Raw genomic sequence first — 72089 nt, forward strand, 5'->3', positions numbered from 1 at the left:
TAGGGAATTTAAGTTAATTATTTAGAAAATGCCACTAATCTGGAAGCCCAGACTCTCAAGAAGTGTGAGAGTTCATATGATCTCTATGCTCGATGTGTTAATGGATAGAATTTATTCAGTCACTTTGTGTCATGAGTTTGTCATAAAGGTCCCTTACGTTGGGAAAGAGAGAAAAAAAGACTCCACCCGATTTCCCTCTTTTGATTGGAGTGCATTGGTGCCCGATGGAAAGCATTTAGTGAGGGGAACTCAGCGTCATGCTGTTCTCCTGCTCCCATCATGCTCTTCCAGCTTTTTCTGCATTTGCTCATCAATAAATCTGATTTGGAAAAGATCTGCAATATATCAGTGCCAATTTAATACTTTCAATGTGTGGGGAAAGCTGAGAAGAGCAAACACCATTGTGCAGTGCGTGAAACATTAGAACATTTAGCCCCTTGTACTGTTACATCATTCAATAAAATCATGGCTGATCTTTATCTTCGACACAAATCCTTTAATATCCATCAATCCCTGTTTTGAAGGATACTCAGGAAATGAGTCTCCACAGCTCTCTTGGGAAGAGAATCCCAGACGTAAAAGCTTCAGGGCAGAGAAGTTTCCTATCGTCACCTTTATTTGGAATTGGGTCACCTCAGCCAGGGGAAGCATCAACTCTGCATTATCCTGTCAAGCCCCTGAAAAATGGATTGGCTTAGCTGCAGGAAATTCCTTTATAGGAAGTTGTTGGGTGAATAAAAGGTGATATTAGTTAGTAATCAAGAAGAAGTTCACTTGGAAAGGTGGAAGGATAAGTCAGTGGCAGTGCTAAATGTTAATTTTGAAATGTTGATGATTTTACAAGCCAAATTTCCATCAGACTCTTGTCACTGCATGCCAAAGGGCTCGTTTGCGTGCTATAAAGCTCTATGACTCAGCTGGTCAGGAAGCATCGTATTTAATGTATCAAGTCCAAGACACTTAATCAATTCTGATGAAAAGCCCCGCAGCTGAAACATGAGCTGTTTCTCTTTCCACAACTGCTGTCTGACCTGCTGAGGGTTTCCAGTATTTTCTGTTTTTATTTCAGATTTTCATTACTTTAAGTGGCACTAACAACAAATGGTATCAGGTTCCAGTTGAGGTTAGCGTGGCTGCATGCAACAATAATCCAAAGGAGCAGATAGGAAGATGATACAGCATCTTCTCTGGTAGCAAATGATGTGAATTAATCACGTTTCACAATACCCATGCTTTTTCTCAAGAGCCATTGGATTTATCTCTTGCTAATCTTCAGAATCTGCCTATCTGCACTGCAGGATGTAAAGCATGAAGTGTTCAAGAGTTTTTTGAGTATGCCTGCCAATATTTTGGCTCCAATGAACCACACAAAATAGTTATTGCAAAGTAGATTTTGGAATTTGCTATATGTAAATTAACTATCATGTTTTCAAAATCAGAATCAGAATTTATTGTCATGAACGTGTTTCGAAATTTAATTCAATAAATGTGAGATATCAGTTAGTTCAATATAATTTTATTCATCAGTTATAGTTAACACCAATATGAATTATACTTATTCAGATTTATGTTTTAGAAGTGGACAAGAAGTTTGCATTCGACTTGGCAGTGTTCCACAATTAAACCTTTTGGCTTGATTTGGGTAATTTATTAGAACAAATAACTGGAATAAGATTTCCACAGATCCAATGTTATTTTTACTGGGAGATATTTGAGGAATTAAACCTAAATTAAAACTGAATATGTATCAAGCAAGAATTGTTCAAATTGCTTTAGCAATAGCTAGAAAATGTATTGCTATAACTTGGAAGTCGGATTTTGATTTGGGAATGGATAGATGGCATGCAGAAGTTCGGACTTGAGAAAATTACTTACAATTTAAGAGATAAAGAGGGAGCCCAGATTTACAAACTGTTGGTATTAAAATTTAAATGAATCCCAAACATTCCCTTTCTCCTATCGGTCTCTATGAATGGATATATATGTTTAAAAGTATTGGGAAGTGAAGTGCTCCTGTAGTGGTTTTCTTGTCTGTTTTCTTTTTCTCCTTTTTTTTTAGTTTGTAGAGGGTTGGGGGGAGGAGGGTGGGAGGGGGAATTTAAAGGAGGTTTTTCTTTTTTATATTTTTTTTCCGTTTTTATATATAAAGTACCACATGTCTTTAGATTAAGTTTGAAATATTGTGATATGTTTGTTAAGTGGTTTTATATTGAATAAAATTATATTAAAAAGTTTCAAAATTTGTTATTTTATGGCAGAATCACAGAACAATTATTTATATAAATAATGCAAGAAAGAAAAAAACCCCAAGTAAAGTAATGGCTATTGTTCATTCAGGAATCTGATGGCAGCGGGGAAGAAGCTGTCCTTGTGCCACTGATGCTCGTCTTCAGGTTCCTGTACCTTTTTACTCCGATGGTAGCAGAGTGAAGAGGGCAGGGCCTGGATGGTGGGGATGTAAAAATAAGAATTACATTTCAAAAATAAACCTCGGCTTTGAAACATTTTGACATCTCAAGCAACACAATGGCATACTATAAGAGCAAATAATTTATTTTCACATTTGAATCATGTTATTGCTAAAATTGGAAACTTTAATCAAATGCTTAATAGCAGAACATTGTATTTGAGTACAAGGGTAAGATATATTTATCTCTTGCTTTTGACAACTATTTCAGAATGTTCAAAGCAAGCTACAGAAAGTGATGAACATTCTTTGAACAATTGTCTTTGTTATATAGAACTTATTTTTTATAACTTAGTGAAGTTTTCCAAGGCCAAAATAAAATGAATGCTTTAGGAAAGGAAATGGATAGAACATTTATATCATAAAATTTCATCTAAATGTACTAATTAGAAGTATACTATTGAAGCAAAAGATACATTGTTATATGTCATGGAATTGCTATTGAGGAATGCAACATCAAAGATGAAAATTGGGGCATCTTGATGTTAGTCTGGTACAAATATTATCCTGAAGCCAAGGCCAATCTCTCTCACCTCATCTCTGCAAACAGCTCTTTGGATGAAGGTTATGATGAGGTCTGAAGCTTCGTCCTCCTGGCAAATCCCAAAATGACCATTGATGAGTTGGACATTGGTGGATTATAGCTGTTTGAAAGTTCTGTTCAGCTTCCCTTACTCTACTATTAATTGGGAATAGATTGGTGTAAAAACACAAAATGCAGGAGAAACTCAGCTGGTCAAACAGTGTCTTTTATGTAGCCAAGGTAAAAATACATAACTGACGTTTCGGGCTTCAGCCCTTCATCAAGGTTTGAATGTTGGCAGGTGTCCCAAAAAAAAGATTGGGGGGGGGGAGGTGGCATTGGCAGGAGGTGAAGGGAGGGAGGGGAGAGTAGAGATGATGGGAAGGAGGGATGGCTGGGTGGGTAGAGGAGTAAGGGAGAGCTGAAAAGAATGGAAAGGGAGGGGAGAAAGAAAAGGTTAGCAAGTTTAGCAGAAAGCAGATAAGTCGATGTTAATGCCATCTGGTTGGAGAGTGCCCAGATGGAAAATAAAGAGTTGAATATACAGTAAGGTATAAAGTATTGAGAAGATGTTATGAAGTAAACTAACATTCCCCCCTTTTTAAAACACAACTTTTTTGATCTGTAGCATAGCTTTATCATCCATTCCAAAAGATTATAAAATGTCAAAATGTCACCTAAATATTGATTAGCTTCAATCTCTCATGCATGCAATTTTTGAATAGCTACGTTTATTGCTGTATTTATAAAAATCAAAGATAGTTAAAGAGTTTTCCAGACTTTAAAATGAATGTCCCAAAACTGAAACTGAGCTCTTCCGCCCAATCGGATAACAACGCTGATAATGTTGGTAATAATTATAGCTAATCTCTCAGATCTGATCAGGGCTGGTCTTCCATTGCACAAACCTGCTTTGAATATTTATTGATTGTAAGGCATCTGCACTGATGGTGGATTCAGTTTTGCAGCATCAAATTGGCCACAAATTGGCAATCCGGGTCGGAGAAACTTAAAAGCTAGCTAATCTGGTAGGAAACTGAGGCATCAACATGTAAGGTAGAGAGGGATTCGACAAGATTGTGATTTAAGGTATATTGGAGCCAACCAGGTATGGGGCAGCTCATTGCCATACACCTGCTGGGAGTGCTACTCCAAATCTTTCAATCAAAGAATCATTTAAAGACTCTTATGCATTTTATTTTATTTTTTTCTCTCTGCATTGCACAGTCTGTTACATTTTTTTATTGGTTTTCATGTATATGTATCTTTTTGAGTACAGATTTTTGCCCTACCAATAAGTGCAGGAAAATGAATTTCAGGGTTGTATGTGATATCATGCATGTTATGCACTCTACAATGACTTTGGTCAGCACTGTGGACCTTGTCAGTACTTGAAGAGATGGTACCTTTCTTTCAATAGCATCTCTCTCACCAGGTGTTCATCCTTAGTACTTTCCTGCAGAAATGATTGAAAATTGAAATGGGGAAGTGTTTGGCAATAAAGATGCCAGGCACTTGGAAAAGAAGAACAGTTTTCAAAATAAAAAAAATACAGATCTTTTCCAGTCCCGTGACATATCTACAGTCTGGTCACATAAATGAGCCCGCTCACTATTTGAAAGATCTGACTCCCCCGCTGATCACAGCGATTCAGGTATCAGATCTTACGTGGACTCCAAATTTTCTTCACTTCCATTAACCCCTCTTTTACCACCGGGCCCAGAAATGCTAGTCTATGGCCATGTCTTCTTCAATGCCTTTGATTGCCTACTTTATATTTGACATAGTGCATTTGAAATACTATCTATATTTACAAATTTTCTGCCACAATCATATCAATGAATTGAAAGTATTTGACTGGGATAGACGATGCTCAATTCTGATATCTGTCTATGGTAGGTCCAGTGATGTGGGTTCAATTCTGATCTCTTGTTCTCTCTGTGAAGAGTTTGCCCATTCTCTCTATATTCATACAGATTGCCACAAGGTATTCCATTTACCTATCAAAGACATGCCCATGGGAAACCAGAGTTAGTTGTCCCTAGGGTGGAGGTGAGTGGTAAACCCTGGAAGAGTTGCTGGGAATGGGGGGCGTGGCAAGATGGCATAGAGGTGGGTGCGATCCCACCCTTCCTCAGCTAGTTTTTAAAGTACCAATTTTTAAAATTTATAAGAGTGATTAAAAATTGTATTTTTACTTTTTGGAACATTAGTGGCTAATGGCTACTAATGTAAAAAAAACCAAAACTCAATTGAAGAAGAAACTGCCTTTTAAGATGAAGAATTGAGGCCTACCTGTTTAACTGAAGCCACGGAGTCGACTTTGGGAATTCCCAAGCCACAGAGGATCCCTGCCTGGCTAAGTATGATGGCGATGCCAATCCTATCTCCGCAAGATGGCACCGGCTCGACGACGAGCATGGTTCATGGGTGTGCGGGCAACTCGGCTGAGAAAGGAGCCTTTGATCCTGCGCTGCCGTCGGGTGGGCCGGGGACGTGCAGAGTGGCATCGGAAGATGCACCTGCGCAGTCCCTGGCCTTATAGCAAAAGTGTTTGCAAATCAACTTGCCAAGTATTTACCTAAATTGATATATATTGATCAAACAGGTTTTATTAAGAATAGTAATGCATCAGATAATATTCTTCGATTGATTACTTTGGTCAATGCATATCGACAACAGCCCAACCATCCAATGGTGGTTGCACTTGTTGCAGAAAAAGCCTTTGACAGGGTTGAATGGGAATTTTTATTTAAGGTGTTGGATAAGTTTAAATTTGGCCCTTTTTTATTGGTTGGTTTAAAGCTTTATATACAAACCCAATTGCCAGGGTGGTGACAAATGGCCAAGTTTCATTTCCGTTCAAATTGATGCGTTCGACTCGACAAGGGTGTCCATTGTCACCAGCCTTGTTTGCATTGGCTATTGAACCGTTAGCTCAAACAATAAGACAGAATGAACAGATAAAAGAGATGAGAGTTATGGATGAAGAGTATAAGATTAACCTATTTGCAGATGATGTTTTGATATATTTGAGAGACCCAGAATGATCATTGTTGCATCTACAGAAATGTTTATTGCAGTATGGAACATTATCTGGATATAAGGTTAATTGGGATGAGTGAAATTTTGGAGAAGGAGATTATTCAGAATATAAAGATATTATAAAATTGAAATGGTCTGATAAACTTAAATATTTAGGAATAATTGTAAATGCCAATTATCAATCTTTATATAAGTTAAATTATGTTCCTTTATTAAAAAGATTAAAGCAGATTTAATTAAATGGAAAGATCTCCCATTAACTTTAATCGGTCGAGTTAATTGTATTAAGATGAATATTTTTCCTCGAATTCAATATTTATTTCAAGCAATACTGTGTTCTCTTTCAAAGAGATTTTTTCAGGATTTAAATAAAGCCATGAGAGAATTTTATGAAAAGGAAAATTATCACGGGTAGCATTATATAAACTTGTTTGGAAGCATGCATTAGGTGAGCTTCAATTACCTCATTTTCAAAATTATTATGAAGCAGCCCAGTTGAAATTTATTAGTAGATTGATGGATTTGGACTAATCCCCAAGGTGGGCGAAAGTTGAAACGGCTTGCATTTCTGAAACTGAGGTGCATCAATTTATATATCGATGGAATATAAATTTGTTGCAGGAATATTAAAGCGTCTATTAAAGGTGTGGACTAAAAGAAATGATTTTAGGATCAAAAGGTAAATTGTCAATTTTATCCCCATTATATAATAATCAGCTTATTCCTTTTTCAATATTTAATAATTACTTAAAGAGTTGGGATTTTAAGGGTAAAAGACATTGCAGGATTGTTTTGTGGAAGGACAGTTTCTTTCCTTGATATTGCTTAAAATTATTTGCTTGTTTATTTTCTACTTCGAGCTTTGGTGAAAGATATGTATGATAGAGATATGATTTTATCTGTATTGACAGAATTTGAATCTTTGATTTCTTCTATACCAAAAAAGGATTATATTTCTGTAATGTATCAAGTGTTACAAGACAATATGGATAAATCGGAATGGGAGAAGTCTAAACTTAAATGGGAAAATGATTTAGCTTCTGTTTTTTTCCTGAAGGTTATTGGGCAGATATGTGTTCCGACATTGTAACTAAATTGACGAATGTACAGTATGGAATGGTCAATTATAATTTTTTACATCAGTTATATTTAACTCCAGAGAAATTGAAAAAATATGGTTTTAGTAATTCGGATTCTTGTTTTAGATGTCTATGTACTGGTACTTTTTTACATGCTGTTTGGTCTTGTGTTTATGTACAACCATTTTGGGAAGAAATTAGGTTAATTTTGAAAAAAATTATATAACATTAAGTTACCATTAGATCCATCTATTTTTTTTAATGGGTTACATGGTTCCTTTAAAGGGATTAGGATTGGATAAATTTCAAATTGCATTTGTACGTTTAGTACTGTCTGTAGCTTGAAAATGTGTAGCAAGTACATGAAAAGATAACACAGTGATTAATATAATGCGATGGCATAATGAATTGAAAGCTTGCATTGTTATGGAAAACATTACATATAATTTGCATGACAATTATTTTTTTTGTTAATAAGTGGTTATCGTATTTGGAATATATGCATTTAGATGTACTTTGATGTATTATATATTTTTTTCTTTTTTTAGCTCGCCTTAAGAGAGCTGGTTGATGGGGTGGGAGGGTGGGAGGGGTATTTTTTTTTGTTCTTTTTAATTTTTGTCTTTATGTTTTTAATGTTCTTCTTTATATATAATTATATAAAATTATGTTGGATTGTATACTGTTTTTCGATTAATGATTTTAAAATAAATAAAGTTTAAAAAAAAGTTGCTGGGAATGTCGCAGGAATGAAAAAAGGATAAGTATAAATAAGTGTTTGAAGATTGACATGGACTTGTCACGCTATGCTGGATAACTTTATGTGCTTTATAACTCTTTATGTGATTGTGGTCGACTTAAAAATGTCAACCCATGGCCTATAATTATTTCAAAAAAGATTAATCTGGTTGCTTTACAAAATTCCACTATTTAATATGCCATTTCATAGAAATAATCTGTTGCTTTCTTAACCAATTTCTTGACTTTAATATTTTGTTAAGGTTTTTCTTCTAAAATATAATAATTATTTTTATTTGTTCACCTAGCAAGGGCATGGCCCAATGATATTTGTACCCTGAGCTGATTGGTTTTCTGGGCCATTTCAGAGGACAGTCAAACGGGTTCCTGTGGGCCTGAAGTCTCACATATGTTGGCCATGCCAGGTCCAGAGAGTGTAATTGTTTTGCTAGACCAGATATGTTTCTTTGCCAGCTCACTGTTTGTTATAATTAATGTAATTGATATCAGCATTTGATTCCAGATTCCTTAAATGGTTTGAGTTTAAATTCCCCAGTGGCTGCAGTGAAATCCAAATTTGTATTTTCAGATTTGTAATCCATGCTTTTGGCTACCGTGACATTCCCCTGTATCAACATTATAGTCACATACAGGAGGTTGACAAACCACGATAAACTGACCCTATCCTCCATCAAACGGAGCACTTCTGGTGTCGGAGCTCCAAAAAGACTGGTGAAAAATTGCTGTGTTATAAGATGTCACAAACTTTAGCAATTTTGTAAGAAGTCCTGTTTACAGTTGTAGTAAAAATAAATGTTAGTGTCTAATGCAGCTGTATTAAATATACAAAATTGTTTGCATCATGACTCGAACCGTCAGGCAAATAATCCAAAAGCTGGGTAGTGACCGTTTTGACAGGACCTATTTATTCAATACCAATTTTCACAACCATGGAGGTCCCATCTTTGGCAGCAACTTAGAAAAGCAACATTTTGTTGTCAGGATTACTCTGCAAAAATGCCTCTGATAGTAAATTTACTTCATTAATTCATCTAAAACAGAGTTAGGAATATTAATAATTATCAATATCAATAATGTAGTATGTTATTGTGTGTCTTAAGGGCTGGTCTGTGGAGCGGCAGGAACCTGCAGATGCAGCGACAGTTAAATGTTTTCAAAGAATGTGATTGAAAATAAGGTAAAATGCTTTAAGGCTTATATATTCATGCAAGAGAAGTTTGTTCAGTGTAAGGACAGTCTAGTATTTTTGTCTTTTGTTTATTCTTAATGCAGGTGTATTAGTTAGGCATTGTAAGAGTGAGTGTCAAGCAACTGGAAAATACACTTTGTATATTTAATCCAGCATCTACCAAACTCCATAAGTGCCAGATACCAAGGGTTTTACTGTATATAAAACATATTACTTGTTACAACATAAAAAGAAAATGAAGGGGCCTTTCCAGCTCCCTGGTGAGTAATCACGCCTGTCACCTTCCTCCTCTCTTTATTTCTTTGTAACCTTGGAACATACTCTTTCTTGCTTGTGCACAACTCCCCTTTCATGTTTTTGCCATTTACTTACACTAGAGGCAATTAAAATTGGCCAGTTAACATCACAACATAGCTTTTGGGAAGTAGAAGGAAAATGGAGCACGTGGGCGATGGCCACACGGTCAAGTGGAGGACATGAAAATGTCACACCAACAGCACCCAATGTCAAGATTGAATCCTGGTTTCTGGAGAAGTGAGCCGCAGCACTGTGTGAAACACACATCTGATTCTGAATTGCTTCGGCAGCTGAGCTCCATTGTCACCTTGGTATTCTGGAGGCACTCAGAGGACATCAGACAGCGGGATGTTGTGGAAAGAACAGACATGTGGGTAGGGTTGAAGGAAGAAAACCAATAGGTTAGAGAATCAGGGGATACAATTTTAGGGAATCAAAGTGGTGCTGAGCTCACCCATCACCTATCTGAATCGCAGAACTGACAGGAATGGCTGAAAAACCGATTCCTTGTTATGTTCTTATGGGATTCCCGTAAGTACCTCTCTATCTTCCATTTTAATGAATACTGGATCCAATATGTATATTTTGCAATTGACTTCAACTCTTGGTCGAGGGTCAGGTAATGTTTCTGTAAACTCAATGACTTTTTAAAAAAAATTGCTCCTGTCCGTTTTCTTTCTGTAACCCACCAGGGCTAACCTTGAGGTTGGGAATGAAATGCATGGCAAGAACTCACTGAATCAGCTGGGAATTTCATTTAAAAACCTAAATGGTTGGCCTCCAGAATGCTCCTCCATACAAATCCGCAAAAATAGTCCAACAGTTCGCCACTCCCTTTCTTGCCTTCCTCCGGCCTACTGTTTCATGCCTATCCATACATCCATTATATTGTCTCTCCTACATGTTCTCAGTCTTTGGCTTTTGACCCCAACATTCCTCATGCAGTTAGCAATTTGAGTTCTGTTAGGATGCCTTTCAGCATTCAAAATATCATTTTACTTGCTGATGTATGTGTGTGCGTGTGTGCGTGTGTGCGTGTGTGTGTGTGCGTGTGTGTGTGTGTGTGTGTGTGTGTGTGTGTGTGTGTGTGTAGATATGAATTAAAAAAATGTTAGACCTTCATTTGCTACAAAATTCCACACATTAAAAAATACTTAACATTTTATCATAAGTCAAGTCCTTAATCTTTTATTCAAGCACAATGCCCTTTGGGCATTCTCTGGAATTCTCTAACCAGGGAAGTGGTTGAGGCTGCCTCATTAAACATATTTAAAATTCGGTTAGATAAATTTTTACATGATAGAGGAATTAGGGGATATGGGGAGAAGGCAGGTAGGTGGAGTTAGGTCATAAATTAGATCAGCCATGATCGTATTGAATAGCGGAGCAGGCTCGATGGGCCATTTTTGGCCTACTCCTGTTCCTACTTCCTATGTTCCTATGTTCCTATGGAACACATCCATGATTGGTCCAAGATTCTCATTGTCGAATACTTGCAGTAAATTGTAAATTCTTACAAAATAGACAGAGACAATAAGAATAAAAAGATTAGAAAATCAAATGGAAGAAAAGCAGAAACTGCAAACACAAAACATGGTCATTCTTTGAAAGAGTAGGCATTCCTTGCTTTTCATTTGCAATAATGTCCCTTTTTAAATTAAAAAATAATTTTAATAACAAAGCATTTATTTCAACAAACAACAGTACAAAACACAAACTATACACAGAACTACATCTATTAAACTACTTACATTAACAGAGAGAAAAAAATTGCGAAAGGTGGTAAATCAATACCACCCCTCTGACACATGCATTTTATATTTCAAATTAAAATCCCATTATTCTTATTTATCACCCACTCAGCCCACCATCCCGGAACTCTGCCACCATCCCCTTGGATACCACGTGCTACCTCTCTAATTGCACACGGGCCTGGATGTAACCCCAAAAGAGGGACAGGCAGTCAACCCGCCCTGAACCCTCGGTTGCCTGCCTCCTAAACCAGTGAATGACCAGCTTGGCCAGGCCTGATAGCAACCCCACGAGGAGATCAAACAATGGCCTTTTCCACTGAATGTTGCTACTGCTGGTCATTACCGGCACTTCTAATCAGAAGCTTTCCTTCCTAGCTCCATCGGCTAAGTCTCCCTGCTTCCCTCTTCTCACCCAACCAGGGAACTTGCTGTGTTGCCAATTTTCCCATAGAGGCCAGTGCGTCAGCAAATGGTTCCTGTAAATGTGGATACTGGCAGCAATGACATGACCTGGTTGACTGAATAGTGGGAGGAACATTCCTCCCTCTTGAAAACTCTCACCAGTGAATGCAATGCAGGGGAAAGAGTGATTAATCATTGAATTATGTATGCAGTCTTTTTGTTTGAAGTGGAGGTAAAGCAAAAGGAAAACAAAACAATATTATTTGAGTCATGATCCTTTCACTGAATGTACTGAGGGGCATTCAATTCAACTGCCAAAGGTGCTGTCAAAACAAAGTAACTTTCAAGGGTCTCCTAACCTCGCTCCCCCCCTTACAATTTCTAGAATCCCTTTTGATCTCCTGCCTCTCTCTCTCTCTCTCTCTCTCTCAGCATTGGCTCAGAAATGTTGTAGGATTGAGCAAGCCTCATAGGGCACAATGCATGTCCTTGCCAATCTGCTGGAGGGCTGCAACCTAATGGGAGATCATGCCTGGGACCATGGTGGAACATCGAGTCAATTTATGCTTGTCTCTGCATGTTTGACATTTTAAGTCACTTGCACACTTTATTGTCCAATCAAAATATCAATAGAGACACAAAAACATAGGTGTACAGAAATCAGAAGATTTGTTCTTAAATATATATGACAGCATACTGAGCTCAGCTGCTCTATTAATCGACAGAAAATCTGCACTTCTGTGAACCTCAATTAATAATGATTTATGAAATTACCTTCCATGATCTCTTCAGCAGGAATATTCTAGATCTTGATAAAGCTTTGAGTGCAGATGTTTCTCCTCATCTCACATTTAGATAATTTCCCCAAAGTCTGTGGTAATATTATCAACTAAGAAAAAAAATCAATCTTCTTGAAGACATCCATAGCCCTTCCTGTTCTAAATCTCCTCACGATTAAAGACCCTCGTATTTCCTGAAACTTCTTTATGAGCTGAGGTACCCGACAGTTTCCACATCATTTTAGCGGAGGACTGAAGCGTGATTTACAAAACTCAACAAGGTAGTTTTGGTTTATGCTTATATTATTTAACCACCTTATCAACGTGCCACCTGTGCACAAACTGACAGCAAAGTCTCACTGGCCATCAACCCTTCTCTAATTGATGCCATTTACAGTATTCTGTCTTAATGTTATTCATTGAAAATGCATCACTTCACACTCATAAGCTTATCTGAATCCATTCTACGTCTCTGCCAGGTTTTGCAAATTTAAAAAATGCTACTTCAATGACCTAGTCAACATTGTGTAGAAAGATTGGAAAAGGAACTAAAAACTCTCCTTTACCAGTCATCCAGGCTGAAAATCATCTACTCACCTCCACCTTTCACTGCTACTTACAAATTCCATATCTTTACTCCCCTGAATCCCATGGGTTTATCAAATCCACACAGACTTTCCTTAATTAACCTAAGCTACTCCAAATGAAAAAGTGGTTTGCATCTGATGGCAGTTCCCCAAAAAATTACCTGGCTAAGTGATTTGTTGTTTCCCACTTTATTTCTATGTGGTTTCATTAATGATTATAGACAACTACCAATGGTTCAAGTTCAAGTTTATTATCTTTTGCCTGCACATCTACAGTCGAAACAGCATTTCTCCAGACCACAGTGCACACAGAATACACAGCATATAATAATCACATATAATTTAAAATGAATATATATATATGTTTTACTCAGTTACAAGATAGAGTTTTAATCCTGTGGGACTTTATCTACTGTAGAATGAATTAGAGATGGTGATGTCTGTGCTATTACCACTTTTTCCTTCTTCACTAACCTGGAATAAATGCCATCCAGAGAAGGTGACTTATTTTTCCAGTCCAAAGTATTAAGTTCAGAATGACAAGACCCTCAAGGGCAATTTCAGTAATAACAGACACAAATGTGATTCTGCTCCTCTCATTTGGGAGTTTGTCTACTTTGACAACAGCAATCCTGCAGTGAATGGGAGTTATTGGATAGCAGATGACCAGTTTAAATAACAAGGCAATGATACACCTTCTTCTAGACATGCTAATGTTACCTTCACCCAGTGAACTAGTTTCAGGGATTCCAAAAATATTGGCATCAGTCACACCATGACAGGTAATGATTTTTACTGGACTGACCACAATCTAATCTGTTTTAATATTTACCTCAATCTGGTCCCAAAACACCAACATTAAGAGAAGCGTGGTTGCAAAGATGTATCATTCTTGCAGCTCTTATGGACCCAACAAAGCTAGATCTTCTCATGAAGTGCCTTGCGGACCAATTACTGACTCCCAGCACTTCAGAAGATTATTCTGACATCTTCTCCAACATTGTCGGTTTTGTCTCAGATACTCACATCTGCAGCATTTTGATTTTTCAAGTGCTCACAGCTTATGGTTTGCCCTGAAGTCTGCCATAATTAGCATCTGTGGGGAGATTGGCTCTGCAAGCGAGAAGAACTAATTTCACAAGAGCAGTAAGAGACCAAGGAGCTAATTTACTGCAGAAACAGACTTTTCTGAACATGATGCTTCAGCATTCATCAATGGAAAAGCTACCTGGAGAAAAGGTCCAGCAGAAACGCAATAGCTGACATTTAGGATGTGTGAAAGTCTCGGTGCTGTAACAGCCAGTCATGAGCCAATACCCAAAGCCTCACCCACTTACATCCAAGAATGGGGGTGAGATTAATAAGGTAAGAAAGTGCCTGTTGGAAGGAATAGTTTGAAGAACTACTCAACCATGATTCTTCTCTTGACCCAATCCCACAGCAATCTTTTGGAACCACCCATCTCCTCACCAGATTAACAAGTTGAGGTCATATCGCAAATGAACACAATATAACATGGTTTGGGGAGCAGATATTATCCCCACTGAAAACCTAAAAAATGGCAATGTTGAAGCTTCTGTCACACATCTATAATTTAATCTTCCATCTCCAGGATCTCAGAGATGCCATTATTGTGACTACATTCAAGAAAGGGGATGTAGTCAAGTGTCATCTCAACACTAGTGAAACCAAGCATAGATTAGGCAACTATTTTCTGCAGCGTGTGTGCTCTGCCAACTGCGGCCTTCTGGACTTTTCAGTTGCATGGCATTTTATCTCTCTTCCCCACTCCCTCACTGTCCGTGGTCTTCGTTGCTACATAGAGGTCCAACACAGAGCAACATCACCTACCCTACTTGGTTAGCTTCCATTCCAATGGCTTGAATATTGGCTTGATCAACATTAGGTCATCTACAGTCCCTCCACACAAACTTACCCTTTGCAGCCCATTCCCATTGCCTTCCCCGTCCCGGTTACATTGGCCCATTCTATCCTGCTTGTTTGTTCTCACCTATTTACTCACAAGCCTATGTGCCACCACCATCCTGAAGATGGTTCCATCTGCCTATCATCCCTTCCACATTTTGTTTCACCAGCCTTCATGTCACTCTTCCCCTCTGCTGTGTGCATATGTGTGTGTGTTATGCAAAACAGTACATGAACAGTTCCAATATTGTACACCCCATTACAACCATAGCAATTGATTTCAGGTGTCTACTATTCTCACAATGCATACAAAATACGTACATATCTTCCTAATTATTAACTGAATCTTCCTCTAGTTATTTGTTATTACTCCAGCTTTTACTTCCTCCATCAAACCATGCGGTTAAAGGCCTTTTCGTGTGTGTACCTGGACTATTCCTTTTCTGAATAGCTTCCATTGTGCTGGCACTGCTTCTCCGGATTTCAGTGATTTAAGAAGGGGCCTGGCACAGGTAGATCAAAACAAAAGATTTGCAGGACGGAGCAAAGCCAGAACAAAGGAAGTTATTCAGGAAGGAGATATTTCAGGTATAAACTGGGCAGTTAAGTAATTTTACCTTTGATATCTTTGGGTTTCTTTTCATTGTTACTCCAGAATGAATAATGCTGCGGCCCTGTACGATAGATGATCTCTTTACGTCTCACACACTCCACTTGTCCCATTCTAATTCCCAGAATTAGGTCCAAGACTGCTTCTTTCATTTTGGATTTCTCAGGAAAACAAAGAAAGGTGACGAGAGAGAATGATAGCGGCAGGTGGTCACGGATTACAGTGCTTTCATTTCTCACCCATCGTCATTTCCCTCAGTCAATACTCCATATGCTACTTTATATTCAGTGAACTAAGGTGCCTCTGCACAGGTGCAGGATAAGCACATTGATAAAACTCTTAATGGTAGCAAAATTGAAAAAACATTGGCTAAAAATTATTTTACAAATCTCTGCTGGAGCCACAGGGTCTGAATCATGAAAGAGTAGGTAGAAGGATGAACCGAGGTTATAGTTGAACTAAGTGTATCATTTACATAGTATTCAAGGGTTTGAATATGGTAGATGTCGGATAAGTGAATTTTCCGGTCATGATTGGCAAACTAATGGCAAAGAGTGCCAATTTTAAAGTTCTGTATTTTTTTTTAACCTTTTTATTTTCCACAACTTTTTTTTTTTGCTGATCGAGGCTGCTGGTTGCTTGAATTCCAGATAACAGGGGTTTGTTTTAACTGCATTTGCCTAATCTAGATTTTAGATGGGGACACATTGGTTAGTGCCAGGCAATTGGCTGTAACCTTATGTGGACTTAATCTGACTTGATGATGTTCATCTAAGTGGAGAAGGTGCAGAATTTCAGATAAGTGGACTGTTGATGACACTTGTCATGAGATTTGATGAGAACGTCCTGGGCACCAATGTGGACCGCTCCTCCTGTACACCTAGAGGCCATAGGTTTAGGGAAAGGATGAAGAGACTTAGAGGGGATATGATGGGACCTTATGACCCAGAGACCCTCAAGTACCTGGAATATACTTACCCTCAAAGGTTGAAGCTGGGTCACTGCTAGCATTTAAGAAGTGTGCTGCGACTGCCACCTGCTCTGGCTGCTGTGGACCAGCCCATCTCTCAGTTTTGACCAGCGGCCGCCGGTGTGTGCATCTCCGGGTGTCAGGTGTTGGCGGCCGAGGGGCAGACGGTGTACTTCAGGTGATGGGCAGATAGCGCAGGGTGATCAGCAGGTCCAATGACTCATCTTGTTCTATCCGAATTTGCGTTAAATCAGGGTTTCACTGTATATTGAGCACCACCTTTTGTGCTTCTGTGTGTCGAAGGACTGCTGTTCAGAAATGAAGCTACCTTCACCTGTGCAAGCAGTCCTTGCTGGCTTTCCTAAAACCATAAGTAACAGGAAAAGGTGGTGCATTGAATTGCCTCACCTCAACCACCTATTTTGCTGACTCCATCCCATCTGTTTAAAAGGTTAGTTGGGACAGTTTTCCCTGGGATTTTATTCAATATAAAAAAAAAAGTCTCAAGTATTTATTTTAGCTGTGTTTTTACACTCATTTGTGCCAAATAGAATTTGTTTAAAAATCTATTTCTCAGGGAAGTCCAAATTTGTTACTCCAGGTGGGAAGAGGAGTACAGAAGCAAAGTAAATGTGTGGACAAAGTTTGAGAGTTAGTACTAGACTGCCTGAGGGATACAACTAATTGTGGTTGATTTGTGGAATTTGATTTGATTAAGGTGAACTGCATGCTTTTTGATACCCCCTGCTCCTTTCCCCACACGCGCACCTGAACATACCATTTCCACATCTTAGACACGATGTAAGAGCTTGTTGTGCCTTTTCAAGGAGTTCAGCTGTGAAAAGACATGAACATTAAGCAGTAACTGAGATAAGGCCCGGGGAAAAGGACAGCCAGAGAGGAGGTGATCAAGAGGTCTTCCTGGCTACACATCAAATATCAGGAGAAGTTCTCCCACCTTTTTGATCTGCTCCTTGTCCAGGTTGCCTTCACCTCTGGGAGCCTGTGCAGTGGACATTTGCTCAATGTCAAATGGGCATCAATCTGCTCAATAACTTGGCGGTAACTCTAGTTTTATGCCAGAAATGCCTCAGGAATCATCCTATGACCGCAGGAAGTGCCACATTTGCACCTCTCCACCATTCGAGGCCCTAAAACAGTCCTTCTGAGCGAAGCAACACTTTGCTTGTGAATCTGTGGGGGTTCTCCAATGCATTCAGTGCTCCCGTGGTGGCCTTCTCTACATTGGAGAGACTGGAGATGGTTTCGCCGAATGTCCTTGCTCCGTCTGCAGCAATGGCGGGGTTGTCCAAGCAGCCAACCATTGCAATTCCGCACCCCACTCCTGTGCACTTTTCTGCCCATGACCTCATGCACTGCTAAACCAAGGTCACCCCCAAATTGGAGGAGCAACACTAATATTCCTTTTGGGCTCTTTCCAGCCAGATGGTATTAACATGGACTTCTCCGGTTTCCATTAGGCCACTCTCCTATCTCCCTCTTTCTCCTTTCCTCCAGCTCTTCATTCAGAGAGCTATCTCTTCCCCTTATCATCTCAGCTTTTTTCTCTTGTGTCTTCCCACCCATATTTCCTTATAATCTCTTGCCTGTGCTTCTCACCCTGTCTCTTCTCCCACCATTCAAAACTTACTGAGGATGTAAGTTAATGGGATGTAAATTGGGCAGTAGGGACTCGTGGACCAAAATGGCCTGTTACCATGCCATATGCCTAAATTTAAGTTTAAAATTTTTAAGTTTAAAATTAAAAAAAATGTAATCCTGCCTGCATTTTTGCTCATCTCTTGGTGAAGGGCTCAGGCCCGATACGTTGGTTATGTATCTTTATCTTTGGTACATAAAGAACGGTGCGTGACTTTCTGAATTTCTCCTGCATTTTATTTTTGGAATGTATAAATCACCTTGGTGCTCCCAGGTCTGCACGTCTTGACCCAGCCCCTAGTTGTTGCAGCTCAGTGGGAGAGGAGAGAAGGCACATGGACAAGCCCCAATCCCACTTGGCAAAAGATAGCATCCCCATAGCGGCCAATAAATCCATCCAGCCAGTTTCCCAAATGCATGTTCAGAATTTCAGGAATGCACAGGTCAAGGGCTCATTACCTGGGGAGGTCCAATAAAACTTAATCAAAATAATTGTGGTGTAAATATATTGTTCTCTCCATTTCTGAATTTTACTTCCATTCAAGGAATCTCAACATTTGACAATGACCTTGAAATCTCTCTTGACAGTGTTTTACACATTTCTTGACTAAATATTAACAATCTAAAGGTATCACTTTACTATATAAATGTTAAAAAAAAAATTCTTTAATGGTATCCAGTCATTTGTAAACTTTTTAATGTTTTAAATCAGCATTAGTAGATGTGAATGATCGTCCATTTCAAGCATGGAGAACTCTCACCTGCTATGGGACAAGAACAGTGATGTCAAACACCTGTTGACCTCACTCATCTAAAATTGCTTGGCACGTATAATAACAGGGAATGGATGAAATAGTTCTTCACTGGTCCTATCCCTGGGCTTCCTCTCTTCCAGCCACCTCTTTGGACCAAAACCCTTTCTCTATTTCTCCCTCCCCCCCCGTCAATCAAACACCAATTTGATAAACCAAATCCTCCCCATTATCTCCCCAATTGTTCAAATCCCCACCTCTTTAATGCCCCATTCAATTATCATCCAACTCCCTCCATAACTAAGCAATCACCTCTATTCTCTCCAGCGATTCTCCACATTCTCCTCTCACTCTGACACTCCAATGTTCTCTCAGTCCATACTCAGTGACGTTCCTCCATATAATCTCAATTCCCAACACTAAGTCTCCTCCCACACCCCCTAACTCTGTCATCCAATTGCATTTCTTTGTGTATTTCCAGCTCCACAGTGGCAGGGATTTTGGGGTTTCCCACAGTTCAAGTGTAAGAACATCTAGAGTATTGTGGCCAATTCTAGGCAGATGTGAAGGACCTGAAGAGGGTGCTGTAAAAGGTTTAGGGGAATAGTTCCTTGGATGTCAGCCTCAAGGTGAGGCCAGAGAATCTGTGGTTATCCTCCTTGGAACAAAGAATGTGAGAGGGGATTTGATGAAAGTGGAACAGGATCATCATAAGTTCAGACAGAGTAAATAGAGGGCATTTCCATTCACACAGAGGTCAATGACCAGAGCCATTGATTTAACATGACAGACAAACACTGTTTATATAGTCAATGGTTGTGACTTGGAATCTTCTGCTTGTAAGGGTGGTGGGCAAAGAACTGGTCAGGGCTTTCCCGAGGAGTACTGGATAGGCCACTGAGGATGAACACTTTACAGGGTAATGTGGAAAGAGTGAGAAGAGTGGAGCTGCCAGGACCCAGCTATGTGTCATTTATTCCTTTTGAACCACACTGATCCTGTGGGCTTTGTGCTCAATTACTTTTGCAAGACTTGTTCTGACATACATGACGGCCTCCTATAAAGCACAGGGCCAATGCACAGCCCTCGTTTTCATCAGAATTCTGCTGTGTTATTACTGAGGACAAAGACTAGAAATCCGTTCCTTCAAACATCTAGAAGCAGTTACCATATTCAGATTTCATGTGAGGTTTGGTTATGGCACATGACATCATATGCAACTTTTGCAATGTTTCCACAGTTCATTTGTTGTAAAAATGCAAATATTTAACTTTCCCTTTCTGATCTTTGAGACAGATTAAAGATAAAATCTGGTCTGGAGTGTATTCCTTGGACAGGATCATTAAAATTAATCATCATCAAAGTCTTTAAATAAATCGTTGCTGCTTCTTTCGATTAATGTTGTTCGAACTCTCTCCCACTCCAGCTCTGTATTTCTTCAATGCAGACAGGTCACTTGGTGCATTTATAAGATATCTGGATGTAACTCAAAGATCTTAATTTCTTCCTGATGTGGCTAAGAATGGTTACGTTGTCTCCTCTTTTGTTATAAATTTCCAGGAAACTGTGATTTAACCTGAAAAAAATAAATGATATGATCTAAGGCAATGTAGTCGTGCAACTTTTCATCCTCACTTGAGTTTTACAAATAGCTAAAACACAGTTGAATTGTTTCCCATTACGTGAGTTAACTGGTTCTTTTGTTGTAAACTTGGCACAAGTCACGTATAAGGAATCTTGTCTTACTTTGCACAGCTTGCCTGTAGTGGCCTTTCATTGAAATGGAAATATTGCCTGCATTCTTTTTATGAATTTCATGGATTATATTGTTTTATATTATACTACAAATGCACTTTTTGTTGTGCAGATTACATTGAGACAACTGCTGACCAATGGTTGAGATAAGAGGATCACTCAAATGAGCAGCGGTAATCTCCTCAAGCAGCATCACAGAGGTTTAAGCTGCAGTTTCTTGTGGAGCTAAAGTATAAATCAACGAAGGAACAAAAAAACACCAATCCACGTAGCCATTCCAACAAAACCTTGCTGTTGGCTCTTACTCTGAGTTCCTTGATCTCTTTTGAGGTCTGTTCTGCACTTACTTTCCTCATTGGTTTTTAAAAAAGTAAGGTGGAGTTAGAAATAAGGACTATCTGCTTTGGAAATGTCCATATATAGGACCATACTGCCCCACCTGAAGATTCTGCCTTGCCCACAGAAAGAGAATCTCAGGGTTGAATGTGATGTACTCTGACAATAAATCTGAAATCTGAGGATATAATATTGGGGATTACTTGGCTCCTTTACAAGGAATGATGACTGGAGAAAGGAAAGCACTGGTTTGGGAAAGGGGGTTATTTAATTTTTCTTTCATAAGAGATGGGAAAGCAATGTCCCATCTGCTCTTTGAGGTGGATGTGACAGATCACATGCCATTATTTTGTAGATGAGTAGGGCCAATATTTATTTGTGACACTAGCAAAACAGCTTATCAGGCTATTATACTCACTGCTATTTATTGGGTGTAAATTGGTAACCACATTTCCTAGGTTTTTATAACATAGAGAACAACTCTGATTATGAAAAATTGGATACTCCGAAATTTCTTTTGGAACCGAACTGACCTCGGGTTCCCGGCGGCAGGGGCAGCAGCAGGCCTCAGGCCCCCGGAGCCGGCAGCAGCAGAGGACCTTGGGCTCCCAGTGCCAACAGCAGTGCAGCGGACCTCAGGCCCCCGGCGGCGGGACCGCAAGGTCCTGGCAGGAACGGGGCCCTCGGTGGAGAAGTGTGGGAAATTGGTGGCCAGCATTTTTTTGGGGGTGAGAATTAAATTTTCTTTTAATGCTCTAAATGCCCTCCCTCACTGCCAGTTGTATAAACATAGTTACAAGTGATTTGCTGCTGCCTCTGGGCTGCTTTTTTAAAAAAATGACCGGTTCTCTGAAAAAAATGAGCCCGACCATTTTGGATAATTGGAGTTGCACTGGATTTTAAAAGCCCTTTATTCCACTTATTTAAAAGGAAGTGGAAAATGTAAGATTTTCTTTCCTTTTCCCTCACTGGAATGTTGTTACAGAAATTGGGGGGTTTGATATCCATGTGCTATACTTTGGTTGACAAGAACGTGGCATATGGTCATAAAGAACCTGTTAGTACCAACTCTAACCCTATTCTTATCATTTATGTTTTCTAATGACTGTCCATAATCTGTGCAGAAGGATGCTTAACTGCTAAAGTCACATCCCAGAATTAAGGCGGGGACCCTCCCCACCGAAGATCTGTCAGTGTTACATGATTTAGATGCAATAATTTCTTTTTTTTTCAACTGATAATGTTTCTGGCCTCTGTGTTTCAGAAGGGAAGGACCATTAACAGAGAGCAATTGACCTTGGCTTAGTTATCCAGGCACTATGTTCAGGAAGGTTTAATGTAAACCAGCCAACCAAGAAGCCTTAAAGTAAATGCTTCAATCTGGCATGATCAGGGAATTTTTATTTTGGGAAATACATGAAAGTAGAACTGGAATTGCAATGCTTTTCCTAACTGCAGTAGTGGTGAAAGCTCCTGTTCACACCCTCAATCAAGAATCCTTGGACTACAAGCACAGACTTAAAAGTCATTGCTATTGTCACTGGGACAGTCATACAAAATTGACATTATTATTTCCAGGAAAGTGCTTGGGAGCATTCATTGGTTCTCTGGCATCTTCTGTAAATGAGGATGAATGCTGGTATTGGGTGGATTTTCCCCCTACCCACTTCAGGGGAGAGGTTCATGCATTTGAAAGTGGACTGTGTTCTTCACAATGGAAGTAACTTGAATGTTTGAGGATGGCCACCCTTTTTGTAGTGCAGAGGTTTCATGGATGCTGTGAATAGAAGCCATTTTAGTTGTGAAAAATCTCAATTGGTTCCAATTTATGGGAATAAATACTGTACAATTTATAATAGGGGTTAATCTTCACTGTAGCTTCAGGATTACAAGAGTTTGCAAGATGATTAATTTGAGATATTTTTAGTTCTGAGAAATGTGCAATCTCATGTCAGGGGTGATGTATGAAATGGAATGTTTTTCCTCTTTTGTAACATCAGATTATTTTGGCAAGATCCTTTTAAGTGAATCTTTATTCAGAAATTAAAATGCAAAACATTTTTTCAGTATTATGCAATTGAAAATTGTTTTTTTTTCCATTAGTGAAACAATAATGATGATTTCCAGGTTGATGAGCATCTTCTGGAAAATTCAGCCACATGTTTTATGTCATTAATTATGATTGGTTACCTGTCACAAGTTCCACATTTGTGTGAATGTGGTTGTATTATTTCCCATGCAAAAATCATTTTGCCTATTCTCGGGACAACATTATTTCACTCTAATAGCACTAACCTGGGAGACCTGCACTGTCATCATTTATGTTTGGCCTTCCCCCACTCTCCAAGTTTCACTGAACTCATCCCTCGAACTCTCCCTGAACTCCAGCCTACATCCCTTTTCTGAACTGCAGCACACACTGCCCCAACATTCCCTCCCTGAAATGCAGTATTTCACCTCATCCTTGTGACGTCCATCCATGTTCTCCTCTTCCTCCACATACACCTTCTTTCCAACAGCTCAGAATGCTGATTCTGATGTCCTTCCCCAAGACTCACATCGGTACATAATTTCCCGTTGGTTTCCCTCTGGCACTCTTACATCCAACCACAAGTTCAGGGCTCAAGGAGGAGGGAGAGAGAAAAGAATTTGTGAATTTTAACCTGCATGGACAATGAACAACTGCATCTGAGTTATCAATATTATTCCAGCCCAATCTGTAATGTGCACTAGAACTACTAGGCATGTAGGTCCTATCTGATGCTGATCAGTTCATTATTGGGGAATCTCCTGGTTATTGATAATAATAACTCTATCAAGAGCATCCTGGCTGTCAGCATCACAGTGTGGTTTGGTTGTTGAAGAGAAATGGATCAGAGATCAAACCACAGGACCATAAGAGTGGTCGAGAGGACCACCCAGATGACAATGCAATCAGATGACAATAAAATTGACTTAACTTGAATAACAAATTTATCGTCATATACATTGTACAATGTACAGATACGCCAAAATTCTTACTTGCTGCAAACATTTAAAAAAATCCCACCACAATAGTATCCATAAAAGATGACAAATACAAATGATGGATAATAAATATTCACAGTTACCCATCAGACACAAAAATGACTTTGCAAAAACGGAGACGGTGTTTATGTGGTGTTGAACTGGTTGTGTGGGTTTGCAGCTAGTTAATCAACATTCATGCAGTTGTTTTGAGAGAGATAAATGCAAGCATTTATCTAGGATAGGCATGGATAGCTTGTGTGCGATGTACTTCCGAAAATAGGGAAATTTGTGTGAATTTTACTGACTCACCACAAGAATAGAGCTGAGCCAATTTCTTCATTTGACTGCATAATGTGCAATCTAGGGGCTAAGATGTGCCACTAGCATTGCCTGGTGCCCCAAGAGTCCCTTAAGAGACACCGAGAATCCATGGATTCACTCCCACAGCTGCACAGCCTCCTGTTTGATCCATTGGTGAATCTGAGCTCACAGACCTGAACTTCTGATGCAGCCAGAAAGCTTTCAGTCCCTGAAGTCTCATTGGAATCCCTTCTTATCCTCAGCACCCCCTCAAATCCTGGTCCTGATAATTGCTTCCCACACACCAGTCTCCAGTAGCCCCCTGCCTTGTTTGATCCTTCAGCTGCCGGTCTCCAGAGTCTACACTTCCGCATCTCAGTGAACCCCACCGTTGGAGTGAAACCTGAAAATTTGCACATGCTGAGTATTGCACTAAAAACACATGGAAATGGTGGAGTAACTCAGCTGGTTTCACAGCGTCCATCAGAGGTAAAGAGAGATTACTGACATTTTGGGCCTGAGCCCTTCTTCAAGGTTTAAGCAAGGCCAGGCAAGCATCTTAATTAAAGACGAGAGATTAAGGGGGAAGAATGGGAGGAGGGGAAGTCCAGACTAACAATAGGTGTTAATTGGATATGATGAGGAAAGGTGAGAATTGATTTTGTTTCTGTGGAATGAGACAGAGGGTAAAGGAATGAGAGAGAGAGAGAGAGAGAGAACGAGAACGTGCAAGAGCCGGGAGAAGGTGAAAAGGGGGAATAAGATGGGGGAACATTTATCAGGAACTGGAGGTCAATGTTAATGCCGTCTGGTTGGAGGGTGAGCTGACAGAAGGTGTTGTTCCTCTGATTTGCGGGTGGTCTCAATCTGGCAGTGAATGAGACCATGGACAGACATGTCAGCAAGGGAATGGGATGGGTAATTGAAATAGGTGGCCACTGGGAGATCTATGTGATGGCGGCAGACAGAGTCAAGGTGCTCAAAGAAGTGATCTCCCAGTCTGCACCCAGTCTCTCCAATGTAGTCTCCCACCACTCGATCCTCTCAACCCACTTTCTGAAATACCCTAATCTCTAGCCCAGATCCCTCCTCAAACCTGCAGCAGAACTGTTTGTGGCCTTATGAGTCACAGATTGATGCCAGACATCTTCTCGCCATGTCTGAGAGTTTTTATCCCATCACTCAACCAAGAAACAGAATGCCAGCCCAGATGGTTTCTACCATATCCCACCATTTAACTGCCAGCTCGTTTAGACTAGTACATCACTCCCTTTTAGGACTGACCATTAGAACACAATAACACTAGAGACAAAGGTAGAAATAGTCCACGCGGCTCTTTGATTTGGGCCAATAATTCAATAATTATCAGAATCAGAATTTATTGTCATGAATGAATCCTATTTGTTGAAATGGCTAATCTACCTAAACTATACTTTTGCGCATTATCCCCAGTTCCCAAGATGGTTGGAAAGAGATAAAAGGGGAAATAAGTTGCCCTGTGAGTGAGTTGCTCAGCAAATTGAGAGAATAATTATCCCCTGCTTTTTTATTTTTTGTCAGCGCTGGCTTGAAAGCCAGGCCAGGAACAGGGCATCTTTGGAGGGCAACTTGGAAGCGGTGAGCACGAGTTTAATAATTTGATTCAGCTCATCAGTAGAGCCTGACAAGTTCTGGTCTGGAATATTTTCACGGAGTCAGATGTAATCCCCCAACTCTTCCTGGGTGCCCGAAGAAGCAAGCTTGAGAAGATAGTGTGGATGTGTTATCTCAACGGTGGAACTGCTGGCTCACAGCTCTAGTGACCCGAGTTCAATCCTGACCGCAAGTGCCACATCCTGCCCATGACTGCATCCCAAAAATGATGAGCAGTGTGGCCTGTTATTTGACCATTATAAATTGACCCAAGTACTTGGTTGAAGATGGATGGATTTGAAGAATATAAAATAGTGTAAGTTTAAATCAGTGTTTGATGAAGTTGCCGGGCCAAAGAGCCTATGTCTGTGCTGTATGATTCTATGATAGGCTCCTTTAAGGCCAGTTTGTTAGATTGTTTGACATTAGGTGCAAATTCAAATTGTATTCATGGTATGATAAATTTGTACCTGAAATTTAAATTCGGTTCCAGCTCCTAATATGGGACCTTAACTTACATTGTTGAACAGCATATCTTGACTGGGTGTGTAAGAAGTTTGATCGCTTAGAAGCTCGTCTGAAGAAGGTATCAGATTGGTCTTGGGTTGAAAACAGTCGTTGAAGTTCCACTCAGTTTGTGAATTATCCCCACTAGTCACTTGATTCTGAATGTACAGTGGAAAGTTGGATTACTTGACGAGATTAAAATAATCTCAAAATAGGTTCCGAAAGGTGGCTTCACACACCTTCCAATGCATCACAAGCAGAACACTAGATGTTGAACTAACATCAACTGGAGACGCCTTTCATCAATGGTGGCAAATGGAATTGGGAAATTACGGTACGCTGCATTTGTCACATACATTTATGCCAATCCAGCACAAACAATAATCTCATCATGTCATCTTTCTGTGTGGTATTTCAATTGCAATTTATTCCAGTAATCCAACTTGCTTTCACATTTTCAATGATTTTTCCATTATGGCTGTTCCCCCTTGAATTGATATGCTCATATAAATTGAAAAGTTCCAGGGTCATATTTTTGGAACATTAATAGACCTCTGATAATTTTCTTCTTTGATGATGAAAATTGTCAGCTTTCCTAATTAGGCACTTTGTTCTAAATAAAGGTGTGGTCTGCTTATACACTCAACATATCATAAATCAAAATTACAGATCAGAGTTACAAAGTCATAATAACTAACTGCTCAAGAAATAATCTCAAAATGGGTCTATTCTAATTTAACATCTTGGACTCTAAAGATCTTTCACTGTAATTTGTTGCTTTATTATGCGTAACTATTCAAAATATTGTTTCTCTGATCTATAGCTGAGAAGCGAACTCCATTGTTCTTACTAATATGACGGTTGGTATTTGATTTCTGCTTTCTTTTTTAATGGATAATATTTAATAAAGGCACTTCATGTATCTCCTGGTATCATTCTGCCATAGTTGATGTTTAATTTAGTGAGTGTTTTATTGATCCACAATATCCCTCAGCCCTGTCAAATGAGGGGGCAACAGTTGTCTGTGTGGGAAGTAAGATGGAATTGTTGCAAATTACCCGAGAGAGTCAGCCCTTTGAATTGCCATTCCCAAAAATGGAACGTGAGTGTAATTAATCTTCCAGGATTTTATTGCATAATCAGATATATAATTTATCTAAAAGCTTACAGTACCACATTCTAAGATACAAGGACTGGAGCATTCATTATAGCCATTAGCACTTTAAACAATTCCACAGAATGGTTTTTGGTCCAGTAGTTTTGTCAATACAATTTTTCATCATTTGTCTTTTGGGCAGTGAGCTATTATTACTTACAGCTACTGTCTCACTCATTTGGATTGATTGGTTTCAATGGAGTACCAATGAATAAAGCTCTGATGTCTGGTAAAGGTTCCTCCATTTTGGCAAGAAATCAATTGAATTCTTTGATGCACTATACGTCCCTAGAGGCCTTGCAAGGTTTGATGTCGATGGTATGTTTGTGGTTGTGAGGGAATCTGGAAATAATGGTCATTTTAAAGATGAGGTGTTACCCACTTAAGGCATAAACTGCTTTTCTTTTGGGGCCACCATTTCAACCGCTTCCAATAGTTCCCGAGGAGCGGCATACCAGACTCCTGCATGAAAGTCACGTCTGCCTTGAGCTTTGCCAGGTGTTGCAAGGCACATTGCATAATGTGTTGGACACTGCGCACCTTGAGGGTTGAGATTTTGAAAACCTGAGATTTTTTAATCTCAGTTGTTGTTTATCGAAGTCTCCAAATTGCAATCAGCCTGAGCTCTCAAGCCCACCGCTTTGGTAAACTGCTGATTTTGGGCTCAGGAACAGGAGATGATCTTCCTCTAGCAATGGGGTCTCCTCAGTTGAAGCTGATGGTGTCAATGGCAGGGCGATCCAGCAGTGCTCCTGCTTCTCTATCTCCTGGCTGGCATGTATTCTCCTTCTCCTGGAGCTGGGGGTGGGGTAGCTGGGAGTTACTGGGTGTTGTGTATCCCACAGTTGGGCTTACTTGTAACCCATTGTCCTCTTTCCTTTCCACCTTGGCACTTACTCTGGCTTCATCTGGTGGTCGTGCTGGCTTCATCCTTGGATGATGAGAGGTTGCTGGCTTCTCTTTGCACAACCCCAGTGAGGCCAGCACCCCCTCAACCTTGAGTGCAGCAAAGACCCCATAGAGACTGAGATCAGGGAGCGTGAGGAGACCCCAAACATGTCCATCTCTCAATCACCAGTGACAAGGCTGGAGGCCCCTCCTGAGGAGGCAGAATCAATGGAGTAAAGAGCTGTGGAGGAAAAATGGCAGACGGTGAGAAAAAGAAAGGAAACCCAAAAATCCCCACGGAAGAGACTGGCAACTGACACTGCAAGCATTCACCTTCATTTGGCGTTTGTTGGTCCAGATTCCAAAGGTGCCTTTGATATCCATGCAGGTCCCTGCCCCTTGACATAGTAACCAAGGAAGGTGAACACATCCATGACTGGCACATGTGGGTTGAACATGTACACCTTCATAACTCATTCCTTCTGCCTGGCTGTTCCTTTAATAGTGAGAGTGGAGCCATGTTCTCCTTCTCTTGGAAGTCCTGTAGTATCCTCTGCTATCCCACCAGGGCAATGAAGGTCACATCAAAGTGACTGTTATCCACGATGACCTGGAAGCAGTAGATGTCCTTTACCTCAAATTTGCAGCAGTCCATTACACTTTCTTGATAATGAGGTCCTGGGATCCTTTGCTCATATCCTTCACTGCCACCTTGACAATGTTTCGGATTCTTTGTCATCCTAAGAAGTTTGCTGTTATGGATTGATAGAGATAGGTTTACTGCTGGAAAGGGTGTTACATTAGTCCTTCAATAAGCATGGATCTGCCCCGGGATCTGCAGGCGATACCAGACCATCTCTTCTGCTCCAACAGTCCTCTCAATAGTTTTTCACTTCTTCCTTCTTGATGCCACAGCTTTTCACAAATCCAGTTGATCAGCTCACAGTAGGTGATGTATACAGTATTTCATCTGAACCAAAAGGCTGAGAAACTACATATGATCTTAGCCAAGAAGGTGGAAAAGGAATTTTAAGGCTGTTATTGCATCTGTATACACAATCCAAACCTGTTGTTCATTCCAATCATAGCCACTCATTCCACCTCTGGTCCTTTTACCAATCACTTTACACATGCAATGGTTGGGTATTAATCCAGTGTTTTCTCGTAAGTTATCCTTGGTGGGTTGCATTAAATCTGCTAGCAGCTGCGCATTTTATATCACTTGTGAAACTCCATTTCATTTCTGAAGCAGAATAGAACATATGCCCAGTAATGAATATAAGGTGATTCTTAAAATCCTCTAACATAAATAGTTTCAAATAAATAAACTAATATATTTCACAACAAGAAGCGATAAATCTGGAATAATCCTGTTGAAGATTTATATGTAATTAGCCACAAAAATCTTCTATGTTAAAATCTGATTGCTTTTTCTTTACTTTTTGAAATTATTATTTCTGTGAATGACCAGGAACACTGCACCCACTTGAAAATATAGGATAGCTTCCCTTCATTCTGTCATTAAGCACGGTAAAAGCGTACCGATGAGCCTTAACAGAGCTATATGTCCATTCAAAATACTCAAGATTCAAGAGATAAAATAGGTGGTCTAACCAGTAAATAATGTGAAAGAAATGAATGTGTTTAAAAAAAAATGTCTTAAATGTTAGCGCATAGTTAAGAGGTAGTGGGACCAGTCCAGGAAAAAAATAAAACAATGTTGAATTTCATGTAAGGAGAAGTTGATGACATTAGGCATTCATGGGTAGCCCACAGGATATGGGCTAAGTTCCCAGAAATGACTAATGTCCATGAAGGAAAAGACAAAGGTTAATGAGTTTGGAATTGTAAAAGGACAGGTTCCCCATTGTCCTCAGAGCTTTCCATGTATGGCTACAAAAACGGGCATGAAAATACAAATCTCAGCAGGTAAACAAGGTAACTGAACAATTGATATACAAGCTCATATCCTATCACGCCATGTTCTGAAATGTATGAGGCTGTGGTAAACCACTCTATGTTTGGATGTGCTAGGACACACCCCTCGCTGACTCTGCCTGAGGCTCCTCCCACTGACCCCCCTGAAAAAAAGGCAACTGTGCCACAGCCCCCTCCTCAGTCCTTGACCAGCATGACAGGGCATCCATTCTGTTGTGAAGAAAAGCCTATCAGTTTCTCTAATCTTTGAAGTCATTGAACATGGTTCTCAAAAATATTTAAAACCCAATGTTGGCAAAACTCAGTAGGGCAAACTGCAGTTTATATAGCAAAGGTACATTGACAATGTTCTGAGCTTGAGCCTTTCATCGAGGTATGAACAAATAGTAGGCAGGTGACTGAACAAAATGGTGGGAGGGGGGAGAGCAGGGGGAGGAGCACAGTCCTACAGGAAGGAGGCAATAGGAGGATAAAGTGGGGGGGGGCACACCAGCAAATAAGGGGAGGGGGCATGCTCTGTGAATGAAAAGGAAAGGGGTGGAGAGCTGGAGGAAGGAAGACAAAGATGGGGATGAGAGGGAAAATAGGGAGCATTGGGTCAACTTCTCTGGTTTCTGATAGCCTACTTCCCATTCACCTTCTCTTCCCTATTCCTCCGTCTTCTTTCCTTCAGCTCTCCACCCATTCACACAGCCATTACTCCTCCCCTTGTTTGCTATTGTGCCCTTACTCACCTATTGCCTCCTGCCTGCTCCTTCTCCTGACCCTTCCCCCACCATTTTGTTCAGTCACCTGCCTACATTTTGCCCGAAACATTGGTTAAGTATCTTCATTTTTACTGCATAAAGTACACTGACCTGTTGAGTTTCTCCAATATTATGTTTTTACTTCAATCATGGTGTCTGCAGACTTATTCCTCTCAAAACATTTAATTAAATTGCAATGCTCCAATTTTAGTATTGGATACTTTTCCATCCATCCTTTCTACCCATCACTCTTTCCAATTACCTCACAATTAAAAATGTTATAATAAGCCATGATTATAGCAGTTTTTGGTTAGAATTCCAGGGAAAACATGCAAAATATGGAAACTCATTTGCAAACAATCCTAATTCTTCATGAATGAATCATCCAAAAAATAGCTTTGCCTAAGAATGACCTCCTGTTTTTCTCTTCATTATGTTATGGTTATTAAGGCATCACTGTTATTTGGCATTAGCCAAATCTATAAATGCATGTCATTTCGGAGGAATGGTGTGGGCAGAAGTTACTATTGCCTGCAAGTATATTTTATTAAACACTTAGAATCACTTTCAGAAATAACTTCAACCAAGGGGGGGGGGGGGGAAATAATAAATATTGAAATTATGAACTTGGCAATTGAATTGTGAATGAAATGTTATCTTGTTCCTAATTGTTGATTTCCACATTTTTGTATAACAGGTTGGCTAGCTCCATCCAAAGTCTAAATAGAGTTATATTTTGTTTACACTTAAAGCTTTTTTCATCTATTAACAATATAAATTTACTGCACACAATCCACTAAAAAAATTAATGACTTTATTTTTGGAGGGGTAGGAATTCTTAATTCCACCTATTAGGTACTCATTTTAAACAGCATTTTTTAATGATCCCTTTTGACTTCGTCGCACAGGTTAATGCCACTATTCAGCTGCCAAAAAAATGTGGTAATGGAGAAAGATGCTTTATCAGTACATAAAAAGCAAGAGAATATCTGAAAAATGATGAGGCTTACTCGGGACCAAAAAATGTGTGGGGAAGATACTTAAACCAGAAGGAAGGAATGAGGGGAGTGCGGCAGAATGGTATTGAGGACAAGGTTGGATCAGACTTGATTTTATTGAATGGAAACTATCTTCAGATGCTAAGTAGACCACACTTGTTTTCTACATTCTTACATACTAACACAAGTGGTCTCCATTCAATTGCATGATCAATGCTTAGAACAAATATGAAGTCATTGAAATGGATGAAAACTTTGAGTATTTGTGAGATGCTATAAAATTGACAAGAGGCAAATAAAGAAAAGAAACTTGTTTGTGAGTAGAACCGCATGCAGTATGTCACTGGCAAAGCAATTAATTAGACAGAATTCATACTCCATCCATTAGCTATTTAGTGAAGCAGTGAAAAGCCTGTTAATATGGACATGTCTTTTCCCCATCTTCACAAAGGTGTTCCTATTAATGAATACATCCATAGGCTTTGGAAATGCAAATGTATTGAATTGCATTCCTTCCTCTCTGTTAGTTCAGTCAGAAAATTATGCTGCGATATTAGTTTCTAGTATCTTTGAGATAATAAGACTTTTTTTTAAAGTGAAGGGAGTGCAATAGAATGGTATTGAGGACAAGGTTGGATCCTTCCTGATTTTATTCATTGAAAACAAGCTTCAGATACTGAGTGGACGACGCCAGCAAAAGGTTGCCACCTCTGGTTTCAGGTAACAAGGTGGTTGACCCTTAACTATCTTCTCAAGTCAGAGGAACGTAAGGATGGACAATAAATATGTGCATTGCTGGAGATGGCCACATCCTGTGAATGAACGCATGTAAAATTAAGTGTCAGGTCAGCCATGATCTCACAGAATGGATCACATTTAGAGCTTCTCCTAAATTTCATGAATGGAAACTTGACTAAAAATTAGTGTGCATGTAAAAAAAATCCCATGGTGCTACTTTGAAGATGAGTATTCGAGCTATCCTTAATATCTTGTAGTATTCTTCAAGCGCACAATGTTGTTAAAACTGATGACCTGTTAATAACTGCATCACTATTCTGGGTGTTTTGCTGTGGAGAAAATTGTCAGCTTAAGTTCCGATGTTAGAATGGTGATGACCTTTTAATAATACTTCATTGTGCAATGATTCATCTGAAGCACATGTAAAAAGAGCTGCTGAGTTTTATGTACTGGACTTGACCCCTTCATTTGATGATTTCCTTGTTTAATGCTTAAAAAATCCAAATCTTTGTTTCTTCTGGAATTCCATTCAAAGTAGAATAGTTGTGAATATTTACATGAGTCTTTAACAAGATAATCTGGCTTCTGAATGACGTTGGTCATCTATTTTGTTCCCCAATGGCTGGTGTGTATGACCTCTTTTAAATGAGTTACACAAATTATTAACTCATATATCTTAAAGTCCAGTGTCTTATTATTGAACAAAACTTTTCTCCTTCGCAAAAACAACTATTTGATAGGAATATAATTGCCTCTTCTACTTGTACTGTCTTTCTTCCATGACCATGATAATTGATGAAACCTCTCCAGTTTCTTTCCCACCCACCCACCCCCATAGGTACTGTTCAACTCACTGAGTTTCTCCAGTAGGCTGTTTATTCACTCCCAGTTATCCTCCAGGTCACACATTATCTTTCCTGAACATATGGTCACTCATCAATGGCCTACCATCATCAGAATTTCATGCAATTAAACCGTTGCAATCTAAGGTCTTCAGATAAATATCGGCTCTGATTGTCAGTGTATTGACTGCAAAGAAGGTTTGGAGTATCAAAGTCAAATATATTTTGCTCATAAATCCTTTCTGGAGTTCACTTCACTTGAGTGGGTCCTTCTGCATACACTCTTGGTCTTTCAAGGTATTCAAAAGTTGACAGCTCCTCTATGTAGGAGACGACCAAGTTTTGATCTGTATGAAGGGTCTTATGGTCTTCAAGGCAGTGTCATTGTTTATCTCAGAGCACATCCTGGACAAGTAAGTCCCGAGAACATTGACTATGGAAAGGCAAATGCAGAGTTGTAATGAACATACATATTCAATAGATGAAAGAATCAATGAATGAGACGCAAGCTTAGAAGTTCCAGACAGTGAAATTCTGTTGCTGTTAGGAATGGGATCATGACAGGAAAGAAATTTTGCTCATGATCTCCATGGCATGAACCTTTGTTTTACTGGCCTGAAATGTTTTGATTTCTCACTGCTATGTGTAAATTCATTAATGTGGAATCTTGAGTGTTTTCCATTCAACAGAGAGTTAAACAGTTTGCACCACATTCTCATTTTGAAGGGAAAAAAACAATAGAATTCATAGATGGAAGAAATATTTGACAAGCTGCTTTCCCAAGGGTTTTGAAATTGTAGCTTTTCAGCACCTTTTTTTATTTTGTGGGGTTTTTTTTCGCTGATTGTTTTCATGTATTTTCGTAGACGATAAACGTATGAAGAAAGGTGTTAGTGAACAGGACTGAAAATTTGACAACTGTTTTGCAAACGGGAAAAGCATTGAAAAAAGACGAGTGACAATGCAAACAGTCCAAATGTGTGAACTCTCGCAGCAGCTTGGAAAGTGATAAGGCGTCAAATTGCAAGTGCTGTGTTAGAAACAAATCAATGATAAAATAATAAAGGGTACAGTACTTCAGTGGCTCCAAATATACTGTTTAATAGCGTAAGTTGTACAAATGAAATTCAAGCTGTCATTAATGATTAGTCGAAAGCAGACCAAGATTGTTTGCATTGCTGTTTTGTTGCCATCTATATGTGTTGGCAATGCCCTAGGTTTTATTGAGCACATGATTCAGTGAAGTATTTTTTGTTCATATTTTAGAACAGAGGGCAGTAAAGAGCTTACCACCAAGGTGTTGCATGTAAGCCTGGACAGAAGACGATAGTGTATTCCTTTCAATAAAGGATATTGTGATGGATTATATAATATTTTATATTGTATATGGATGTTTTTGAAGGAGATAGCTTGTGGGGGTCTTATAGGTCACAAACAAACACAAACACTTCACAAAACAGATCTCATTTAAAATGCCAGAGGTCTGCTCAAGCCAGACAGTCCAGGCTCCGAGTGCCTTTGCAAAACCTTTGAAGAATGCCTATAGAGACTTCACAAGTAGGTGTTAATTGGACATGCTGTGGAGTAATGGATTATTGTGTTAAAGCAACAGATGAAAGGACTTTGAAGTTTTGGTCCAGTGCAGTAATCTGTCTGGTTGCAATTGGCCATTCTAAGAAGGTCATATGGTTTTGCAGGCAGAGAGAGAGAGAGAGAGGAGACCAAACAGGCTTTCTCAGCGAGAGAGAGAGAGAGAGAGAGAGAGAGAGAAAGAGAGAGAGAGAACTGGCCTCTGCAGTCATGACAAGCTGGCAGCTTGTTGAAACCCCATTTTGAAGACGAGCTGTGAGATCTGAGTTTAGCCTGTTAAAAACCCTTATGGCCCATACAAGAGGAAATGGCTGGATAGAGTGTTTCACTTGAAGTAAAGGAAACAAAAGGAATTCTGCGGTGACCTGCAGAAGAAGAGGTTATCACATGGAAACCCTGATGGGCAAGTTTCTTCAGCAAGGCACTGAAGTGGCGGATCGGAGGGTATCAGTTTGTGTGTGTCTAGTGAGCAACAAGTCTCTCTCTGAAACCAACAAGAACCTTCCTGAATGGTAACCAATTACCTTTAAGCACCAGAGCTTGGTGAAATTCATAAATATTAAATTATGTGCACAGTATAAGAATTGCCTGGTACCGATGAACTTGGAGATTGGACTGTGAATCAAATAACTTTTCTAACTTATACACATTACATACATGTGTGTTTAGAATTAGAAGGGGGTTAAGTTAAGTTAATAGTAATAAATTAAAGTATGTTCCTGTTTTTATGTTTAAAGAAAATTAAAAATGCCTTTTGTTTAACCATTTGTCTTGGTGCATTTTTATTGCTGCTGGACCTGTAAGAACATCAATGAACTGGTTGTATTTTCACAACAATCTGAGAGTTTCATGGTTATTATTACTGATATCAATGTTATATTTAAAACTAAATTCCATTTGCTTTGATGAGATTTGAACCTATAAGTCTAAAGAATATAATGTATCGAATAATGTAACCACATCACAATCGTAATTTCAAGGGTGCTGCAGTGATGAGGCCCACTACTTGTACCTTATTAATCAGGCAACTAGTCATGTTCAGAACTATTATTCCCTTCAGAATTTATGCTTGCGTCCCGTTTCAACATTGGTCACAACCATTGATGTTCGGGGATGCACTGGTTACAACCATTGCTCACGAAACTCAATCCAAGGATGCACAAAGTGATGGGAAAACGATGCTGGAGAAACTCAGCAGTACACTTTATATAACAAAGATAAAGCTACATAACCAATGTTTTAGGCTTGAGTCCTTCATCAAAATATGAGCAAAATGTAGGTAGGCAGGTGCCTGAACAAGAGGGTGGGGCAAAGGGCAGGGGAGGAGCACAGTCCCACATGAAGAAATGGAGTTGCAGAGGGCAAAAAAGCCAAAGGACTTCACATTTTAAAGTGGTACAATGGAACCATTAGTCAAATCACTGCTTCACAGTTGCAGACATCTGTGTTCAGTCTTGACCTTGGATGCTGTCTGTGTGTACTTTGCACCTCCTCCCTGTGACCGGGCGGGTTGCTTTTGTGTTCTGGTTTCCTCCTGTATAGGAAGGTGCACTAGTGGGTCAATTGCCTTCTGTAAATTCCTCCATGTATGTAGTGAGCAGTGGAATCTGGAGGAGTTGATGAGAATCTGTAGAGAATAAAAAATGTGGGATTAAGGCAGGATTGGTGTTCATGGGTGGCTGATGGTTGGCATGGACTTGGTGGGTTGAAGGGCCTGTATCTCTCATGACTCCACGATTCAACGTTAAGATATTTACTAATAGAGAGGAACCGTGAAGTGCATGTATATAGGTTCCCGTGGATAACTTCACTCCTGAAAAATGAATTCAAAAATGTGACATCCTCATTAGGTGTACCATCATGTAAAGACCTGTTTAGCTCAGCTGGAGGGAGTCATGTTCCCAGTGAGATATCCCTGCCACCAGTTCATGCAGCTGCTTGCTCAGTCTGGACCTTCTACCATGAACACTTGCTGGCCCCATCCTCAAACGAATCTCCAGGGAAGAGCAATCCTCAATCCCATTAATCCCAGCAAAATCATGAACACAGGCCACACTATCTGTCTGCATAATAGTTATTGCCTCACTTTTCAAATAATTTTCACAGTGGAAGTAAAGCCTAATATTATTTAAAGTGTTCTTTCAAAGGACCAGCACCGTGAAATCTTTCTGTAATTAATTTTAATATTTGTTCACGCTGTTGTCCTGTTATTTCCTAATTGCTCCTTGAATTGATTTTAAAGCCAATTAAGAAACAACTACATTTAGATCAGATTGAGTTAGAATATTAGACTTTCTTCACTGAAAACAACAACAAAGAAGATGGATCCTGACAATTAGAGACTTGGTCTTCATTACTGATACTAGGTTTATCTACAAGATGAACTAATTAGAAATAATTGTTATGAAGACGTCACGAAATTCTTTCCTTCCTGGTAGCGTCACAGTGCAAACATTTATATAAACCACCTTACAAACTAAATAAAAATAGCACAAGGAAATGAAAAAGTCAAAGTAAGGTAGTGTCTGTGGTTCATTGTTCTTTTAGGAAGCAGCTGGCAGATGGGAAAAACATGTCCTTGTGCTCCTGAGTGCTCATCATCAGGCTCCTGTACCTTTTTCCCAATGGTAGCAGAGTGAAGCATGGCCTGGATAGTGGGGTGTCCTTGAGGGTAGAGGCTGCTTTCTTAAGACACAGCCTCTTGTAGATGTCCTTGATGGAGTGAAGACTGATGGCCGTGAAGTCACAGGCCATGTTAACCATCTTCTGGAGTTTTTTCTTGTCCTGAGCGTTGGCACCTCCGTACCAGACAGTGATGCAACCAGTTAGAATGCTCTCACCAGTAGAAGTTTCTGAGAGTTTTTGGTGACATACTAAATCTCCTTAAACTCAAAATTAGCTATTTAATTTTCAATATGGGTCATCCCTCAGTTAAGACTGGTAACAATAACCAATTTCATCATTGCCTCCAGTATTCCAGCTCAACGCCTCTACTTAGTCATGGTCTTCTTGGACATAGATGACCTGCGGTGGACACCTTAAAGGACAATATAAGTGCCACCAATAGCATCTCTTCATCCATTAGCAGACTAGGTCAACCAAGATCAGGCCAACATTCCCAGCACAAAGACACTGATCATCCAGCTTGTGTGGAGAGACCACATCTTTCAGTTAGTTGCCTAATCTACAACTCCCAAAACTCTGAATGGACAGAGAAAAAGCTTCAAAGTTGTCTTCGAAATTTTCTTGGATAAATATACATGAATCTTTTGACATGAATGTTCAAAATAGGGAAGCAGTATCCAAAACTTATGGAGCTCATTGAGTTTCCACAATGTTGATACGTGGAGGCTATTCACAAGTAATAGAATGGATACGTAGCACCCCGAATGACCTACCCTAACAAGTGACTATCTAAAAACATATAGTAAACTGCTTCACATTGAGATCTTTGGATCATCAGTCCACGCATCCTTCCAGAATTGTGACCTTATGCTAACAAACCTTCCACCATTTCAGCAAGCAAAAGATTTACACTAAGGTATTGAAGAAGTTGGATCTTTGTTTTTGTTGGAATACCATTTGTACACTATTATTAAATGAGGTACAAAAAGAATTCTAACATTGCTGCTCATAAAGCAAATGTAACAATACAACAATTTTAAAAGACAATTGTATTTTGACTAAAATTTACCCATGAAATAACTGCATATAAATTATCCATTGGATGGGGAAGTACAGGCAAATTGAGCTTCGTGTGATGATAATATTTACCTTCCAGCGAGCAACAAGGGCTTAGTCACGTGATCTTCCTGACTTTAGCTACCACGGCAACACTGATGTCTAGCATCCTTTCATTAATAGAGTCCACAGGACCTTTTGTGTTGCAGGCAGTGGCTGATTGTTGAAATGCCAGGCAACACCAGTTCCATACAAACCCTATCGGAATCCCTCTCCTTTAGAAATTTGCAAGTTCATTAATCCTGATTTGTCACATTTTCCTTTAATTGGAAAACAGTTTAAAAATGCACTACATGTCACTTTGAAATATTAACCTCACAAATTTATTTAACCACTGCATTTTGAGCATCAGGAAACATTGCAGCAAAATATCTGCCGTGACGCTTCATGTTCTGCATTAATAATACGATCTTGACCTGGATTAACATTTGAATTTGTGCAACCTGGGACTTTTTCAATTTTTGGCAGACTGCCACTCCACAATGAGTTAAATTTCATTGCAATTATGTTTTGACTTCAGAACACAGCCTATGGCATGGTGATGATATTTCCATGAAGTTGGCATGAATATTGTAAACAGGTTGATAGTAAGTGCTACGCTGAGATGTTAAAATAGTAAAGAATCTGGTCGTTTATTGTGCTACAAGAGATCAGATTCAAACTGTTCTGCGGGTACCTATCAATGTGAATTACCTAAAGAATTTATTGACAGAGTACAAGCCTGTGGCTGTGCACATTTCACCCTTTATGAAATAGGCTGGGAGTGAACTTACTCAACAGGTCTGATTACTTCCTGGAAAAATAAAATAAATCCTGTTTACGCCTTGAGCTTGTTTGAGCGGGAAGGAAGGTTTCCAAACCCCTCTGCTGATATGACACCAGATGAACAGGAACCTGACCATTGCTCACCCTCCTTCTATCACACCTTATTGTATCCCTCCTCCTACAGTACAGTTCCCAGACAGCTGAAGATGCAGAATCACTTTCTTGCATACTGATTAATTTAAGACACTAAAATATACTTAAGTTAATGCCATTTATTTAAATGGTGCATATTCATATGTCAATCTAGAAATCTCTGACACAGTACTAATGGCAGCCCATTTCAGGCACCTATCACATGATGTTAACTTGCTCCGCACATTTCTTCTAACTCTTCCCCATCCTCACCTTAAACACGTGCCCTCAAGTGCTTGATATTTTTACCCTGATTAAAAAAATTCTGAGTATCTACTCTATTTATGAGCCTAATCCCGACAGCAACCTAGTAAATCTTATCTGTACTCTTTTCCAAAGCCATGCGCAACCTAACCAACGTTTTACGTAGTTTCAGTCATTGGCTTCCCATTGCTGAACCGATCTGGAATCGTATGAGTATACTGTGGATTTCCACATGATCAGCTTTATATATTTGAAACAACGATAAGGGTCTTTTGCACTCTGCATTAAATAACTGAAAGTAGTATCAAACTGCAAACCATGCACAAGCATAAGAGATTAAATATATTATCTTGTGCACTTTCAGTCAGATTTTATTGCAAAGTGACAAGCAATAATATATATATTGATATATACTAATATATTGATGTCTGGTGATACTTATTCTAACATTACAGGTTTGTATAAATTAAACATTCATGTCAGATTATCATCAACATATCAACTAATTTGTTTAAAAAAAGTATAAATCAGCTTTTTCTCTCGCAAGTTGTTATGTGAACGCCAGAATGAGCACCTGGAAAAGATACAACAATGGCTCTAATTCTATTAATACTTGAGGCTAGAGGCAACGATAATGATTTAAAAAGGCTATATATTAACAGAGGTGATAGTAATGAATAACAATGTTATAACAGTGGAGGATGTTGTAATGATTGAGGACTGTGGCCAAGATTCCCAAGTAACTTGTCAAACAGTATGAAGTGGAGATGTATGCAAATAGAAACATCCATAAAGTGAAATTTAGCTGATGGTCTTTCAGGACAGCGTTTAACTGATATCGATGCACCTCTGCATTGAAGTTACCTTTTTAATGAGAAGACACCGATGATGTGGATGGTGTAACAATATCTGAGGCTGCAGTAATGATTATGGTTCCAGCTTTGTTTGAGGCTATTGTGGCACTAAAATCATGGTGAGTTGTAATGCTGATAGAGAGAGAAAAATCTGCTGAAAATGGTGATCAACACCATATATCTCATCGCTAAACCCCAGGTGGAAAAGATTTGGTCAGGAATTGGAGTTTCATCATTGAGAATGTGCTAACTTTGAAGATTTGAGTAACTTTAAGAACATTATTTAGAATTATAAAGAAGAAAATTGGCACAAAATAACCAAGGTAATGCCACTGCTGTACAATATCCAAAGTAGTTATGATTAGATTAAGCTAGAAAGATGATAAATAAGTCAATGGACAACAGATGTGGAATTATTTATGTAAGAGAACCTATTAATGTTCCGGGAAAGTGGACCACACACAGCCACTATTTTGGAAGATGTTTGCAAATTATAAAAAAATATGACTTTGTGATAAATTGGAAGAGAATTAGGAATGTCAAGTTTGTAAGTGTCTAATTAAGATATGCTATGGGGGCATTTATAAATGAGAACAAATTAACGTATTTGGGATTTTTTTTTCAGGTGGGTACTTAACTTTCATGGTACTTACCTCTGTATTTAACTTTCATTTTAAATGAGAGCACGTCAACCATGAGAAATGTTACTTACATATATCTGTTTGAAAGTTTACAGAGAATGGAGATACTCATTTCGCCTTTTTAGATTGGAAATAACTACTTGAAAGCATTCTGCTCTGAAGTAATTAATCTCATGTGAGTGTTGCCCTCACCTGAATGATTGTTGTGTGGAAATCAATGATAATCGTACAACAGATGGGGAAGTGCAGTAACTTAAGCCCTCAAAAAAAAAACGGTGTGTTTGCGTGGTGTGAAGATAAAATTTAAAAAATTTTGAGTCCAGTTTTGGCTGGTCTTTAACCGATTTACTTTTATTGATGGCAGTTGAAACAAAATCCTTCAGAAAGCAGAGCCTTCATTAGAATATCTTAATGAGAATGTGTGAACAAGGTATTATTTGTTTAATATTATCATCAGGTGTTTTTCCATGGTCTCAGAAAAGTGGCCACAGAAGGGAGTTGCTGGCTGTCTGATGGAAGTTGTGAGTGAATTCCAGCACTGCATGTGGTTCAGTAGAACCAGAAGTTCTTCCCTGTACCATTGTGTTAACCTCCTCAGGGAATAGTCCTTCTCAGCCCACCACCCTGGCTTGAAGCCCTTCAAGTGACTTCCTCATATTCTTCTGTCTTTCTTGCCCCACTGAAATCTTCCATTTAACTCATTTGCTCCACAATATGGTTGTCTTCATCCATGGGCATTTCCCAAACTTTTACAGCAATCTTCTCTCCCTTACCACTGTGATCAACTCTCCCCCACCATTCCCCCCCCAACTCCCCAAAGATGCACCTCTTCAGTCCTGGAATCTCTTTGCACCAAATGCAATATTGTTCACCCGTATCTCCCTCTCACAATCTCTCCTTAACAATATTGTCACTTCTCCATTTCTGTAGAAAGCCAACTAACTTTTATATTGAATACTTTAACAATATCTTTCTGCATCTCCATTCACTCTTGCACTTCCTACAAGTGGGTACCTTCCCCAACCTTCTTAGTTTGGAATTAGCAAGTGACCGCCAACTCTATTTATATTAGCGACAAGCAGATCGAGTTGAAATTCACCTTCAGGAGAAGTAACTGAGAACCAGTACTCTTTATTATTGTAGAGGAGAAATCAAACTCAAAAATCATCCAAAATGTACTTGCTGAATTCTGATACTGACACTGAGAATCCAAAAACCACTTCATTTTTAAAAAAACTACTTGATGATAAGAAGGTTTTATTTTTGCTCTAATTATACTTCCGGTTGTAATCATTCCAGCACTGAAAACATTCTCTCATTTGTTGTTACCACTTAAGGCTATTTTTGGTATCAATTTCTAAGGAGTTACATATTTTTAGCAGACTCTGAAGTATGACTTGCTTTAACCTGTCACATTAATTACGCAATTGGTTATAGAATCTAACAGGTTGCTAAACCACAAGCGAAAAACATTTACAATGAGGATAAGATAAAAGATTTTTGAGAAATGATTTGACTATGGCTACAAGGAAACAAAGATACTTAGAACATATTGTCTTTTTCTTGCTATCAAATAATTATAGTTAAATTTCATTGCAGCTATTAAAGCTTTAACTTTATTAATCTCCATGTAAATAGTTGATTTATGACTGAACTATTGATTTTACATTCATCGCAATGCTTTGTGAGAATTTTTAGACAATAAACATGATTACACAAATTTTATCCATCTGAACATTAATACATACAAATTAGATTTCACCCTTTTTGTTCTGCTAAACCAGCACAATGTGCAGTGGCACACCCCAGCAGATAAATACTGTATATTAAGCATAGCACATTCTGGGTGGTCACACTGAGAATCAAGCACAAAAAGTGGGACTTGTGCAGTTTCCAAGGGAACTGCAACTTCTGATCCTTGCTTTGCTGATCACTGGGATAGGTGTTGGAAGTTAAAGGTACATTAGCCGGATCTATGATGGAGGTGAGTTTAAATTAGAGCGAGAGGGTGGGGGACTCTCCATGTGGTCATTTGTTGGCTCCATTACCATGTGTGGCAAAGATGATCAATGTGATAGAGATCTCAGCATATAAATGCAATTAGCCCAGCATGAAAAGAATGCAGGCATGATGGAACAAGCAGTGTCCTACGCACTTGAAACTGAAGCTGGAGGATCTGAGATTGACGTGTGCAAGACATCAACATCAGAGTGGAGACCCTTTGATTAGAATCTCATTGGTGATCTCTGTGCAACATGATCCAAGATATTTTGTGATTGTTCAACCAAAGTTGCAGTTTGTAACCAGGACCCCCCGATGTACATTAGCAGTGGTGCGCAGCTTGTGATATTAATAGGTACACAATTAACTTTGAGAATACCAAACTAAGCTAAACCAAGGTGATTCGTACACTGGATTGCAAATTCTCTTTGCATGTAATTTCATCCCAAAATAATCAATTGGGCGACCTAATCCAGTTTAATTATTTTTTTTAATTCAGTCAGTCCATTTCAGAGGGTAGTTAGGAGACAGTCTTAAGTTTTTCTGAGCATGGGGTCAACCATCAACCTGATGGGTCTTTGCAAGAATCAAGTACTTTCAGTTTATTCCAGATATATTTAATTAGTTGAATATATAGCTGCCGTGGTGTAATTATCCGATTCTATGATTTGAATTCAAGTCTGCGAATCAATATTACCGCTCCAGAGGTAAGTCATGCAAGTTAACCACATGCTATGTTACATGCTGGGGGAAACAATCATGTAAGGCATACTTTGCAAAGCAGACCATCAGTGCCAGGAATCAGTTTAGAATAGCACTGGGGTCCAAATAGTACCATGAGGGCCTAGTCTGATTTGAACATGTTTAACTGGAGGAGTAAGTGAGTAATAATTCATCAGGAATAAAGAAGTACATCTTTGAGAGGTTGTATTCAACTGCAAACTTTGAACAAGCCTCAAAGAGATAGGGGAAAAAAGTCTCTAGAGTACTCTCTTGCTTTAATTTTTCCAGATGGGAAAAAAGATGGAATTGATACTGAGCAAGATAAATCATGTTGTAAATTAGCTTTCTCAAAAGAAATGTAGGTAACTGTAGGTAAGAATGTGATTAGATAGTAAAAGGAACTTGATGTTAGTCTCTCACCTGCATGAATAGTGCTCAGATCAACATGGATTTGTAGGATGGAAATTCTGTAGGATGCAAAGGGGTGTGTGAAATAAATTTAGGTATTCTTCATTCAATTTCTCTGATGCATAAATAAGTCCATGGGTAAATATACAAAGAGATGACCATTCTGAAATTGGTTCCATGGAACTAAATTTAAGAAGAAATGTTCAATGTGTCAACATTACCTTATTGCATATTCACTTGTGTCTGATAACTTCAAACAGACTTCCTACAGAGTGCCCCATTATCTTTATTCTCCAAATAATATTCAAAGCAAAATTGTGAAGTAGTCTCTCAGACATACCTTCTACTTTTTCTTCCTCAAGATTATGTATGGTCAGCATCCACTGGTACCCAATGTTGAGAGATAATGAAGGGAAATTTGGAGCCAGTATGTAATGATCCTGCCTCTCCACTGAATGCTAGGCTGCCTTTCCAAGACTTGCTGTCTCCAAGTCTGTTGAAAACCAGTATATTAAAATAAACAGTGCATTATTTCTGTACTTGGCCTGTCTGCAAGTGAAAAGAGCACAGAAAGAAATATGAGATTTACCGAGACTCTCAATGAATATAATCCTTTCATTATTGCATTAAATTTATATATTTTGTTTCTACCCAGCTAGACAATGGGGAGATGTCATACCAGAAGAAATGAATATTTTGTTTTCAGTGTTATTCCTTCATGTAGGAATGCCTCAAAGTAGACTGAATTGGTTACACATTCATACATCATACAGTAGTCTTGAAGCACAAGACTTATGTAATCCAATATTTATAGTGTAACTTAGTAGTTTTAAATGAACTAACAATTCCATCTTAAAAATCTTTGTGCCATGAATGGAACACAATTTTCTCAAAACATAAATTGCATAACAGCAAAACAGAATGATCCTGTCCCTCTGTCAGTGTTTAAATATGTAGCAAATTAAATTGGTCATTTATGAACTTAGCTGCAGTTTTAAACAAAATCAAGGAGTATGACAGACTTACAGTAATTCACTCTGTTGCTGTGTTTTGTAAGCTGAATTCAAGCCTAGTCATCCCTGAAACATTTTGACACATGAGTACCAAGAGGTTATTTACATTCACCTTGGAGGAAGTAGGACGTTCTGTATTTACATGCTGCAACTTCTGAAGGCTGCCAAGAATTTCATCTGGTTTTCATTGTGTATTTTGTTTCCCCAAGTTCACTTCCTTTAGTAAAGTAACTTGATACTGTTGCTGCATCTTTCAGACATGCTAGAATTGACGGAAATGCAATTCCTCTCATAGCCAAACTTAAGGGAATGTCTGTATTTTCCTTCACTCGACAAAATTTAAATTTCATTTCCAGCTTTTTCATACAAGCTGTTGATAATGGTCATACACATAAACAACCACAGTGTGCAGAAGCTGTGAGTATAATAAAAACACAAAAAAAAAATGCTGGAGGAACTCAGCAGGTAACACAGCATCCAATGGAGGTAAAGTTATATAACTAACATTTTGGGTCGGAGCCCTTGAAGAAGGTTTTATTAAATGCCTCAATTACTATTTAAATTAGTAACAGCTAAACGGTCTCCCCCCCCCCCCCCCCCATAGCAGCCTTACTTAAAATGTTTACGTGCATTGAGATCATGGAACCCAAGATGTTAGGAGAAGTTAAAATGCATCTGGGTACAGACAGATGGAGTGAGAGTACAAGAGAAAAAAAAATGCCTAAATGACGATCTTCTGACTATTTCTGAGGCCTGAATTATTTTGATGTAGTACAATCTGCGTTCTCTCCCTCCCACAAATCCATCTCAGCCTCTGCCTCCCCTAAAACCCTCCAGGTGTCCACCTCCCACCCCCTCCCCATCACTAAGTTCTGGTCTCTCCTTCCTTCCAACATTGTTCCAGACTCCTTCCAGTCAGTGTTTACTATCCCCGTTACCAAATGGCAGTCTTTACCTTCACCTCCCCCCTCACCACTAACATCATCCAGGACTCCATCTCCTGCCCAACACTAGGTGCTCGTCCCTTCCTCCTCCCCTAACACCACGTGCTGGTCCCTTCTGCCCCAACACCAGGTGCTGGTCCTTGCCTTCTCCCTCAACACCAGTTGCCAGTCTCCTGCCTCTGATCCAACTGTAAGCAATTGAAAATGTATTTTTTTTCCTGGAATGAAATCTCTGTTTCCTTCTGAAAACATGCCAAAATTTATCCCTTGCACTCTGCACAACTACTGACATTTTATTCCTGCCTTGCTGGAAAATGGAACATTGCAGAGAATTTGTACCATGCAGTTCTGGGCAAACCCCATTTCCAGGCACCCACAGGGCAACATGGTCTTATTCATACTTTGCCAAATTGGATGCTTACAAGGAGGTAATTTACTTACTATAAACAAAAAATTAATTTTTTTCCTTAAATCTCTGATGTGCCACAACCTCTTTAACACAAATATATCCCCTGTACAAAGCCCAAATTCCTTTTCTTGGTCCTTATGGTTAGCGCAATGCTGTTACAGCACCATTGATTGGAACTGGGGTTCAAATCCTGCACTGTCTGTAAGGAGTTAGCATGTTCTCCCCATATCTGCGTGGTTTCATCCAGGGGCTATGGTTTCCTCCTACTATTTGAAACATACGGGGGGGGGGGGTTGCAGGCTAATTGGGTGTAATTGCACGGCATGGGCTCATGCGCCAGAGTGGCCTGTTACTGTGGTGTATATCTAAAAAATAAAAAAATAAGGGGTCAAAAATTTCCAGGGGTCGATAAAAGCCAGGGGATCGATTGAACTTTTGTGGTCAAAAGAATTGTAGAGCTCAAGGTCCCCTCTCCTGCCGGGAGCCCGATATCCCCACTCCTGCTGGGCCTCCCTTCCTTCCAGACCCCGAGGCTTAAGCCTACTCAGCCGAATGGTTAATCCGCCACTATCTGCAGCTTTTGTTTTTCTCTATTTCATTGATGTTACTTTGAAGATATACATTAGTTAGAGCATGAAGGGTAGTTCTCTGATTCTTTGAATTCATGGCATGGGATATTTCATGTCTATCCGCAAGGGCAGACAGTCTAACATGTCTGAGGACAGTCCCTCAGTATTGCATAGTATTTTGCACTCTGATATCCATATGTTACTGACGCTGCCCATTGCAGTATTCTAGTTGCTTTGTTTTGTCTCATCAGTTAAAAACAATATCTAGTACTTCAAAGTGAAACTTGTGGAAATACTCATTGGATCAGGCAGTTCCAGAAGAGAGGTAAAAAGAATATTTTTTTTCAGTTGATCAAAGTGGGACTTCAGATTTATCAATCCACTTACGTTACAAAGTGAGAGCAATTAGAATCTTCACTCAGAATAAGCTATTGATTTGACGGTCAAATCACTGGTATTAAGATAATCCATAATGTAGACAATTAGTCTGTTGGTGAATAGAAGAAATCTAGTTAACTTGTTTCTTGTGATTAAAAGTTTCTATTTTCAATTTACTTTGTCTTCATTGCTGTCATTATAGGACAACTATTTTGAAAGTAAAATTCCTAGCAACTTTTAAACATTCATGATGTGGCTTCAGTCCCTCTATTACAGCTGAGAGGTGGCTCTCGATCTAAATAAATGCCAAGTCTATGTTGGCTCGAGTTAGGCAGCATTGAATTTCTTTCAAATTCCCTGAAAACAGCATTATAAGATGACTTTATGAATATTTAATAACAGTTTTTCATCAGGTGTGATTTATCAATCTATCACCACAGCCAGTACCAGTGCTCAGAAAGCTGACGATTCCCTGCAAAGCCTTGCTTTTTTATTTGTGCACACTTGTTGGATAATTTCTGATGATTGGCCAACCTTTGATCTGAGATTTTTACAATAATATGTATACTTTACATCAATGTAGCAAGAAACTTGGTGGAACTGTTGTGACTGGATTATACACGTTAAAGGATGGTTCATTGTCTTTCTCTTTTGATCATTGCTGACTTAAATTCCTGAAATGGAAGATCAAACAAGACTACAGAGTAAATCGCTGTCTTTTTTAAATCTCCCCGTTGTCAGAAGTCTGAAGACTACATCCATATACGGTAGATAAAAGTTAAAGAATTTCATGTTTGTTATATTCTAAAATGTAGTATTACATGACAATAATGGAACCTTTATCATTTACTTTCCTCTGCTTTCAATCCTGCTAACTTCTTTCTGAAATACTGATCATTTTTCTACAATACCCTGTTAATGCTGCATATAAAAAAATTAAGAATCTGTCTTTTGTGATTTATGCAGTCATAAAAAGATACATTTATTATTTCCATGCAGGCATGGATAGCAGTTGAATCCCACTTTCTTTGAGCTACAGCCCTTCCGGCCCACAAGTCCTTACAGATAGCGTCAGATTCGAACCTGGGTCACTGGCATTGTAATAGGATTCTGCTAACTACTATGCTAACCTGGCTGCCTCCTGTGCTATTGATCGCCATTTCCAGGATCACGGCCTTTCAAATGCTCAACTGGGAACTTGCATCTATAATGAAGGTTTCTGCTTCCATCGCATTTCCTACATCCTGCCACCATTTCATGGACAGCTATATAGTCAAGCAACACACAATCTGGTTCTTCGATCTATCAAGTCCATTAAGAAGTTTCATCCTACAACTTGGCACATTTTTGTTCTCTTCATAGTCCCATCAATTCCCTCAGATTTCATCACTTAAAAAAGTGGTTTCCCCTCTACCACCATCAACTCAGCCCTTACCCTGCATCTCCTCCATTTCCCGCTCATCCGCCATGGGCCTCTCTGCCCTAGACACAACAGAAGCAGGATTTACCTTGACTTCACCTACCACCCCACCAGCCTCTGTGAGATGATCCTACCATCAGACACATCTTTCCCTCTCCTCCCTTCTTTGCCTTTTGTAGGGACCGCTCCTTTGTCCTCTCATCTGTTTTTACTAATCGCTGACTTGGTGCCTGCCCCTGCGACTGCAGGAAGTTGCAGAATTGCACTCATTCCCCCTCCCTCACTCCAAACAGTCCTCCCAAGTGAAGCAACACTTCATTTGTGAATCTTCAGGAGTCATCTACTGCATCCGATGCTCCCGCTGTGGGCTTATCTACATCGGAGTGACTGGACTCAGACTTGGAGAGTTGGTGAGCACCTTCACTCTTTCTGCATCATTGATAGAGATCTCTCCAGTGATCAAGTATTTCATTTCTGTGCCCCATTCTGGCACTGTCATGTCTGTCCATGGCTACATGCACTGCCAAACCAAGGCCATCCGTAAATTGTAGGAGGAACACCTATTATTCCAGCTTGTCACTCTCCCACCAGATGGCATTAACATAGACTTCTGCTCGACTACTCCCTGTTCTTTCTCTCACTCCCATCTCTCTGACTCCTTTCCTCCAGCCCTCCATTCCATTCCCTCTCCATTCACAGAGCCATCCATTCCCCCACCCCATTTTATTCAGATACCTGCTTATGTTTTTCCATACCTTGACAAAGGGCTTTGACCTGAAATGTTGGTTATATATCTTTATCTTTGCTACATAAAGTGCACAGTTTCACCTGCCGAGTTTCTCCAGCTTTGAGTTTTTACTAACCGACATTTACAGTGTTAAATTAAAATACTAATCCATAGATCTTTGGAATACTGGAATCTCCTAATCTGCATCCAATCACTCCAATGTAGATAAGCCCACAGCGGGAGCATCGGATGCAGTAGATGACTCCTGCAGATTCACAAATTTGGGAGGACTGTTTGGAGTGAGGGAGGGGGAATGAATGCAATTCTGCAACTTCCTGCAGTTGCAGGGGCAGGTGCCAAGGTAGTGATTAGTAAAAACAGATGAGAGGACAAAGGAGTGATGGGGGTGACTTTACAATCAAGGGGAGAAGGTATAGACTCCGCATGCACAGTGTCGGGGATCAGGATTGAACTCGAGTTGCTGGGGCTGTGAGGCAGCAGGCTCTACCTTGAGAAAACAGCTTTTGGATTTCCTTCAAAATAAATCTTCTATTCTCCGGTAATATTTCCACCAATTAAATTAAACCTATATCTCCAGGTTACTATTAAGGGAACTCCGCCCTTGCTGTTGAGTAAATGTCTGCGATTTTGTGATTCACTCGCACAAAACAGTCTATTGAACACATTTCTCTTGACTTTGCTCGTAGAAGTACTATGTGAATGCATCAAACAATTTGGCTTTTAATCCAACATGGGCTTAGCAACAACAAATTCATGTTTTTCTAATAAAATGTGATCACATGGAATAGATTTATCTCTCTATGAGAGTGTTGCAAATTGTTTTGCTTCTTTGTTTGTTACCACTGATTAGAAAAGCAAACCTGAAGGTGTTCAGACTTCTCTAAATCTATTCATTTTCGAAACATCAGGGAAGCAATTGCAGTCAGTATCTCCTGAAACCTGTCACCTAATTTGGGCAATTTAATTAAAGTTAATTAAGCTACTCAAAATATCAAAATGGACATTTATCGTGTAAAGAAGGAACTTCTCATTGCTTGTTCATTCTGCAGTCACATTGTTCCTATTTATATCAACTTCCTTGTGAAGTCTGTGCCAATGTAAATCTGAGGGAGATGATGGGAACTATTTTTAAATGAATTTGAGACATGTGTTTGACAACACAAATCTGGGAGTTCTTTACCTGCTAGGATTTTGAATTGGCAAACCCTATTAACTCTACATTTGTTCAATCTTCTACATTAGTTTGTCATGTGCAAAATGATGCCGTCAAAGCTTAGGCATATATTGATAAGGCATTTGACAGAAGGGAAATGACGATATCATACAAAACAGTTGCACAGGTCCCTTCAAGAAGAACCCACATGTAGAAGTCTAAGAATCAAGGCGACTGCAGTAGAATAGTTAAATTTAAATTTTAAAATTTTAAGTTTAAACATACAGCATAGTACCAGATCATTTCGGCCCATGAGCCCATTATACCCTATTAACCTGCAATCACCGGCACGTTTCGAACCAGGGGAGGAAACAGAGCACCCAGAGGAAATTAACGCAAACACAGAGAGAGCATACAAACTCCTTATAGGTAGCAATAGGCATCCTTACAGATGGGAGCATCTTACAGCGTGGGATTTGAATCCTGGTTCCAAATGCTGGCGATGTAACAGCATTGCACTAACCGCTACACCAACCATGCCGTCCTGATCATTTTAACAAGAGGAGATTGCAAGAGTTAAATCTGCCCTCACTGGCAGCAAATCCATTCCCAATTTACATTCAAACGTAGTCATATTTCCATTGTAATCCTGAATAAAAGAATAGAATGGCTTCCAAAGTACTGTTAATTATTTGACTCTTCTACCAAAAATAACAGGCTTCATGCCTGTTGGCAACTTGTGGTCAAAGAACCCACATAGGCTGTGAGCTGCTGGAGACTGGGTCATGTGATCTAGGTGTTGGAACCAGGTTTCGAGAGGGTAAAAAGGGACACCAGAAGCCCTTGGACACTGAAGACTTCCTGATTGTATTGGAGGTTTGGATCTAGAACTCAGGCTGCCTATGGTTTGAACTGGATTCTGTGTAACTGTAAAGGCCGTGGCGAATCCATGGACACTCAGTTTCTCTGAAGGGACTCGCTTATGCTTCTCTTTTTCTTATTGTTAGGGGCACAGGGCAATGCTCACGGTGACTCTCGTTCCCTTATGGCAGACAAAAGTTGAAGTACATCATGTATATTACAGTTTTTAATATTCTTCTTTGGCTTGGCTTCGCGGACGAAGATTTATGGAGGGGGTAAAAAGTCCACGTCAGCTGCAGGCTCGTTTGTGGCTGACCAGTCCGATGCGGGACAGGCAGACACGATTGCAGCGGTTGCAAGGGAAAATTGGTTGGTTGGGGTTGGGTGTTGGGTTTTTCCTCCTTTGCCTTTTGTCAGTGAGGTGGGCTCTGCGGTCTTCTTCAAAGGAGGCTGCTGCCCGCCAAACTGTGAGGCGCCAAGATGCACGGTTTGAGGCGTTATCAGCCCACTGGCGGTGGTCAATGTGGCAGGCACCAAGAGATTTCTTTAGGCAGTCCTTGTACCTTTTCTTTGGTGCACCTCTGTCACGGTGGCCAGTGGAGAGCTCGCCATATAATACGATCTTGGGAAGGCGATGGTCCTCCATTCTGGAGACGTGACCCATCCAGCGCAGCTGGATCTTCAGCAGCGTGGACTCGATGCTGTCGACCTCTGCCATCTCGAGTACCTCGACGTTAGGGGTGTGAGCGCTCCAATGGATGTTGAGGATGGAGCGGAGACAACGCTGGTGGAAGCGTTCTAGGAGCCGTAGGTGGTGCCGGTAGAGGACCCATGATTCGGAGTCGAACAGGAGTGTGGGTATGACAACGGCTCTGTATACGCTTATCTTTGTGAGGTTTTTCAGTTGGTTGTTTTTCCAGACTCTTTTGTGTAGTCTTCCAAAGGCGCTATTTGCCTTGGCGAGTCTGTTGTCTATCTCATTGTCGATCCTTGCATCTGATGAAATGGTGCAGCCGAGATAGGTAAACTGGTTGACCGTTTTGAGTTTTGTGTGCCCGATGGAGATGTGGGGGGGCTGGTAGTCATGGTGGGGAGCTGGCTGATGGAGGACCTCAGTTTTCTTCAGGCTGACTTCCAGGCCAAACATTTTGGCAGTTTCCGCAAAGCAGGACGTCAAGCGCTGAAGAGCTGGCTCTGAATGGGCAACTAAAGCGGCATCATCTGCAAAGAGTAGTTCACGGACAAGTTTCTCTTGTGTCTTGGTGTGAGCTTGCAGGCGCCTCAGATTGAAGAGACTGCCATCCGTGCGGTACCGGATGTAAACAGTGCGGTTTTCGCGCTAACAGAGGAACCACTGACATGGTCTTTGCCCTCAGACAGCTCCAAGAAAAGTGTAGAGAACAAAACAAAGGACTCTACATCACCTTTGTTGACCTCACCAAAGCCTTCGACACCGTGAGCAGGAAAGGGCTTTGGCAAATACTAGAGCGCATCGGATGTCCCCCAAAGTTCCTCAACATGATTATCCAACTGCACGAAAACCAACAAGGTCGGGTCAGATACAGCAATGAGCTCTCTGAACCCTTCTCCATTAACAATGGCGTGAAGCAAGGCTGTGTTCTCGCACCAACCCTCTTTTCAATCTTCTTCAGCATGATGCTGAACCAAGCCATGAAAGACCCCAACAATGAAGAGTTTTTAATATTATTGCCTGCAAAAAAAGCAACCTGGAACCTTCATCCATGAAGTAACCATTCTTCATATGATAGTATCCATGTGTAGCCAGAGCATAAATCCATTTCTTGGAGTAGAGGTGGTAAAATAAAATGTGACTGATCCCTTCGGGGAATCTTCGGCCTTTCTAAGCAAGAGAAGATGAAGCCAATTTAGTCAAGGGGAGAATGTACAGATTCAACATGCTTGTTCACAGTGATTAGAAAATCACCTTAAAAATTTCCCATCATGCACCATTTTTAGAGATGACTTAATTTGCGATTTCCTGTCATATTTTAAGTCTACTTCAAGCTTACAAAACCATGAAGTGCAGTATGTCATTGAAAATTCATTTTCTGCATTCGCACTTGGACGTCTTCCCTGCTGATCCGGGTGCAGTCAGTAACAAACACAGTGAAAGGTTTCACCAGGATACTGCGACCAGTATCAGGACAACTGGAATCAGGGCAACTGGATTCAGGGCAACTGGAATCCATCAATGCTGGCTGACTATTGTTGGACACGTCACGAGAGGCATCAGATGCTAAGTACAAATGAAAATTAGTGGCAAAACATTTTTAGGTCCGTTGAACTAACGCAATGTGTCAGCATCATTATTAAATTCAGCTCACTTTTCTTCCGTAAGTTCATTTTTCAGAACCATCTCTGACCAGGTTTTTGATCACACTATAAATCTATCATATGCTATCTCCTAAGATGCTTTTCTGCACTAAAGCTGCTAAATAAATATTAATTATTGGTGATGTCAGCGAAAAATGCCAGTACTGAATTAAAATGAAAATATCAGTCTATTGAACACAAGATAACTGAATTTCCATTTATGAAAATAGGGCGAAGGTTCTCTCATTTTTAAATAGATATGTTTAAAATAAATCCACCCAACAGCAGCAGACTGCATAATAAATGCTTCAAGGTTTTCTGCAGATAAGTGACAGTGAACGAGGTTGATAGCGGTAGAGTGTGCCGCGTTCTTATGGAACAATTAGAAGTAAGAAATGAATAATTCAGCATCCTTTCACTGCAGGGGCTCCCCTATATTGCATTTGTAATTCTGAATTGCCCTCCTTTTGATTTTCAGGCAGCTCTGCTTCTGAAAAGTCAACCTCAGGAGATGATCTCCCTGCTTAAAATGCAGGTAGCATTTCCACAGGATTTCTGGAAGACCCCATCTGGAGGCGTATTGATTTGCTTACGCAAGCAGAGCTCTGAGGTGAAGCATGACAAACGCATGCACTGCACGTCAGCAGGATTCTCCTGCATTACAACTCTTCCCTCTGATTTACGGAAAAGACTCGGAGGTGGGCAGGGAGAGTGGTGCTTCTGCACCGGTTCACAGAATCCTATTAAACCAAAACCAACTTGTCCAATAGTTAAAAGGACTTGACAAATGAGAAAGCAAGTTGTCTGCATGATAAGACAGCAGCAGATTAACGAGTGCGGGGAAGGGATGAGTAGGTGGCTTGGAAGACTACGTGTACAGCACCTAGAATGCCAATTTACAAGCACTTAGACTGAACAAAGAACTGCGGACACTTTTGTCCTTCAGAAGACATTGGGGCCTTTTAGAGAGCAATACATTCTGCAGAAAATCTGTAACATTCATTTACTGAACACAATTGTGAGTTGATTACAACCTTCACATTAAGACCAATTATATTGTAGGACAAGCTGACACCCCGGAAAGTGAGCAATCGAAACAGAAGGGTTTTTTTTTTTGTTACAGACATGTTCATCATTCAGAAAATAGTATTCAACGTGGTGTATTTTTGCTCTTGGGCTGATGTTGCAGAGTGCAAATGGTTGCCAAGGAAATATATGCGTTTGTCTGAGCATTCATCCAGATGAATTTTAACAAGACTTTTTGGGAGTGGATGCCACATTTAAACCAATCAGCAGCAGGGGTTTCAACCCTCATGTCTGCCTTCTTGGAGTCTCCACTGAATACAGAAATTCATTGCAGCCCTCAGCAGACATCGGTCATTTCTGAGCCCTTCAAGTCAGATCTAAGCTTATGCTGTGAAAACGCACTCTCCTTTTAGTGAGAAACTGATGTGTGAAAAGTCAAATTTATTTTTGGATCTGGCCAGTTCGGAATGCAGAGCAATAAACTGATTATTCCAGGGACATATGTTTAAGCTCTCGTTCCATGTTTTTAAACCATATAATTTTATCTGACATTAATTTGAACAGAGGACAAAAACTAAACAAATGAAAGTCTTCTATGGATGCTTAATGAATAAAAAGATATATATTTAGCGTAAACTGAAAGTGTCACAGGTTCTGTTGAATAAAATGTAATTTTGCCCTTGTGCTTGCTTACATATTGTGAGGATGTAAAAAAAAATTCATAAAAATATTTGAAAATTAAAATCTTCTTGGACATGTGTTCTTTAAACCAATCTCTTCCGAATTTTACTCCATCATGTGGAATCCAATGGAAAGTGAGACATTGACAGGGACTTACCATGAGAAGATGATAGTTGTATATGTACTGAAAAACCCTGGTATCTGGCACCTTTGGGGATTGGTAGATGCCGGATAAGTGTATTTTTTGGTTGCTTGAGACTTATTCTTACAATGTCTAACTAAAATACCTGCATTAAGAATAAACAGTTTAAAAGACAAAACTACTATTCTGCTCTTACATTGAACAAACTTCACTTGCAATAATGTATAAATTCTAAAGCATTTTATTTTATTTTCAGTCACATTCTTTGAAAACATTTAACTCTCAATGCATCAGCAGGATCCTCCCCCCACCCCACCCTCCCCCCCCATCCATGGAGCAGCCCGAAAGACAACAATAACAGTATAAATAATTACCCCCACACTTACCTACCTCAAGTTTACAGATAAAGCCTCTGACCAGGGCGACTCTTACTAAGCAGGATAAAGGAGACATTTTAAGAGAGTCACCCCAACGGTGAGTGACATCAACCAGCTTTTCATCCTGGGTGACACCATTGCTGTTACATGTAACTTTATTCAGACAGCTGCTATGAGCAAAGCATGGCCGAGTCACCCCGCTGGGTGAATATTTGCTCCCATCTTCACCAAAGGTTGATGTGTAACTTCAGAGAACATTTACTTTCACAATTTGAAACACGTATTTTTATTTTATTCTCATTAATTTTAATTAATTAATTTATTTTTCTCAAAATTTTGCCAGTGGCTTGAGACTCAGTTGCTTGATACCAGGGGTTTTTTACTGTATTTCCTGACTGCTTTAAAATTGATAGCTACAAATTTCAGGTGTGGTTAACAAGACTCTGTCAGTGGTTCTCAACATTTTTCTTTCCACTCATATGCCACTTTGTATTCCCTATGCCATAGGTGCTCTGCGATTAGTAAGGAATTGCTTAAGGTGGTACGTGGTAGAAAGAAAAAGTTTGAAAACCACTGTTTTAATTGTACCTCATTGACTCATAATGTGCATGGCTTCATAACTCCAAAGGAAATGGGCCAATGACAATTTTTCTCAAGCAAAATATTTCAGTAACAATTGGGTGTAGAGTCACACCCCACCTTAAGCAATCCCTTACAGAGCACCGATGGCATAGGGATTTCTTAAAGTGGTATGTGAGTGGAAAGAAAAAGAATGAGAACTATTTGGCTATGTATTAGGTGCTAACAATCATGCTCTCTTATTGGGACAAATGTGCTCACTTATATTGTCGAAAGCTCCACTTCCCAATGGTGTATTTATAAAGTTTTAAAAGTGCAGCTGGGAATGCTAAGATTTCCATATACACAAAAAACTTGCTGTAATTTGTAAAGTGACAAGTGTGACCCTGGTTGTAATCATCTGAACAGCATAACCCCAAATCCAAAATAAAGTAAAATCTCCGTGATCCGGAATTCAAGCAACCGGCAGCCTCAACCAACCAGCAAAAATATCGTGGAAAATAAATAGGTAAAAAAAAAAGGTGAAAGTTAAAATTGGTTCTCCATTGCAGTCAGTTCATCAATCCATGCAATATGCAATCTCAAGCAACCAGCAAATTTGCTTATCCAGCATCTACCAATCTCTTGAGGTAGAGGACACTGGGGTTTTAAAGTATAAGATGATTTACCTGCGGAGATGAAGTCCTCCTATCATTGGTTTTAGATTGGTGCCTCACTCCATTCTGTTTCTATTAAGGAAACAATGAAACCTGTTCAGCAATTTGATTTTAATTTTTTTTTGGATATTAATTTCTTCTTGATGAGGTTATTCAATTCTGGTTTGATATGCTCAAAAATAAAAATGACTTACACAAGGCAGATGTTAGGATTTGAGGGACTTTCAGCTTGTGGTTTTTCTGGGGATATTTCTTTTGTGGGAGAATCGAGAACTGGCTGTACAGTTTTAGAATAATTGCCCATTTAAGTTGGCGAGGAGCAAGAATTTCTTTACTTAGAGATTTGTGAATTTTGGTGTTCCTTACTCCAGCAAGCAGTGGAGACTGAATCATTGAAAATATCCAGGCTGAAACAAAAAATATTTTTGGATTATTGGAGAGCAAAAGGAAGTGCTCAGGTCCAAAATGTGGGAAATATATCTTTACCTCCTGTTGATGTTGCAAAATCAGCTGAGTTCCTCCAGCATCTTTGTGTGCTTTTTATTAAAAGGAAATGGAGAGCAGGCAGACCAGGATCTTGATGAAAGGTGTTATAGGCTTGAGTAGACGTGCGGACTTTTCCTTCTCCTACTTTCTATGCTCCTCTGCTCTTGTCATAAGAGGTGTATACTGAACAGCTCATATGTCAGTCTGAGAGGGCAGCTCCAGGAAAGGAAGCCTGCATCTGAGAGCATGATGTCCCAATGGCGCACCATGTACTGCATGTTGAGTGCCAAGCACGATTAAATTATAGAAATAGGTCTTTGCTGCTTAATGTCTGTTCCGTGGTCCTCTGGATAATGGCAACCGTTTCACATTTGGTGTGTAAGTAACGGTGCCCAACATTCTTCTCAATAAACTTTTGTGGTGCATGCTATCAGTTTAGTAATACCCAACCTCTTTGTCAACTGTCCACTGATCACTCAGTGAATAACTTCCTTTAAGATTAGGCTATTTTAAGGTTGAAGTTGGCATATCTGGTGATGAATGATTAGAATCAACTAAGTCTCTATTGGTAGGAATGCTAATACCACACAAGGACAGGGCAGATGATGTTAGCCATCTGGCACGTTTCATTTCATGAGTTAAACCTTGTAGATTGCTATTAACATTTTTTTTTCTAATGAGCACAGTAAGCCAAAGATTTAGCAGGTCAGATGGCACTAAAAATATATATTGAGATGTTTTCCAGTGTTCAGTGGAAATAATATTTTTCAAATTTAGACTTACAGCATGGTAACAGGACCTTCTAGCCCACGAGTCTGTGCCATCCAATTAACTTACAACCACCATACCTGACCGTGCTGCCCCAAAGATGTATGGTTCATGCTGATCAATCTCAATTTAAGGTGCATGTAACGTCTCCAGATTGGAGGACCATCGCCTTCCCAAGATTGTGTTCTATGGCGAGCTCTCCACTGGCCACCGTGACAGAGGTGCACCAAAGAAGAGGTACAAGGACTGCCTAAAGAAATCTCTTGGTGCCTGCCACATTGACCACCGCCAGTGGGCTGATATCACCTCAAACCGTGCATCTTGGCGCCTCATAGTTCGGCGGGCAGCAACCTCCTTTGAAGAAGACCGCAGAGCCCACCTCACTGACAAAAGACAAAGGAGGAAAAACCAACACCCAACCCCAACCAACCAATTTTCCCCTGCAACCGTGTCTGCCTGTCTCGCATCGGACTTGTCAGCCACAAACGAGCCTGCAGCTGAGGTGGACATTTACCCCTCCATAAATCTTCATCCGCAAAGCCAAGCGAAAGAAAAAGAAGAATGGCCAAACTAGGTTCTTCTTTGCAGAAACTGCCATTTTGTAGAATGAGGAGTATGTACATGAATTTCTCACTATTGCAATTTGAATACTGTTTGGGGCAACATGTTTTTGTTATGATTTATTGTATCATTTTATCATAAAGTCAGAATTGTTGTGAAGTATTAGAATGTTGTGTAGTCTGAACCCAGTGAAAGGTGGCAGAGAATCAAAGGCTAGGAACTGACTGAAAATCTTATCAGTACATTGGGTATGCATATGCCAAAAGATATATCCAAGAGAACCCGTTTCACCAACGGAATGCCATGAACATGTCAGGAATAAAAAGATACATTTTAAGTTGATATTGCTATCGTCAATATTCTTACAAATCAGTTCAAGATCTGTGTAAACCAGGGAAGCCAGTAATTCTGATTTTGGTTCACCAGTCTGAATGTACATTGCTCCCAAATGCTTAGCTCAAAATAAATGAGCAGCTATGGCCATGCATGCAGGCTAAAATCCCATTTACATGCAGTCAGGATCATAAACTTAGAAGTTCAACACTCGGATGCCAGGTGAATGTCTTTGAGATTAAGTTTGCATTGGCAGCAGGAAAGGGGTAAAACCCAAGGCCGGTGCAGCAAGTCAGGATATTTCACTCCTTGTGTGTTTCATTTGTAGTAAAGCTTGTGAATTACTCATTCTGTCTTACTTAGTAATTAAGTGTTGAAAAAGGTTCTTTTATAATATGGACTATGAAAAGGCTAGACACACAGACTGGGTTGTGGTTAAGAAACAAAAAAGCAATTGACTTGTACACCAGCAATGGAGCAAAGCAAAAATAAATGTTTTTTAACAGAGTAGAGGGGAAAATACAATATACAAATCCTAATGACTGTAGTGAGTAGCTTTCTGTCCATGACATTAAAAAAAGGTGAATATTTAAATGTGCAAATATGAAAATGGAATAATTTAAAAATGTTTTCAGATATTTTATCAAGATTATTTATGCAGTTTGATGTTGTCTACATACAATGAAAAGCTTCATCACTAATGATGGCACTAATTTAAGAATGCGACCACTTGAGAGCAATTATACATCCATAATTAAAATGTTACCTAATGCACAATTTTGCTCTCTCCGGTTGGTGGTGAGAGTTATTCTATGGTTACCCCAGTAGTGCTAGTCAAATATGATGGCGGTGCTGCCACTGTCGTGGCGGCGTTGTCACTGGTGCGGGCCCGCGGGAAGTGGGAGATGCAGCTTTCCCGCAGGGTCCAGCCGCCCACTTGACTGCCATCGGCTCCGCACGGGCTTTGAACGGCCTGTAGAAGGGGCCGATAGTGGTTTTATTTCAAATCTTGCGGCCGCAGGTCTGCACCCAAGACGGCGACGCCTCTTCATCGGCAGCAGCCATGAGGGGCTGCAGACTCAGGTGAAGTGGAAGACGGGAGCTGGGCACCACAGGATAGGAAGATCACACCACGCCCCTCCCCAATCTGAGAGGGGGAAGGAGATAGTCCACGGGGAAAGTGACCACGGTGGTGGACCGGTTGGGGGGGGGAGGGTTGGGTTGGGGGAGCTCTGTGACTGAGGGAGCCAATGCATGATGCGGGCTGCTGGCGACTCGAGGCGAGGAACCCCGCGGAAGTTGCAGGCTGCTGGAGATTGCCGTCGGGAGACTCATGCCGGGCTCTGGACTGCTGGAGGCTGGCTCAAATAGCCGGAGGGGTACCAGGAGGATACGAGGAGGAGCTGAGGGCGCTGAAGGGTTCCTGACCATGTCGGAGGTTCGGATCTGGAACTCAGGCTATCAATGGTTTGGACTGGACTCTGGGTGGCTGCGGGGGCTGCGGAAGCACTGGTGACTCTGGTGGCATTCTCTTTTGCTTCTCTCTCTCTGACTCTTAAGTGGTGCTTAGGCAATCCCTGCTGCTGTTGGGCCAATCCCTGTTGGCCTTGCTGCAGGCAAAAAGAAATTTCATGTAATAGGACACTGTTTTATTATTAGGATAATACATAGAATCTTAAAATTTTTATAACTGCCAATAAAGAGCTGAGTGCGAGCCTGGGCTGTTACGCTGTGTATGACATTTTCCAGAACTTTGTAATGGTCACTGATTTCCACAGAAAGGTAAGCAGGAGTGCAGGTTAATCAGGAATCAGCAATAAATGGCATGGATGAAGTATTGTAGGAGTAAAAACACAAAAATGCTGCAGGAACTCAGTAGGTCACACAGTGCCTATAGGCACTGATATATAATCAACGTTTGGGGGAGGAGAGAAGATGGAGCAGGGGCAGGATCATGGGCCAACGGGAAAAAGGACACCATATGCCACAGAGAGGAGGACAAGATGAGGGGGAATTGCTGAGCGCTCCAAATCAGAGACGTGTGAGCTGCTGAGATGGGGCTGGATGAACTCCAGTGTTTCTCACCAGAAATTGGGGGAAGAAGCATCCTAAACAATCATCTGAACCTTCCCATGATCTTCCACATTCTCACTCTGGATTAGGGAGAATAAAATCAACATTAATATTTAAAAAAAGGAGGGGGGGGGGGGGGCGGGGGAACTTGTATTGAAAATCATTTAACCAGTTCACAATATTTGGGAATCTTTGTTACAGGGGCAATACTTTCCAGAGCCTGATTATTTCCCACTTTGATTCTCTTATTAGTCATTGGCTTCTTTTTAAAGTAGATATTAAACAGCTTTAAGTGCTGAAGATCCAACTGCGCTGGGTGGGTCACGTCTCCAGAATGGAGGACCATCGCCTTCCCAAGATCGTGTTCTATGGTGAGCTCTCCACTGGCCACCGAGACAGAGGTACACCAAAGAAGAGGTACATGGACTGCCTAAAGAAATTTCTTGGTGCCTGCCACATTGACCACCGCCAGTGGGCTGATCTCACCTCCAACCGTGCATCTTGGCGCCTCACAGTTCGACGGGCAGCAACCTCCTTTGAAGAAGACCGCAGAGCCCACCGCGCTGTCAAAAGACAAAGGAGGAAAAACCCAACCCACCAATTTTCCCCTGCAACCGCTGCAACCATGTCTGCCTGTCCCGCATCGGACTGGTCAGCCACAAACGAGCCTGCAGCTGACGTGGACATTTACCCCCCTCCATAAATCTTCGTCCGTGAAGCCAAGCCAAAGAAGAAGAAGAAGAAGTGCTGGTCTTAAGCTCTTAAGAAAACAGCTCTATCCTTAAAGTCTCTCACCACTCAGGCCATGGCCTCTTCACATTGTTTCTATCGGATAGGAGGTACAGGAGCCTGAAGTAGAGTGGCCATGGCACAAGGACAGCTTCTTCCCCTCTGCCATCAGATTTCTGAATGGACAATGATTCACAGACACTTTAACTTTTTTAAGAAAATGTTAGACATATAGCACGGTATAACCATATAACCATATACAGCACAGAACAGGGCAGTTTGACCCTACTAGTCCATGCTAGAACAAGGGGCATTTTGGCCTAGGAGTCTGTGGCACCTGATCACACTCAATTAACCTGCACCCCCAGTAATTTTCAAATGGTGGGAGGAAACTGGAGCCCCTGGAGAAAACTCGTGCGGACACCCTGAGAACATGCAAACTTCTTACAGACAGCATGGGATTCGAACTTCATCGCTGGTGCTATAACAGCATTAGCCACTACACCAACCATGCCATTCTCTTCTTGGCATTAATTAATTTATTTAAAGCAATGCTGCCACAAAACAACAAATTTTGTAACCTTTTCGTGACAATAAATTCTGATTCTGACAGTGGGCCTGGGTATCAGAAATAACCGCAAGCTTCATTTGCCAAAGTTACGGGTAGCTACATTTCAAAAGAACTTTGAATGAGACTACAGATGCTGGAAATATGAAAAAAGAGAGCAGAAAATGCTGGAAAACTTACCGTCATGCTGCATTTGTGGAACAAGAAGTAGATTTCAGTCGATAACCCTCAATGGTTTTGAGTCATCCAGAAAGGGAGATGTGATAGACAATAAAAAGCTGGCCATAGAATTCCGGATGAGGGATGGAGCATGTTCTCTTGTATGCATCAACAGTGGTTTAAGTATTTGGGTGTGAACATCGGCAGCCACTTGTCCCGAACCATCCACATTGACCTAACGGCTAAGAAAGTCCTCCAGCCCCTGCAACCTTCAACAATTTTGACAGATTTTACATCAAAAGTATCTGTCAGTGTGCGGTATGGTCTCCACCCAAGACCTCAAGAAACTGCAGTGTTGTGAATGAGGTTCCTCCCTCCACGGGTTCCGTCTACACTTTCCACTCTCACTGATTCTCTGACACTGGGCGCACTCTGGGAGATCGCTTTGCTGAGCACCTTCTCTCCATCCGCTATAGTAACAGAGAACTCCCAGCAACCAACTATTTCAGTTCAGTGTCACCCTCCCACACTCACATGTCTGTCTATGGCCTTGTGCACTGTCCCACCAGACCAAATGGAGGAACAACAATATTTTCCATCTGGGCCCTCTCCAGCCAAATGGCATTAACATCGACTTTTCCGGTTTCTGCTAACTTGCTTCCTCTTCCCCCTCCCCCCTTCACTTCCCCTGTCCAATTCTCCTTCCTCCCTTCTTCCATTGATCTCTGCTGTCCCCTCCCACCCTTCTCCACCTATAAGCTCCCCTTCTCTTTGATTCGGACGCCTCCCAACATTTTCCTTGATGAATGGCTCAAGCCCGAAACGTCAGTTATGTATTTTCTTACCTTTGCTATATAAAGGCCTGCTGAGTTTGTTTTTTTTTACTTCAACCACCGTGTCTGCAGATTTTTGTGTTTTACATTTAAATTTGCTCACCCTTCTGGTGCATAATCAAATGATGATTATTTTCCACCATTTGGACAGGAAAAAAGCTGCTGAAGCAGGGTTCAGCAATTGCATTAGCAGGTGAATTTTTTAACAATACAGAGTTCACACAAATCAAGAGCATGGTCCTTTTAATTCTGACCTGCAGTGAGCTGAGTGGTCCGAATTGACTGAATTTGAAAATTCACTTGCAAAGGTCTTGACCAAAGCCAATATCTCCTTTCCTGAGATGTGCAGGAAGGATGCGGTCGGTATTTGCCAACCATTGGCTGCAGGCAGTGAAATGGGATAGCCTGTAGGGGGCTCCGAAGGCCTACGGAGGAGTTGTTTGCAGGGTGCGGCACCAAACATGCAGGTCAGCGAATATAAACAGAAGCAACCTCAAAATACTCCACCGTGAAAAAAACTTGGTCATTTTGCATCCTCTCAATGGAGAACTATGCCTGCAGATTTAAAGTTCCTGTACAAATAAATTGCTTAGTTAATTTTAATGAAATGTAGCCAAATAGTGCTTTTTGCTTATGACAAGAATTTTAATTTTTTTATCCCAGAAAATTCATCTTTGCATTTAGAATTGAGGACAAACCTTGAATCAGTGCAGAGTGTTTGCGAGATCAGTTGCAAGTCACCTGATTAGTATAATTCAGGGATGTCAGGAGAGCCAACTCGAGCACTCCTCACTCCACTTTAAATTTGTTCTATCCTGCGTGGCGATATCTCAGTATTAGCTCCTGTAACCCCAGCCATTCAACGGCTTTACTGGGAGAAAACATCTTGGGACATCCTGCAATGTAGAAATGTCATTTTCCTTTTCATTATACCTCCACTTCAACCCCATCCCGGCACAAATGATGGGTAAGTAATGGATGGACTCGGGTGGCGTGGGTCATAAGGGCCTGTTACCTTACTTGTATTTCTAAATTAAATTAAAACAAGATGGGAGGTGAAAGGGACTGTCACAAGGTATCACACAGTAAATACTGTGGTCACTAGTAAATACACAATGCTGGAGAAACTCAGCAGGTTAAACAGTGTACTTCATATAGCAAAGAAAAAGATACATAACCAACGGATGACACATGAAGAGGTCACTACACCTGCATTCCATCAGCTTCTGCTGCTTTCTAAGCACAGAAAGTCCTGGTTAGGGGGCACCTATCATGTTTACAGTATTCCCTGCCTGTCTTTTGCCATGTAAAGAGTAGATAGAAATTCTATCATTCATTAGTCAATACAAAACAACTAGGGACTTGGCAGAACTAGTGCAGTATTTCAGCCCCAGGCAGATTTTCCTTAACATCTGGATAAATCTTTGAAAGACGTGGCTAGAGTATTTTCAGGGCCATATGCCGAACTGAAAAACAAAACTGTGAGTCTGAACGACAATTCGCAATTACGTGGCATCTTGGATATGATTAAATTAATAGTTATGTGAATACTTCAATTGGAAGATTAAGAACTCAGCAAAGTGATGGGATTGACTTCCAATAACCCAAAGGTCCATATTTACAAAAAGAACATCATTAGCCTATCCATCGCTCAATACCTAGCAGAATTGTTTCAAATCTTGATTTGACCTGCGTTGTTATTTTCTTTTGTCCGTTAACTGTTTTATTTCAGTCCTTAGTAGCATTTGGAGTTTAATTAGTGTGATAGTCCAGATTCTGTCACCAATGTGTATCCGTACAGATGGTAGTGTAGGATGACTGTGATTGGCTGAGAGTGTCGCCACACCTACTGGCAGGTCTTAAAGGATTGCTCCTAGACAGACCAGGTCATTCTGGACTGGTCGACCTACTTGTGATAAGCTCCAGTCTTCTAGTTAATAAAAGCCTTGGTTTGGGTCAACAAGTCTTTGGTTCTTTCGACGCGCATTACAATAAATAAATTTTGAATATTCATTATCAGGACATGCCATTGCAATGAAATATTTAGTTGACGTGTGAGCGTGCAAAAGTATGGATTACTTGGATGATAAATAAATACAATAAAAGCCGAGGAGTAAAAATTCTACTGATGAAACATTAACATCAAAGCTACGTTTAAGAAAAATCACCCAAGTGCAGCAGCTGAGTGGCTTCAGTAGGAAGAAAAACACTGTTTCCCTTTGAGATCAAAGACCTGGGTCTAGTCTGACTAAGGGTCTTTGACTTGAGATGCTCACTGTTTCCATTTCCACTGAAGCATCTCTGACCTGCTCAGTGTTTTCACCACTTTTTTCATGAAGATTTTAGAATTCAAGCATCTGCAATTTAAATTTTTTTTTAAAAAACCATTTCTAATTCAGGATCAAACAGAGCAAAGTTTGTCGAATGTGCATTTTAATTTGTAACTGAGATGAACCTCTTTCTATCACCAAACATTGATGGTTCGGTGTAAATAGCTGCAGATGGGAAAATATTGGCGATGATCCCCGATTGGAATACTTTCAGATATTTATAAACTGTGGTGCTTTCCAATGATTTCAGCTGGACACCAGGCATATTTAGCAGATTAATAATAGCAGTCTAAGCCCATTTTGTTTCTGCACGGACAGATAGATATTGATACCTAATCCTTGAGGTCATGAATGAAGTTTGACTGGTTAGGCAAGGTATCCAGTTTTGGTCAGCACCCATTGAAAGGAGCCAATATTTTGACGGGGCAATGGGAAGGAAATGATTGTTTTTAGCTTGACACAAGTTAATTGTCCAGGCAAATTCAGTTTCTGAGACAGGTTTTCAACTGCCATACAAAATAAAGCTTTGATCTACAAGCCTCCACGAATACCTATCTTTTATAATCAGTGCTTAGTGAGTAGCTTGACCTGGACAAATTACAGAGCAAGAATGTTCCCGATTGTGGCTATCTCCACATCTGGCCTTGAACATCTGTGACATTTTTGTAGAGTGTTAGGCTAAAGTCCCTAATCGATGACAATAGGCACCTCAATAAACAACAGTGGGGGCAACAGTACTCCCAGGTATCAGCATCCTGATATTCACTGAGCAGTGAATCTGAAGCTCCTTTCACACTTGCAAGTGAGCCCAGAAATCAAATGTCAATCGGCTTTTAAAGTGGCAAGTGTGAAAGCAAATTCAGCTTAACGCTGGCATCAGATGACATCATCTCATGCCGGAGATTGACGGCCTCGACCCCAGTACAATCCCCGGCATCTGCAGATGCTGGCATTGTAATCAGGCAAGTGTGAAAGGACTAATTGAATTGTGGGATTGAAATGACCCAAGTTTTTGTCTTAGTGCAGGAAGAAAAGATTAAAATGAAGGTATAAACTTTGCTATGGGAAAGTCGCAGTGGGAGAGAGGGGCTGAGAGAGAGAGAGAGAGAGAGAGGAAATAAATAGCAATAAACAGTAATAAATAGCAATAGCGGACAATTTTTAAACAGCATGGTAAAATTGGTAGCACTATAGCGCACAATTTATAAAGACCGTAGGAAAATAGCAATGGTGGATCAGATTTCCCAGAATGCTATGTGGCAGCGAAACCCCTCTATGAATGCTTCATGTATGCAGCCAGGCATACAGTCCTTTCTCTGCCACATGTAATTCTGGGAGAACAGATCCGCCATCGCTTTTTCCCACAGTATTTATAAATTGTACGCGATAGCGCTACCAACTTTCCCATGCTATATAAACTGTGCTCTATAGCGCCACAAACTTTCCCATGCTATTATAAATCGTGCGCTAAAGCGCTACCAATTTTCCCACACCGTTTAAAAATTGTCTGCTATTACTATTTAAGATCATAATAGATTGATCAGGATTTAGGCAGGTCCATCATCACTTGATACGTCATGACGTCACCAGTAGAAGGTAGAAGAGTCCTAACCTCGGGGATGGCTCCTTGCACGTGTGAAAGCATTCAGTATTCCAGTTAGGAGTGGTCAAATGTGAAAAGCCAAACCCCCATTCCTATCCCGGGACACTGAAGAGCCAATTTAGTGGGATTCAAGTGTAAAAGGGGCTTGAGGCGCAAAGTCAGGAGGTTTTAAGGACCTCACTGTGAATGAATTGAAAGCGGTGCATTGAGCTTAGTTGGAGAAGAGTGAAAGGAAGATTATGCACATCTGGAGCACTGTATCATTATACAAGAATTTAGGAGCAGGAGTGGCCTTGGCCCCTCAACCCTGTCCTGCCATTCAATGTTATCATCGATGACCTATGCTGGCCTCAACTGCTGTGCCAGTTCACTAAATCCTTAATCTCCCTGATAAATAATCTACCTCCATCTTAAATGTCAACAACCAAGACATCTCAAAGTCCTTTACCACAGTAGCCACAATTAGTTTGTTTTGTTCTTATTTTTATTTGTTCTTTTGAAAGCAATGGAGCAGATAACTTAGAACATAAGAAACAGGAGCAAGAGTCGGCCATCCGGCCTATCGAGCCTGCTTCATTATTCAATGAGATCATGGCTGCTCTGATGATAGGCAGATCTCTACCTACCTGTCCCCTAGTTCTAGTCTCCCCCCACTAAGGGAACAACTTACTTACCTCCATCTTATCTATGCCTTTCATAATTTTATACATTTCTATAAGGTTCCCTCTCATCCTAAATTCCAGAGTACAGTCCCAAACAACTCAATCTGTCCTGATAGGCTAACCCCCCTCATCTCTGGAATTAACTTGGTGATCAACTTATTTAACATACAGACCAAATGTTCAGAATCTGTTTTTGCCAGTACTGATTGACGAAAGGATAATGCTGAGGTCCCAGCAGAGGTCTTCCTCAAATAGAGTGTGGTGATACGACAACCAACCTACTGCAGGGGCGATCTCTGTACCTGCAGGAAGACCATCTAAGGGGCTGACTCCACCTGGCCGGCTGTCAATCAGCCGACCTGAATATAGTCTTGAACTGGCCCCCTCCTGAGCCAGTCACACGGGGAGCCACCAAGGCATGAATTGGTGTTCAGACTTTTACTGGAATAAATCCTGTTGTAGTCTTTCGATCTTTGTGCTTGCCTGCTGGCTATCTCAGCGCACCACAGGGAGCTAAGAAGTAATTTGGTTTCCTGAGTTGAAAAGTCTTTGACTTAATCATTGATCCTATTTCTCTTTCCATGGAGGTTGTCTGTCTTGCTGAGTATCGCCAGCCATTTCTCTATTTATTTCAGATTTTACTACATCTACAATACATTTAAATGCTTTTGATTCACTTGGCTGGGCCTCATGTTATCATCTCATCTGATGAATGCAACCTAAGAATGCGACAATCCCAATTCAGCTCAGATTGATGAAGACATTTGGCAACATCCTTTTAATTTAGTAAAAATAGTTCTCTGCTACACTGAGCAGAGCTTTTACGTTGAGAATGGAATGAATTGGTTGGCACAACAAACAAAGATTATTAGACCACCACAGGAGCAAGGTTTGTCGTCTGAGTACAAAAAAAAATTAAAGGTTATTAAATATGCTCCATGAGTTCAGGTTAGACTTATGTGATCTTGAAACTCATAGTTGGCTCTACAACTAGAATCAGTTGATACTTCCCATTTCAAGTACATTTCCAACAGAGGACAGGACAGCATTTTGAATCAAGAGAAAGAACCCAAGCACTTTTTACTCTAATCATCTTTTACAGTCAAAAGGCTCTTTCACTGTTGTTTGCAAATTGAAGACTGGCCACAATCGAGCTTACTAACATTGTTTTAGAGGTAATAAAGTTTATATTGGCCACTTTGGTTAAGTACTTGCTATCCTAATCAATAAGAGGTTAATGCAGAAAGTCAAAAGACAAGTGCTTTTAACTTTGCATCAATGTACAAGCATAAAAAGACCAAATAGCATAAAAGGATATAAAGGCATCAGTTTTTTAAAAAAAAACTAATGATCAGGAAAGTGGATTGATGAACTTTGTCTGTCTGAACCAGCTATGATGATTCAAAATTTCTACAAATTACCTAAATTGAAACATTTTTGGAGAATAGTGTACGGAATGTATTTGTTTACTTTCTTGCCATTTTGAGTGCCATAAGTTGCATGTAACATTTTCAAGTTACTGGTAATAATAATGTTACTTTAAAAATAAGTCAGTTCTATACCATCTGCCAGTTAAAGTGCCAGTATACATATTTCCTTAAAAATAAAAGTAGGGGATATAAAATTAAATTCATAAGAAAGTAAATACTGCAGATGAACTCTAAAATACTCCAAGCATAATACCCAGGCTCACATGAATTACAAATCATGGTGTAGTTCCTATATTTATGTCAATGAAAGACATGAATAAATATTACAATTACCAAGTACCTGGCTTACCATGTGCCTGAACAAAGGATCTTGACACAGAGTATAAATGGGTATTTTTTCTACCATGCAGAAGATCTATGCAAAAGTCTAATGTTCTTTAAAGGAAACTGTTAATTCTGTTGCAAAACAACTAATTTCATGACATGTTCATGACAATAAATTCTGCTTCAAAATTCAAAAGAAAACTTTTGGCACGATTATTTTTAACCTGTCATTTTAATTCTTTGCAGTGAGGGAACATATTTAAATAGTTTAAGCCAGCTCTTCTGGAATCCCTACTCAAAAAAAAAGTAACCAACTATTTCAATATTAAAGGCAGATTTGTTCTTTGAAGTTGTATTCACCAGCAACTGAAATCAAAATGGGTTTAGAAATGTTGAAACAAATCAAAATTATTTTCGAAGACAAAATGTATTGAACTACCAATTGCGAATTTCAAATCAAATTGTTAATGCAGTTATATTTTTTTTCAAACAAACATATGCTTTGCTATTTATCTGTCATTTATCTACCAGTATTTTTCCAGCTGGTAATTGATGCTCAGATATGAATCTGCATTATATCAACCACTTTGATGTTGGTGATGAAGTCGCTCCAATGAATGTTGAGGATGGAGCAGAGACAACGCTGGTGGAAGCGTTCTAGGAGCCGTAGGTGATGCCGGTAGAGGACCCATGATTCGGAGCCGAACAGGAGTGTGGGTATGACAACGGCTCTGTATCCGCTAATCTTTGTGAGGTTTTTCAGTTGGTTGTTTTTCCAGACTCTTTTGTGTAGTCTTCCAAAGGCACTATTTGCCTTGGCGAGTCTGTTATCTATCTCGTTGTCGATCCTTGCATCCGATGAAATGGTGCAGTTGAGATAGGTAAACTGGTTGACCGTTTTGAGTTTCGTGTGCCCGATGGAGATGTTGGGGGGGGGGGGGGGGGCTGGTAGTCATGGTGGGGAGCTGGCTGATGGAGGACCTCAGTTTTCTTCAGGCTGACTTCCAGGCCAAACATTTTGGAAGTTTCTGCAAAACAGGACGTCAAGCGCTGAAGAGCTGGCTCTGAATGGGCAACTAAAGCGGCATCGTCTGCAAAGAGTAGGAGCAACTTCATCACCAACATCGAAGTACTCGAGATGGCAGAGGCCGACAGCATCGAATCCACGCTGCTGAAGA

At 40.1% G+C, this 72089-nt stretch overlaps 1 long non-coding RNA gene across 1 annotated transcript; it reads right to left on the reverse strand.

Annotated features, from left to right (window-relative positions):
* Positions 1-18726: 18726 nt before the first annotated feature.
* On the reverse strand, positions 18727-45944 carry LOC138748879 (uncharacterized). Its single transcript, XR_011348293.1, has 4 exons — positions 45789-45944; positions 45103-45255; positions 23347-23510; positions 18727-20374 (listed from the first exon to the last, which is right to left on the reverse strand). It is a non-coding gene; the product is annotated as an uncharacterized lncRNA (long non-coding RNA).
* Positions 45945-72089: the final 26145 nt, after the last annotated feature.

The sequence above is a fragment of the Narcine bancroftii genome, chromosome 13 (genome assembly GCF_036971445.1).
Source record: "Narcine bancroftii isolate sNarBan1 chromosome 13, sNarBan1.hap1, whole genome shotgun sequence".
In the NCBI taxonomy this organism is placed as follows: Eukaryota; Metazoa; Chordata; class Chondrichthyes; order Torpediniformes; family Narcinidae; genus Narcine; species Narcine bancroftii.